At 46.7% G+C, this 70613-nt stretch overlaps 3 protein-coding genes across 5 annotated transcripts; 2 read left to right on the forward strand and 1 right to left on the reverse strand.

Moving 5' to 3' along the window:
- Window positions 1-266: 266 nt before the first annotated feature.
- RAB15 (RAB15, member RAS oncogene family) lies at window positions 267-22338 on the forward strand. 2 transcript variants are annotated; one of them, XM_081087788.1, is made up of 7 exons: window positions 267-521; window positions 16094-16154; window positions 16958-17018; window positions 17501-17578; window positions 18256-18345; window positions 19596-19661; window positions 19837-22338. In XM_081087788.1, the coding sequence occupies exons 1-7, from the start codon at window positions 398-400 to the stop codon at window positions 19993-19995; spliced, it is 639 nt and encodes a 212-aa protein (XP_080943914.1). In that variant the 5' UTR covers window positions 267-397; the 3' UTR covers window positions 19996-22338. The 2 variants fall into 2 exon arrangements, with proteins under 2 accessions (XP_080943914.1, XP_080943915.1); XM_081087789.1 differs by having other exon boundaries at window positions 389-521; window positions 16873-17018.
- Window positions 22339-25785: 3447 nt separating this feature from the next.
- GPX2 (glutathione peroxidase 2) lies at window positions 25786-29527 on the forward strand. Its single transcript, XM_081087811.1, has 2 exons — window positions 25786-26058; window positions 28844-29527. The coding sequence occupies exons 1-2, from the start codon at window positions 25837-25839 to the stop codon at window positions 29192-29194; spliced, it is 573 nt and encodes a 190-aa protein (XP_080943937.1). The 5' UTR covers window positions 25786-25836; the 3' UTR covers window positions 29195-29527.
- A 4152-nt stretch (window positions 29528-33679) lies between these two features.
- CHURC1 (churchill domain containing 1) lies at window positions 33680-50164 on the reverse strand. Of its 2 annotated transcripts, XM_081087822.1 has the most exons (4): window positions 50069-50162; window positions 43622-43757; window positions 41295-41365; window positions 33680-36049 (listed from the first exon to the last, which is right to left on the reverse strand). In XM_081087822.1, exons 1-4 carry the CDS (start codon window positions 50105-50107, stop codon window positions 35957-35959), a joined length of 339 nt encoding a protein of 112 aa, XP_080943948.1. In that variant the 5' UTR covers window positions 50108-50162; the 3' UTR covers window positions 33680-35956. The 2 variants fall into 2 exon arrangements, with proteins under 2 accessions (XP_080943948.1, XP_080943949.1); XM_081087823.1 differs by lacking the exon at window positions 41295-41365 and having other exon boundaries at window positions 50069-50164.
- Window positions 50165-70613: the final 20449 nt, after the last annotated feature.

Genomic DNA, 70613 nt, shown 5'->3' on the forward strand with positions numbered 1-70613 from the left:
AGAACACAAAAATGTTTCCCCGGGGGTCTAGCTCCCGGCACAAAGCGGGTGGGAGGGGGTGAGGGAGTGGGGCCCCACCCGGGCCGCGCACCCCGCACCCCGCGGGAGGGGAGCGCGCACCGGCCTCGCCCCCGCCGCGGGGTCGCCGCTCTCCGCGCGCTCCCCGCCCCGTCTCCCCGCGGCGGCGCAGGGGCAGGGGCGGGCGGGGGCCTCGGCTCTCTCCTCCCACCGCGCTCCCGCCGCGCGGCGCTTCCCGGCACCCGGCGAGCGGGGCTGGCGCGGGGCCGCCCGCCTTCCTCCTCGCCCGCGGCGTCCCCGGCAGGCGCGCGCCGCGATGGCAGCGGCCGAGCGGGGCTGAGCCCGCCGCGCGCCGCAGCCCCGGCGCCTCGCCCCCGCCATGGCGAAGCAGTACGACGTGCTGTTCCGGCTGCTGCTGATCGGGGACTCCGGGGTGGGCAAGACCTGCCTGCTGTGCCGCTTCACTGACAACGAGTTCCATTCCTCGCACATCTCCACCATCGGTAAGGGGCGGTGGCCGGGGCGCCCCACCCTCCCCGCCGCCACCTGCCCGGCGCCCCGGCCCCTTCCAGCCCAGCCCGGGAGGGACGGTCCGCCCCTGGGTCTGAAGGCGGGGATCTGAGCGGCAAGGCGAGGGCAGACATCCCGGGGTGCGGGGCCACCGGCGGGGGTCGCGAGCCTCGGCTCCTGGAGGCCAGGGGTCCCTGCTGCTGCCCGTGACTGGAGATGGGTTCTGCGGGCCGAGAGAACCCGGCGGGTGTAGGCCTGGGTGCCCTGAGCTGGGGCGGCTGGGATCTTAGCCACTGAAAGGACGCCCCCACACCCCCGGTGGAGGGGGAGGATTAAAGCCTTTGCTCAGAAGAGGGGTTCAGGGTGGGGAGCCAAGTCAGTAAGTTCAGGGGCGACCCACTGTGGAGCCTGGAGGGGAAGAAAGGAGGGAGGGAGGGGCCAACGGGACTGGGTTTCCAGGGCACCGCTGTGGAGGTAAGCCACCAGGTGGGGCACAGAGGGCTCAGGTAAGGTGTGAAAGGGGCCCTTAGAGCCAGTTCTGGGAGAGCAGTGGCTGCATGGAAGGAGGCTGAGGATCGGCAGCACTACCTGTCCAGACAGGGGCCAGAGGCAGGCAGGACCGCCTTGGAATACATCCCTGATCTGGCAATGCTGGGGCCCGGGCTTAGAGGGACAGGCTGGTGGCATCCCAGACAGGACAGGGATGAGATCACTTGCCTGGCAGGGCGTGGTGGCCTCATGGTGTGAGTTGAGGGACTTACACCCACATCTAACAGGTCCCCTGGCTGGTGCCTGGAGCAGCCTCAGCACTGCCCAGGCGCCCCTCCCCGTCAGACAGGGCCCTGGCACTTGAAGCTTCCGCCCTCCCTCCCAACACACACTTCTTGCCATGAGAGGAGAGGGAGCCCCGAGAAACAGGGCCTGTGGTTAAGACACGGTCTTTGTTGCCAGACAGACCTGGAGACTTCACTTTGGGGCCACATGACCTTGCATATCACGTAAGCTTCTGACCTTTAGGTTTTCCTCTGTAGAATGGGAATAATAACAAACAGTACCTGCCCACCAAGGTGTTGTGAGGCATAAATGAGATAATGCTAGTAAAAGCTCTTAGCACAAGCGCACACACGTGGGAAACTGAGTGATGCTGGTGTGGTTACTGTGAGCATCATTGACCTCCTAGGGCAGTGGTTCTCAACCTTGGCTGCACATGAGAATCATCTGGGAATTCCGGGATGAGGCCCAGAAATCAGGATTTTAAAAAGATTCCCAGGTGATTCTCATGTGCAGCCAAGGTTGAGAACCATAGTCCTAGGGGCTCAGTCTCTCTTTGCTTCATTATCTTCAAGGGGCTTAGTAAGGTCAGGGAACAGACGCTTTCGTTTTTCCCAGAGAAGCTCTCAGGCAGGCTCCTAGGAGCTCCAGGCGCTTGGAGGAGAGACATCTCGGAGGGAAGGGAAGGTGCAGAGGCCAGGAGCCTGCCTGCCTCTGGGGAAGGCTCAGAGGAAAGAGGAGGCGTGAGAGAAAGGCCTGGGAGGGAGCACGGGAGTGGCCGAGGAGCCAGGTGGGACATGCGGGCAGTGCGGGTGTGGGGACAAAGGGCAGCAGCTTGGGACTTAAAGAAACTGGCGGTGGTTATGTTGGGGATGGGCCTGGTGCCAGGAGCTGCTGAGCGATCGCAGAGGGCAGTGGGCTGCCTGGGGACCCTGGCTCTTGCGTGAAGAGCAGTAGTCTGCATTCTGGCATCCTGACCACATTTCACGTCCTGGGAGTGACCAGAGCTTTTCCTTGGAGAGCTTTACTCACCCACCTCACGTCAGGAGCACTCGGGCTCCTGCTCTGTGTTGTGGGGCCTCCTAGGAGACACGTCCCCCTGCCCCACAGACAAATGAAGGACTATTGTATCTGAAATACCAAATCGACCCTTCTGAAGCTTGTGAAAAGCTTTCCTTAAGTCCCTGTCCCCCACATCGCTAATCACCAGCCCTTCTCCTTAATGTCTCTTCTGCCTGGTCTTCTCCCATCTTAGACATTTCTTCCAGCCAGACAGGTGAGTGGGCAGTTTTCCCTCCCGAGTGGCGGGGACTGCTCAGAATCCCTCCGGGGCCACCACTGTGTGGGCAGAGGTGAGTCAGTGAGCTGGGCAGAGGTGTCTCCACAGCACCCTAGCCCTCCTGTCCCCACAGGCTCTTGGTATATTGACCTAAAACCTGAAGGCAGTTCTCCTCCTTTTTTTCTCTGCTTCTTCTTCTTTTAAAATATATTTTTATTGATTTCAGAGAGGAAGGGAGAGAGATAGAAACATCAGTGATGAGAGAGAATCATTGATCGGCTGCCTTCTGCACGCCCCCTACTGGGGATTGAGCGCGCAAACTGGGCATGTGCCCTTGGCCAGAATCGAACCTGGGACCCTTTAGTCCGCAGGCCGACGCTCTATCCACTGAGCCACACTGGCTAGGGCTAAGGCACATTCTTTTCCCTCGCTGGGCACTGATCGAGGCGCCTTTTGTGAATGGGGAAAATGAGGCAACTCACCACAGAGCTCGGACCATGTTGATATCACCTAGGCTGGCACTTTTGTGATTTACTGTTTATGCCAGATCCTGTAAGAGCCTGTGGCATTCAGAGACCAGCCTGCCGGGGAGCAGTGAGGAGACCTCCCATGTAGGCACTGACCACCCTCTGCTTACTAGTCAGCCAGTGGGCAGTGGCCCTGCCGCTGGGTCCTGTGCCACTGACATGCCTTTCCCATGCAGCTGTGCTGACCCCGGATGCCGTGCAAAGGTGGGCAGCTGCTGCCTTAAGGTTCTCTGCTCTTTCCTGACAAGACTGCCCTATCTGTTAAATTAATTGAGCATCCACTACAAAACACTGTGACAGGCTTTAAGAGATGTGCTGCAGTCCACCTTTTCCTGCCCACCTTTCCAGAAGCCTGTAATTTAGTTGGCAAGCGAGACAGGCCAAAAGAGCCTTGGCCTCCACAAGGTAATATATCTGTGAGCACTTGGTGAAGCGTTCTTCAACTGTAGAGATCCATGATGGTCGTGATCATCACTGTTAATAAAGGTCTTACAGACATTATCAGCAGCTGAACCATGATGTAAGATTGTGCACGAGGCAGCCAGGGGATGGTGAGGGGACCGTGAGTGCCATTGCTACAACCTAGTGCTAGAGGACGTCGGAGGAGGAGAGGGGCCCGCCCGGTGGACCAGAAACTACAGGGAAGGCTCAAGGAGGAGGGGACGCCGAAGCCAGGCCTCGCAATGGGGGCTGCTTTTCAGTTCCTGTAGGGGAAGGAGCAGATGGTGAAACGGGAGTAGAGACAACAGAGGTGGGAATTGAGTAGGTGTTCATGGGACTCTGGGCAGTCTGGCTGGAAGAGAAGGGGGTTCTTAGGGGAAGAGTGAAAACATTCCTCTGTTTTACCTCCTTGTCTCCCAAACTGTACTTTTAAGTGTCTTCAAGGAGAGTCCAAATGTTATTCCTCGTTGTTTTCATCGTCCTAGTACAGGGCCAGCCACAATCTCAATAAATATTGAATGCATGGGGGCAGAGGGCATTGAGGGTCTGGCTGAAGGGGCGGAACTTGAGCCTGCACAATAGTGTAGGGAGTTTCTGAGCAGGGGAATGACGTGGTGGAAATGGCACTTGGGGTGTTGGCTGCGAGAGGGGTTAAGACTTGCAGCAGTAGACCAGTCAGGGCTACGGTAGTGTCTGGGCACAAAGGAACCTCTCAGCCCATTCTCTCCCCCCTCTTACCCCCTCCTGTGGCACCAAAACCAGACTCCACACCATCACCTGTTCTTGGTTCCCACCCGTCAACCTGGCAACTTCTGAAATGGCCTCATATGACCTGAGCTGTCTGCCCAGGCAAGGAGACCGTGTGTCATTCTACGTGGACAGCTGCATGCAGGGACTTGGTTTCCATTCTGCATGGCAGCCAGGGGTGACATATAAGCCACAAATGCAAGCTGAAGGGATCATCCATGAGTTGATTTTCTCCTGCTCCTCATTGGTTTGTCCCTGGTCTCTAGACCTTTTGTTTTAAAGCCCACCTCCCTCCCTCCGCTGCACCCCTCTGGGTTCTGAGGAGGCCACGGCCAGTGATTTTCCAGTTTGGCTGGTTGAACCACTGTGGCTTCAGGGCTGCTTTCTCAGGCTGGGTTTGTGCTTGTAGTATCACCTTTCTCAGGAAGTTCTGTTTGAACTGAGAGCCCGGGGCAAGGACTTGTGGGTGACTGAAGGGGAGGGAGAGGGCTGGAGGAGGACCAGAGGAGAGCTGATTCTAACAAACTTCAGGCAGGTGCTTGAGCACTGGGTCTGTGGGACCCAGACCATGAGGCGCTGTGCACCTGCGTGTGACACTGTGAGGGGCTGGGCTGGGGCTGGGCCCATGCGCTAGGATAGCCTGAGGCAGGTCTCTTCCCACCCTGTTCCCAAAGCGCCCCCAGAAAGGCAGGGAAGGTGAGATGCTGTGAGTAGAGTGAAAAGAGCACAGATGTGAATGTGAATAGTAAGGAATTTTGGTCACTTGGTGACTCATGTGGTTAGTTCATTAGTGCTTCCTGAATTCATAGAGAAAATTAGGAGAATGCATTTCTAACCATTATTTACCGCACTATGGTTAGTAAATATATACCGATACCAAACTTCTCTAAATGTACTGTAACACAACTAGTAAAGTTAACCATATACATGCAAAGGGTGTAGTGTTATCTTATACATAAATAGAGAATCAAGTCCACCAAATTTCAAGTTGAATTTTGCTAACATTTTTATGACGATATAAAGTGGGTAAATTAGATGCCATTAGCATATTATTCTTTAATGTAAGTATCATTGGGTCTTTTGCATGCTTTTATCTGGTTAATATATTTAAGTTTGCTTTTTTTTTTCTGTCTGAATACTCTGTTTACACAGTATTTTATGGCACTTGTAAAGTTCAACTATGTCAATAAAAAACAAGTTAAAAAAAGAAAGGAAGAAAAGAGCGCAGACAACCTGGGTGAAATTCCCATGGCCTCCCTGGCTCCAGGACCTTCCCACATTTATTTAACATCTCTGCTTGGGTTTCACATCTGTAAATTGAAGATAATAGCAGAATCTTTCTTAAGGGTCACTGTGACGATGAGAGGCTAAGGAATAGGAGGCACCTGCAGAGCCCTCCAAAAATGGTCGCTGCTGTCATTGTATCATCATTGTTATTCCTAGCTCATAAGAAAGTTGTAGAGAGGCATAAACTATGTAAGGCCAGGCACAGTCGTCAAGTGGGCACTGCTTACTGGACACCCACTCTGTGTCAGGTGGGCGTGAAGAGCCGGGGACAGAGCAGTGAACAGCACAGACAGGAGTCAGGGGCCCATCATCTCACTCTCCAGGGATCACAGGAGTAGGCTCATTCCCGAGCCTGTGCCAGTTTTCCGCTTGCCCTGGCAGTGCCCGGGGCTGAGAAGGAAGAGTCGGTGAGGAGGTGTGAAGGAGTAGGGAGAGGGGTTGCCTCAGGGCTCTATCAGGTGCCACTCTGCCTCAGGCCACGTTCTGCCCACCCCCTTCCCCAAGGTCATGTTCCCCGATAATGGCTCGGAAACCCTCCAAGGATTTCATTTCTGCTGCTCTGTGCACCTGTGACACCCTCACAGCTCTGCAGATTCACCCACGGCTTTGGGCGCCCTCGTTCCTGCTCCTTCCTGCTCCTTCCTGCTCCTCCCTGCCTCCTGCTCCACAGACAGCATGGTGATGAGCTTTCTAACATGAAAGTCGATATTTGGCATTACCCTTCTACCCCGATTGCCAGCTCTTCTCAGAGTGCCTTCGTCTGTAATCTAATATTTGTGCCTGTTTCCCTGCAAAACTGCCAGTTCTCTGCGTAGGCCTCTGACCTCTCCTTGGCTATTCTGCCTGGGCAGCGTGCTTTGTCAAGGACCACAGACATTTAATTCTGCCCACTGACGAGGACAGGGCTAATCATCAGCCTTGTTTTATAACTGGGAAATGTGAGGTCCTGAGATAAGTGATGATTCACATCTTGTAGGCAGGTGGCCCAAACTAGAGCCTTCTCCCCTCCCCCAGTTCTCCAGTCGGGCTTTGTTCATGCCCTTGCTCATCCAGAAAGGTCCTTCCACAGGTTGCCAAGCAAAACGTCCTGTGAGCCAAAGGGAAGAGGACATGTGGCTCCCCACCCATCTGAGGGCTCTGGGACGTGGGACAGTGGTGTGTCCCTTGGAGGACAGGCGGGGTATGGGGGGGGGGGGTCGGGGTATGACTGAGGAGTCTGGCTGGGACCTTTGAGGGTGAGATCTGAGTGTTGCCCTCATGTTACTGTTTCGATCCTCTATTTCCTGAGAACTCTGTGACCAGGGCACCGGGATCTACAGAGAGGAGAGTTGGCTTCATAATGTGGGTCCTTCCTGATCACTCTTCCCGATTCGAGTTTCTCTCTACGCATCTTTTCTCCTGGCACGTACTGACTCCATTTATGTACTCACTCGCTCACTCGTTCATTTTTTTCTTTCATTTATTCAATTTGTTGAATAATATGTCATGAGTATCTACCTTCTAAAGGGCGATGACAAGATGAAATGAACAGGATGCTGTTTTGCCCTCTGGGAGCTTACAGTGCAGTTGGGGAGTCAGGCTTCCAAACAGACAACCGGAATAGGATGCAAACGCTCTGGAGTCACAGAGGAGTGACTAATTCCTCCTGGGGAGCTTGGAGAAAGCATCACAGAGGAAGTGACATTTGAGTGGGGCCTTGAAGACTAAGAAGGCTTCCCCAGGGGCTCAGGGGGTGGGGGAGCAGATGCAGTATTGGCCTGGCTGGGCCAGTGAGCAGTGGCCAGTCCTGGTCAGACCAGCGTACGTTCACTTCAGTCCTTGCTGGGCTCTGTGTGAAGGTAGATGCATCTGAAGGTCCTGTTCCCCCACCCCATGTGTCTGCTTCTGAGGCTCCCAGCCCGTGTCTTCCTTCCAGAACCTTCTGCTGCCTGTCAGTGCAGCCCTGCCTGGGAAGAGGCTCAGGAGGAGGGTGGACGAATGAGGGGTCAGGGCCCACTGTAAGGCCAGGCCCAGATCAGGGGTCTGCCGGACGGGAGTGCGGCAGGGTTAGCTGGAGCACACGGCACATGTCGCAGAGCCCCCATGGAGGGCTGTGCACACGGCAGTGCAAAGGGCGAGGGCAAAGGAACCGATGTTCCCTAAACACCCTCTTTGTGTAACTGCTATGCACACAGAAATAGTGTGCTTTGCACACATGTGCATTCGGTGTAGAGATGTAAAAGGGGGGTGCGGAGCCCTCAACTTGGCCTTGCTAGTGCTTGAGAAGTTTCTTGGTATATTTTACAGGTTAGACCCTGCACACAAGTTTACATGCATGTGTGTGGGGGTGCACACGTGTGCACATGTGAGGGTGGGTCCCCACAAGACCCAAGGGAAGGGGGGCTTTGCCGTGCCTTTTCTTTTTATAACAATGGAGGGAATCATGTTGGTCCCTCTTCCTTTCCTCCCTGAGGAGCTGTAAGTTTGACTGACATGTGTGCCTGTCTGATGGGTATTTGCTGCTTCCCCTGAATGGGACCCTGATTCTTTAGATCAGCGGTCACCAACCGGTGGTCTGCGCACCGCTGGTGGTCCACGAGGTCTGAAAGGTTGGTGACGGCTGCTTTAGATCTTCTCCCTGCTGGCACCTTCCTGTCATTAAGCTCTTAGCTCAAAGGTCACCTGCTTTCAAAGGTCTTCTCTGACCAGCTAGTCGAAAGCAGCTTGCACACAGATCTCTTACCCTCGCCCTTTGCACACAGATCTCATCCATTCACCAGGCTACTCCATGATTCTGCTTTTGCTTCTGAACACACCATTCCCTGAAATGATGTGTTAGTTTACTTATGTATTATCTGTCTTCCTCACACAAATAGAAGCTCTCTGAGGACAAGGATCTTCCTGTATTATTCACTGTTGTGTCTTCTGAGCTTAGTTTTGGGCACATCGTAGGTGCTCAGTAGCAGTTTGTTCGAACGAATAAATAAATGAGTTTTCTTAGAGGACTTTTGCTCTTCCCTGAAGGAAGTCTCAAACAGCATTGGTTAATTGGGACTCTTAAGACAGTTAAGAGACTCACTCTGCTACACGTGTTTGAGACTGTGGGGAGAGCAGGGGTGTGTGTGTGGGGGGGGGGGGCGGGGGGGGTGGAGTACTGTAGGGGTGAACTGTTTCCAGTAGCTTGTAGCTCTTCTGCTCAGATACACGTCCTAGGAGCAGCTCAGGTGTAGGAAGGAGCAAGAACATGCTCCCGCAATCCCTATATGAGGGGGTCCTCTTAGGTGTGTGAAGAGAGGAGGTGTTGTATCTTAGACTAAGGTCAGTTTTGCCTGTCGCTCAGGGTCACTGCTGGTGTCAGAAGAAGCCCATCCACTTACCAGGCTGCTGGAGTGATCTCCCAGGACCACCTCATGGCTGGGGCTCTGGAGTAGGGAGCTCCTAGGGCTCAGGTTCTGGGGAAATGTGTTCCTCCCAGCATCTTGGGAGTCCGAGTTTGTCTGGGAAACCCTTCTGCCTGATGAAAAAACAAAAAAACAAAAAGAAACCCACAAAAACCCTGGGTTCCTGGGATTCTAAAGACTGGCCTGTGATGATTGATGTGAAGGTGGTAGCCTCTAGAGTTGTCCTAGACTCCAAACCACCTTCCCTGTTGAGGTTGTGAGTGTGTATGTTGACAAAAAGACGAGTATTCTTCTGAAATCTCCAGTCTTTCTTGTGGGTGGGCGTCCTCATCAGACCGTTGGCCCCAGTGCCCTGGAGGTTAAAACATGGCCTTAGCATTAGAAGATCAGGAGTCTGTCTGCCAAAGACCAGGGCCTCTTGGTTTCTGCTTCCCATCACTCCCAGAGCAAGATGGGGTGAAGGCTGGCTGGGCATGTGCTCAGAGCAGGGAGGAGGCCGCCATGAGGGGTCGTCAGCCTGCAAATGGGTAAGAGGAGGAGGTCAGTGGGCATGTAGTCCCTGGACACTGAGGCTAAGGCCCCCAGAGAGAAGGAAGGAAGAGGATACAGCAAGTGGCAGGTCCGGGGCAAAGACACTCTCCCTTAGCCCCCCACCTAATGGTATGAGGGACGGTGGTGTGCCAGGAGCCTTCGTCTTAAATCGTCTCTTGAGTCTTAGCTCTTAGCTCTCCCGCTCTTTACCTCCTTTGGGGGAAATGGCGACATGGGTCTCTGAGTGCCATTGGTCTCTCTGGCTGAGAGAAGGGGGTTCTGAAGTGGGGATTACTCCGATGCTTTGTCTGGGGTGGCAAAGTCAGGGTCTGCCCATCCCTACATTTGTCTTGGGGTTGCTCTTCGGAGACCTCCTGTCACACCCACGTGAACTCCTCTTGTCCAGCGCATGCTGGTTTGGGGGCCTTCCTGGGACCTGGGCTTGGTAACTGGAGCCAACACGGCTCCAGGGATTGGGTGTCGGCCTTGGGTTTCAGGTGTATTAAGTTGTTCCTGCTGTGGCATCTCATTGCTCCTGAGAAGGCTCAGGTCACGCTGCTGGTCCTTTGGGCTGCGGTTGATCACGGTGATAACATTTGGCACCCCGAAGAGCCCCGTTTCCACTTGAAGCATGTGGCACTTGGCAGCAGGCAGGCTGGCACCTGACATTAACCCGTGAGGTGCTGGCCCACCAACAGGCACCCCCCGCTTTTCCAGATGTCAGGTCGCAGCCGGGTTCTGGGGGCCCTCGGGCTCCACGGTGGGTGGCATTTTCTTTTTGTGAAACCGCTCCAGCTCAGGGCTGGCTCTTCCCCTCGCCTCTCTGCCTCTGCTGCCCAGCGTGAGCCCTCCTCCTGCTTCCCAGAGCTCTTCCCAGTCCCCTGGGCTCCCAGGTGTCATCCCCCGAGGGAGCTGGTAGCTTCTTCAGCTAACATTTAACAAAGCTCCATGTGCTCACCCCACGTGACGGGTGTTACTCCTTATCTCCTAATCCTCACAAAAACTCCCACATCAGGGGTTGTCACCCCATGTTATAGGTGAGGAAACGGAACTAAAGAGGTTCTGTAGCTTTCCCAACACCACACAGGTAAAGGCAGGTTTGGAAGCAAACTCTGGCCTCACACCTGGGTTCTGAGTGCCCACACCGTGAGGTTTTCCAGCCAGACTGCCTCCATGCTTCAGGGCTGTTTGTGGAGAGAGACAGTGATGGTGGGGCGTGTCCTTCCCCCTGGGGGTGCCCTGTCCCCTTCTCTCCACAGTCTCCCCTGCCGGACTGGGGAGGCAGTAAGCTCAGCCTTGGTTTACTGCCCTATCTTAGGAGCCAAGTGAGCGCTGTGCCTATCCCCTGCCCTGTCCCACTGACCTGACCCGCCCCCTGGGCCCTGAGGAGGGCCTCACCTGTCCCCCCAGCTCTCCGACAGCAGCTCTCACTGCTCCAGGCCTCCGGCTGTGGCCTGGCAGCTGCTGGGGTTGCTGGAGGGGCAGAGGCCTCGCAGCCAGGGACACAGCAGGAAGAGCCGGAGGCGACGGTGCGTCAGGGCCTGGCACTGTCCTTAACTGAGTTTTTCTTGCTAGTGTCTGTGAAGCGTTCAGAGGGCAGGACACACGCCCCTGCTCTTGAGCCATGGACACCCGTCCCTCCTCACACTACTCGATGCCCTGCACTGCATGGGGGCAGAGGTTTTAAAAACAAACAAAACCCTCTGTCAAATACAAAGTATATTATCTGCCCCTTAGGTGCTAGTTGGGGCTAGAAGACACAAACATTGGAGGCAGCAGGGAGCAGGTCACACCGTCTTAGCCGTCGTCTCCCAGCCCCTCACTTGCAATGTCTACCTGCCAGCCGGGGGGGAGTGGTGAAGGGGGGTAGGGGAGCCATTAGGTAGCAGCGGACAGTCACAGGCTGTGACTCTTGAGGTATCCTGAGGTGCTCTCTAAGAAAATGGGGTGCGTTATGAGGCTGGAAGGTGGGGTCTGGTGTGGCCTGGCGGCTGTGCGGGGACACAGCGCCCTGAGCCTCACTCCGGCCAGCACACTCCTGCCTTAGGCATCAGCCTCTCTGCCCACCTGTCTGCCCCATGCTCCTCTCGTTACCACTGGCCAGTCCCCTCTGCACCGTCTGGAGGGAGCCGGTTTGATCGGCTTAGCTAGCTCCCCTGGTCCCTCTCCACCAGGTCACCTCGGAGGTCACCAGCAAGCCCATCGATGGGCCTCCTTTCAGTCAGATATCCACCCTGGTCCAGTCAGGAGCTGCTTTTCTGCAAAGAACACGCTGAGCAGAGGCCGTGGGCTGGGCAGTTCCAGCCAGAAAAGGGCCCTGGGTGGGGCAGACACCACAGTCAACATATCGGAGGTGCGGGCAGAACGGTGAGCTGCTCGCCATGCCCTCGGCATGTGGCTGGGAGGGGCTCCATCTTCCTGACTCTCCTCCCCGGGCTCCAGGGTCTCCAGGAACCTCTGCGGGAGCTGTGCCGGGTGGTTTGCTAGTTTCTTCACACCTGGGCCGTCCCTGGGCCTGGGCAGGAAGCAGGCGCTCTGTAGGGGCACCGGGGTGGCCCTGTCCAGGTGATGCTCCTGGCGTGGTGGGGTCATGCACTCTCAAGGAGCAAGGGTTCCCTGAAAGCAGGCTGTGGCGGGCTTGCCCCTGTGCGCCCACTGCTTCACTTCCAGACGCCTCGAAACACCAGAGCAGGTGCGGGGCCCCGGGGCGTGGCAGCAAAGGCTCCACAGCCTCGGAGAGTCCAGTCGGGAAGCCACTGGTCAGGTGAGGAGTACCCCGGGTAGGTTTTAGAGAGACAGGTGTCCAGTTCTGGCTCAGCCATAAGATGTGGGAACGTGAGTGAGTCAGTTACTCGGCCTCTGCGTGTCTCACGATGATTATCTCCACCCCCACCTGCCTCCTGGGGCTGGCGGAAGAACTGAGGGTTCTGGATCCCCTCGCCAGGGGGTGTGCTGTCGTTGTAAGTACAGTAACGAGACTGGGCTGTGCTTCTGCCTAGAGATGGGCGAGACGGTGGTTCTCAAACTTCGTGTGCTGCCCGATGCTGAGGCTGCAGGTCCGGGGTCCACGTTTGCAGAACCGCTGTCCCCAGAGCTGCTGTCAGACGTGTGATCCATGGACCAGCAGCGTCACCCTCCCCTGGAGCCTCGATGCAGCATCTCGGGCCTCATCTACCACCTACCGGATCCGAGTCTGTGTCTCCCCCGGGCCTGCGTGCCCCTGGAAGTCTGAGAAGTGCTGCCTCGGGGAGCCAGGATGAGAACCCATGGGGGTGGGTGGGTGAAGAACCGCTCTTCCTCCTGTAGATCCTGAAGATGCAGCTGAGAGGGGCGAACCTGTTAGGGTGTGACCCAGAGGGGGCTGGTGCGGACAGCTGTGGGGGAGATGTGGGAAGGAGAGAGGGCTCCCCCAGGGAGGGTGGAGAAAAGAGGAAATTCGGAGGGAGGTGGGCCTCAGAGCCAAGGCGCCCTCAGGCAGCGTCGCTTTGCCCTCGGACAGGCCCGGGTATTCTCTGGAAGGCCTTCAGCGGGGAGGACAATGGCTGTGAGGAATGTGAGCGGTGAACACACATCGATTAAACAGTTTGCTGAGCAGCCGCGAGGGCCCAGCTGAGGTGACAAAGCATGAGTCTGCAGGTGACTAAACAAGGCCAGTGTTTTGACTGCCCGCGTGCTCAGCAATGGAAAAAGCCAGCAGCCACTCAAGGAGACGGCAGGGGCCACGGCTGGGCACAGGTCGTGGAGGGCCAGGGGTTGGCTGGTAGGTGGACCCAGCAGAAGGTGCAGGGTGTGGGGGAGTAGAGTAGAAGGAACAGATTCCCCTGAGGATCCGTGGGCTGTTCATCTTTAAATTTATGAAAAGAGAGGCGTGGGTGGGGAGAGGAAAATCCCCCCCACCGAAGGCATAGGCTTTCTGTGTTTCTCCCTTAGTGCTTATGAAGAGACAGAACGGAAGCATTTGGCTTCTCTGAGATGTTAAAACAAAGTTTATTGGGTGGTCAGGAGGGCCAAGGTCACAAGTGGTGGGGTGCTATGAGCCCCAGAGTTCCTGGCCACACAGCTAAGAAGGGAGGGAAGAGGGGCCAGGGAGTCCAAGCCCAGCGCTCACTCCCAGGGTAGCCGGGCACCTTCTCGTCCTCCCTGCCTCTTCCAACAGCCTGCGCTCGTCCTCAGGGGGGTCCCCTGGTGCTGGGATCTCCTCGCCCAGCTCAGCCCTTCTCAGGGACCTTCGGAGAAACAGGGACACCAAGTGTGGTGAAGGCCTCTATGCCTACTTAGCATACAACTCTCCATCATTCCTTCAAGGCACGTGGTGCATGGGCTGTGGGCCTCGGCAGAGCCTGCCGTGGCTGTGCTGTCCTTGGGCTGGTAGCTCACCCCCGGGGCCTTTGCTTCCTTCCCACTAAGCTCTGAGAGGGCAGGGAGCATGTGTCGTTTTGCCACTCTGCACTGAGCACTGTGCAGGGCACGCAGTCAGTTCCCATAGAGTTTGTGGAATAAAGGATGTAGAACCTTCTACCCCGGCCCGCACCTTCGGGGTCTTTGGGGCTGTGCTTGGCAGCCCCCTTGTGAGCACTTTGCGCGAGACGCTGCACTAGACTTGCTCGGCTAGTATGAGGATGAGCTGGGTTTACTATAATGTGAACAAAATTGCTGGCCCCCTCCTCCCCCGGGAAGAAGGCACTGTAGCATGAAGAAAAACAAGACCTTCTTTATTCCCTGCTATGCTAGGTACTGGGGAGAGGCAAATTCTTGACCGCTGTTTGTCTAGGGAGGGCGTGAGCATACTCCTGCCCCCACCAAGGCCAGGTGCCCCCTCCCCGTTTCGCCCTCCTCGCTTCACCTCTCCACACACCCGGAAGAATGGCTGCAGGCACTGTCCATTGGAAAAGTACAGCTCCATAGATAGGCATCGGCGTGGGCAGGCAAAATGATTCACGTCTGACCAATTCTGTTCAGTTCAGGTTGTTCGTTCTGAACCCTTTCTCCCTCTCATTAAATGATTACTCGTCTCGGTGGTGAGAGGGAAGAGCCTGAACTTCATCTGTCTGAATTTGTGGAAAGCTGGGGACAGGATGGCTAAGGGCAGAAGTATTCCGGTTGGCAAAGAACTGATGCCCAGGTGGGTTGGCAGCCATGTGGGGAGTTCTAGCTCGGGGCTGTGCTGTGCTGTGCAGCCTGGGGACTACGGTCCAGAACTCTGCCTTTCCCATGCTCTCCACCTGCAAACTCGTTAACAATGCCCATTCCTGACTTGTCTCCAGGGAGTACACGGAGACTGAAGCTTAATTAACCTACCAGACACAGTTTTGACTCACTGGGCACCGTCAGAGCTGGGAGAGGCGCCGTGATAAAAACCTATCGGCTCATCTCCCTGTCATCACTCAGATTCAAGCCCGTGTGTGCTGCTGGTGGTGCTGACTTCTCTTGCTGCGAATTCCCCGAAATATGTTTCTGCCCTGGGCTGGTTCGCCAGATCACTGCGTGTCCCGTGCCCTGTGGCAGCTTAACCCCTCCAGCCCGAGACCCGTTTGTCTTCCCCTCCCGCCCCAACGACACGCTGTGCCACTGCCTCTTCATCCGGCCCTTGGCAGCCACTCCCGGGCCCCCACTGTGACCAGGACCGTACTAGGGCATGGTGGTCGCTGCAGGTGGCTGACTAGCCACCAGGTGCCTGGCACTCTGTGTCACTTGTTCTTTTCAGGGACCCACTGAAATGACTGGTAATAGCCCCATTTTACAGATGAGGAAATGGAGGCTCAGAGAAGCAAGGTGCCCAGAGTCATGGCTATGAATTTAGTGGCCAGAGTCAGAATTCAAGCTCAGGCCAGACGTCAAAGCCCAGGCTCCCAGCAAACCACAGCACCTCCCACAGCAAGCCAGTTAGTCAACAGCAGGTTCCCCAGGCCTTCTCCTTGGTGGCCCTTTGCTGGGTGCCAAGGGCTTCATACACACCGTGGTGGGAAGCAGTCCTCTCTCTGGGCTCCATGCACCTTCCCCACGTTCAGGACAGCACCATAGCCCCTCCTGATTGTTAATAAGGCAGAGAGAGAAAAACCCAGGCCCATGAGGTGGATCGCTGTTTGTAGGAATTAGCCTTCCCAGACGTCACACATGAGTGAGTGAGACACGTTTGGGGCCGAGGCAGCGATGGAGTGGATCCCCCTCTGAGCCTTCATTCACTTCCTGTACCTCAGGCTCTTTACTGCTGACAACTTTCAGCTCAAGGAGGAAGGAGAGCCCCATTCAGAGCACAGGAAACTTCCTGGGGGTCAGTTTTTGGTTCAAGAAGGCCCTTACTGCCTGGGCCGGTGTGGCTCAGTGGTTGAGCATCGACCTATGAACCAGGAAGTTATGGTTTGATTCCCAGTCAGGGCACATGCTCAGGTTGTGGGCTCAGTCCCCAGTAGGGGGTGTGCAGGAGGCAGCCTATCAATGATTCTGTCTCTAAAATCAGTTATATCTATAGAAGGCCCTCACATTATGCCATCTTTCTGCCAAGTTAAACCAAAGGAGCTCCCTTCAAGTGCGAGCACCCGGCCTTCCCGTTCAGGTCGAGGTGGGCTCTCAGTTCCTACCTCTCGCTCTCTTCCTCTCCCCAGGTGTCGACTTCAAGATGAAGACCATAGAGGTGGATGGCATCAAAGTGCGCATACAGATTTGGTGAGTTGGGTGGGAGGAGAGGACCTCGGGCTGCTCCTGAGCTGCCACTGCCACGCGTAAAATCCTGAGGCTTCATCTGGGGCAACTGGCCACTGTTCCCTAGAGAGAAACGGAAGTCTCAAACCCCATCTGCTGCTCCCAGGAGCCTTAATCTTTTATCTCATCCTGAAGAAATTATGGGATTGACCACAAGTCACCAAAAGGCAGAAATTAGAGGAATTGACAAGTTAACCACTGTGGGTTTGCCTGAGAATAAGGCTTTGTCCTTGGGCTGTGCCACCTCATGGTAGAATTGGTAGGAGGAAGGGCTATACCCCGCCTATTAGGGTGGGATGCTGGTGAGAGGGCCTCAGTGCAGCATGGTGCAGTTCCCACAAGTAGCCACAGGGGGCCGCTGTGGCTCTGGCCTCCACTCCGGGCCACACTCGCTGCCTTTGCCAGCTGCCTCCCAACTCCAGAGTGGTTTGGGCATTGCCTTCAGAGGATCTGGAGGTGGAGCAGTCCATCCAGTCCGGCCACAGTGACCAAATTCTAGAGAGAGTTGTCAAGGCCTTTATGGTTGTGGCTTCTGGTGCAGATGTAGTGAGCAAGGCCCACTACCCCTGTCAGCACCAGATGGCCAGGCACCTCTCCTGCAGACTCAGGTATGCTCAGATCCCCGGAGGGACCAAAGCCCCATTCATTTTCACCCTACAGCTCCCCAGTCTTTCCTTCATAGGCACAGGGTCTCTCAGCTCCTGCTCCTCCCTTCTCTCCTGCTTCTACGGTCCCCGCTCTTCTGAGGGACTGGCTTTCTACTGCAGGGACACAGCGGGGCAGGAGAGATATCAGACCATCACAAAGCAGTACTATCGACGGGCCCAGGTGAGCCACCATTTTCAGGGTTCAGAGGTGGGATGCTGCCACCCACACTCCCGGCTCTGGGTACTTGAGATATCTGTGCCACTCAGCCCCCAAATAGGGCCCTTGGATTGCCTGCTGGGGAGGGGAGCCCCTAGGTGGTCTTTGAGTTGTTCGTGGACCGTTCATTCATTAGTGATTCTCTGAGCACTCACTATAGGCAGGTCCCCCACCCTCACCCTCCATCCATCCTGGGCTAAAGACCCAGGTCCAAGTGTTTGGTGGCTTTCTACCTCAGAGAGAGGTAGAGAGTTTTGTGGTGGGCCTAGGAAGCAATAGCTTTGGGGGTCTGAGACAGAAGAAGATATATCTGGGTGCTGAGGGGTCCTTATTATGCTAAGCAGAGAGCAGGGAGAGTGGGACCCAGCATTTAAGGCACCACACGGCTTCTGGCCCCATGCCTGTGCACACCCCCCTTCCCCCCTCTCTCTTGCTCTCTCCCCCAGGGAATATTTTTAGTCTACGACATTAGCAGCGAGCGCTCTTACCAGCACATCATGAAGTGGGTCAGTGATGTGGATGAGGTAGGAGATGCCACCTCACCACTGGAGTAGGGGAGGGCACCTCAGAGGGGAAGGCGAAGGGAGGGCCAGATGGGAAAGGCCGAAGCTCTCGGGGTTGGCGAGCAAACGCTGCCAGGAAAGCTTGCCCTCCACAGCCCGGGATGAAGACCTCTGGGTAAGTCCTCTATAGGGAGAAGCCCAAGCTGCCATGCCCTCCGTGCTCTGTACCCTGCCAGGCTGCCCAGAAGTGAGTTACCTTGTGAACAGCTTCTTCCCCGGAACCTCAGGGCCAGGGCGGATTCTAGTCCTGGCTCTGCCATGGTAGCTGTGGGGCCTTGGGCAAGCCATTTGAACTCTCTTGCGTCCACAGTTCCTTATCTGTAGAAGGAGGGGTTGGGCTTACGTCCAATGTCCTTTCCAACTTAGGTACCAGTTGTGCAGTCTAAGGAAGCACGCCCTCATTTAGGCTGGGGTGGGGGTGAGAGCCCCTCAGAGTCAGCCCGTGTTTCCTATTCAGACTGTCCCCAGGACACCGTGGTCACCCATGGTTCTTGGGGGAGCCCGGCAGCTGCACCCAGTCGGCCACTCTGTCCCAGGGCTCTGAAGTTTGGTGCCGCTGTGGAGGCCGGTGTAGACGTGTGTGGGGAGGTGGGAGGGAGGCACACTCACTGGCGGCCCTGCCTGTCCTCTGTCCCTAGTACGCGCCCGAAGGTGTCCAGAAGATCCTTATAGGGAATAAGGCCGATGAAGAGCAGAAGCGGCAGGTGGGAAGAGAGCAAGGGCAGCAGGTACGTGGCAGTGAGCTGGCCGCATCCATCCCTGGGGTTCTCTGCTACCTTCCAGGCCAGTCCTGAGAGCTGTGACCCAGGATTCTGTCACCCCCATCAGGCACCTCATACCTCCCACGATAGGCCAAGGCGCTGGGTGAGCGGCCATCCTTGAGAGCTGGCTTTCTGCCCTTCGGGACAGTGATTTGGGGTCCACCCTGATGCAAAGACCTAATGGGAAGCAACTCCCCCAACTCCAAGTCCCCCAGAGTAAGATGACCTCTGCTGAAGAGCTCATTCCAGTGCTAGTGGTGAGGAAGGACCTCAAGGTGTTGGCTTGTTCTCTAACAGCACCAGGCATAGCTGCCGTCTTCAGTCCTCCACCCCCTCCTCACCCCCTCCCTACCCTTACACTGGAAGGAGGTAGGAAGGTACATGTGGAATGAAGGGCCCATAGTCAGAGAGGCCCTGGGGGCAAGGAAGGTAGGAGGATGGTGCTGAGGGGATGCCCAAGCACACAGAGAACAGAAAGACAGACAGATGCCACTGAGACAAGTCACCCATCCACTGAGCGTCAGTCTGTGGACTGAAGGGTCCCAGGTTTGATTCCGGTCAAGGACACATGCCTGGGTTGCGGGCTCAATCCCCAGTGTGGGGCGTGCAGGAGGCAGTCGATTAACGATTCTCTCATCACTGATGTTTCTCTCTCTCCCTCCTCTCTAAAATTGATAAAAATATATTTAAAAAATAATAATAATGCCTAGTTATTGAAGAATCTGAAAGTAGAAGCAGACCCTGCTGGAATAATAGTATTTATTGAGCCCTGCATATGCTAAGCAAGTGCTTGGAGATGCATGACCTCATTTAATCATTCCACAACCTTGGTTCACAGACGCTGTCAACCATCGCCCTTTAACAGATGGCAGAGCTGGGGCTGAGAGAGAATAAGTATCTTGTCATACAGCTGAATAAGGGCATACAGCTGTTAAGTGGCAGCACTGATATTCAAGTCTAGGTCTCTTTGCCTCCAAAGCCCATGTTGTTCATTATGTGCTGTACTGCCACAACATTTTGGCGTCTGTTGGGTGCATCTGTGTCGGTGCTAGCCTGGGTCTTAGAAGGAGCTCTTAGCCTCATCTGAGAAGTCCCCTCCTCTGAGAAGTTGTCACAACTCAGGACGGGTTGTGAGGGCAATGGCAGAAGTACCTGCAGGTGCTGTGGGCGCCTTTCTTCCCTCCCTGACTCCCTCTCAGGAATGTCCTCTCTTGCAGCTGGCCAAGGAGTACGGCATGGACTTCTACGAAACAAGTGCCTGCACCAACCTCAACATTAAAGAGGTGAGGACTCCCAGGCCCAGCTGCCGGTCCCTGGCTGAGTCTGCAGTGGGGAAGCCAGAGGGGAAGGTGGCAGACAGAAGCCACCAGATGAGGCCTCACCCCTTAGGCAGTTCCAGGGCTGCAGGAGGAAGAGGAGGGAACGTTGGACTAACCCGCGCCCCTTGGTTATCCCCAGTCTTTCACGCGGCTGACGGAGCTGGTGCTGCAGGCCCACAGGAAGGAGCTGGACGGTGTCCGGACGCGTGCCAGCAAAGAGTTGGCATTGGCAGAGCTCGAGGAGGATGAGAGCAAACCTGAGGGCCCAGTGAACTCTTCAAAAACCTGCTGGTGCTGAGGGCCCTGCATGGAGCAGCCACAAGTCCCCCCTCCCCTCAGGAGGCCTGCGCAGGCAGGGAGCCCGGGCTTTGCCCTGCTTCTCCTCTCATCGGGGTGACCCCGTGGAACATCAGTAGCTGCTACTCCCCCAGCCTGGCCTTGGGGGTGGCTCCGCTGTCACCTGTGAGCGGCCCCCAGCCTCTCCCCCGGTTCCCGCCGCAGCCTGCTATGAGCCCGATGTGCTGGAGCACGCTCACCGCCGAGCTGCCCAGCTCCCCAGACAGCGGCGTCCGGGGCTGAGGCCACTTTGAGGCTCCTTCTCAGTGCGTCTTGTCTCCTGTCTGCTTTTCTCTCTTCTTCCCACTTCTCAATCTGTCCCCCCACGCCCTGAGCCCTGTGCGTCCTGCTTTGGGGCTGCTGGTGCAGCTCCTTTCTTTCCTTTCTTCCTAACCCTGTCCAGGGGGATGGACTCCAGCTCCTGGGAGAACCCCCACCCTGCTCTGTGGGTGGGTCAAAGGTGGGGAGCTTCTTTCCCGCCTCCCCTCCCCACGTCCTCCCTGGGCCACGGGCCCTCCTCACCACTGACCTGGGAACGTGAAACATCAGGTGGGGAGGAACCTGGTCCTCAGCCTGGGGCTGCCCTACCTCTCCCAGCTTGGGCCTTGCTTGGCTGGCTGCCCGCCTGCCTCTTGGGGAACTGGACTCGGAGGCAGGTGCTTCAGAGGAGAAAATAAATGACGAGGAGTGGCAGGGAGAAAACGTCACCTCCGTTCTCTACCTCCCGTGCTGCACGTACACAATTCCTCCCACCTGGGCTCCTGGATTAAAGACCTGAACCAAAGCCTGAGGGCACTGCAGGGGCGAGGAGAGCCGGGGCAGTGATTGACAAGCCAGAAAGAGGAGCGTTGGGAACTGAAGGACTAGTTCCTATATATCAGGTTACGAGCAAGGGAGAGCAGGCCGGGAAGGGGGGTGGGGGGTGGGAATGGACTCCCTGGGCCCTTCAGTTCTTGTGGGAGGAAAGCATTTCCCACAAACCCCGGCAGGTGAGAGGCGGGCCTTCCCTGACCCCAGCCTTCAGCCCAAGGTTCTCACGAGACCCAGCGTCTGTGGGAGAGGAGCGGGGGACTGCAGGGGAAGAAGGGAGGCAGGCCTGAGGACGTGTTCGGTGCTGTTCTCTTCCTTCTTCCAGACAAAGTGCTCATCTCGCCCCCCTGGCTCCCGAGGGCAAGGCTTGCAGGTTTGCCAGCCTCACTGTGGCTGCAGGTGGCGGGAACAGGACTCCTGCAGGGCTCTGAGTTCAGGAAGAAGGTGTTTAACCCCATATGGCCCAGGAGTGTCCCGAAGAAGGCCCTTGGAGGAAGGGACAAGTCAGTGACCAGCCCCACCAGGGCTCCTGCCCCCCTTCCACAGTCGGAGGCTCATCCCTCAGCTACTCATTAGCTGCATTGCATGGCTGGGCCTGGAGCTGAAAGGAACAACTGGGCATTGAGCATTCACCAACTAAGGCCAAAATCCAGGGCACACCCACGGGAAGGATTAAGAGCCCCGCTTCCTTACTCCAAAAATGGGGTGTGGGCATGAAATCACTAGCCCTTGCTTCCAGGCATATCAGGCCAGGGTGACTCAGGACGCAGGGAGGGGGACGGGTTAGCAGAGTGGAAGGAAAGGAGGGCAGGAGCAGACAGTGGTTGGCAGGTGAAGAATAGAGAGCTGGCTGGGGATGCTTCCTGAGACTGGCTCCTCGGGTGTCAGGACACCAGCAGCATCGCCTGGGGGTGGGAGGGCGGTCACCTCAGCCCCGAGAGTCTGCTCTCAGAGTGCCCTCAGCCCAGACTTCAGAGAGGGGAGGTCATACTCGCCTTGGCTCCAACCCGGGGCCAGTATTGCAGCTCTCCCTGGGGACAGGCTGAGCACATCGGGACACAGGAACTGTTTTAACTGTGCCCCAGGGGTTCTGGGAGGGGAAGCAAGAGGCAAGATTCTAGGACTGATTAGCCCCATTCTAGGGCCGCAGCTGGGGGACGGTTGGGATGTTAGGGTGCATTACATTCATCAGGTTCCAGAGGTGGCCTCCCACCCCTACACTACTCCAACCCAGGAGGTGGCCTGGGGTCTGGCATTAGGCCCAGACTGTTGAACAGGCAGGCACTCCTGCCTGCTTCCACCTTCCACCTCTGCACCTGCTGTCCTGAGGCTCATCCCAGCCCCGGCCCTGGCCCTCCACCTGCTCCTGACCCCCCATCTCCCTGTGACGGGTGAACTCTGTGTGCTGTGTCTCGGGTCCAGTATATGAATTGTGAGCAGGGTTCATCTATTTTAAACACAGATGTTTACAAAATAAAGACTATTTCAAACCACAGGTGTGGATGCCTGTATGCGTTTCTGGGAATAGATCTCCCTCAGCCCCTGGCAGTGAAGGGGAGAGGCAGGGCTGGTGGGAGAGGCTCCAGAACCCTAGAGCAATGGCAGTAGAAGGACCATGGGAGTGGCCAGCATCTTCCATGCTTCCCCTTTCCTGATGCCACCTGCAGGGGAGCCCCGAGCAAAGTCCCCATTGCAAGGCGATGGTATTCTACTGCAGAAGTAAGACTGCGCAGAATCATTGAGGGAGTCTTTAAAGCCAAGAAGGTTCTCAGCTGTCAGATGAGAACAGGCTTTCCTGAAGGCATGAGGAGGGGCGAAGTCATCTTTCAGATGTTCATCCTAGCCCTGTGACTGAGTACTCCCAGGGCGCAAGGCAGACTGGAATCCTGGAGGTCTGGGTGGTGGTGGCTGTTGAATCCTATACTTTGGGGTACAGAGTTGATGGGAGAAGCAGAGAATGGGGGTGAGGATCAATTGAAGAAGGAAGGAGTAAAACAAGGCAGGGCAAGAGTCTAAGATCTTACCCTGCACTTTCCAGTTGAGAGAGCGCTTGTAATACTTGATCGTATCTGGTGAGATAAGTTGGGTGATTTTCCTGGTTCAACAGATAAGGAAACAGGTGTCTAGGGGCCCCAAGTAACAGTGGCAGAGTCGTGGCTAGAGACAATGGAATTGAAATCTCGGGAGGGGAAAGCTTTGTCTTCTCTATTTAGAAAAATCTTCATAAGCAATTCTCATTTGCAGCCAGAGTTGAGAACCACTGGCCTAAGCTTTCTGCCTGCTACGCCAGCGCAGTTACCAGAACCACTACTGTCCCTGTGGAAAGCTGTGGGAATCGCACACTCAGTATGTCACAAAGATACCAGCTTCTGGGAAGCGGGCTGGTTTGAGGTAAAGTTGGACAAAGAGGAATTTTAGGAGAGCCTTATCAATATAATCCAGTTGTCAACGGTAAGAACCTGGGTGACACAACGGCTGTACCTAGAGAGAAAAATGGCTTGTACCTGAGGGAGAGGGAGCCCCCACTCCTCAGCTCAGGAACTTCCGGGGCCTTCCTGGAGAGGTCACAGGAGGGCAGCCCACAGGAGGTGTCGGGAAGCCCCGAGTACTGGAGAACTCTCGGCATGCACATAAATCTGCCAAGTTCATGTTAAAGTTTAGCCCACTGTCAAGGCCACGTCCTTCTGACTCAGTGGCTTGCTAGAGACATTTATGGGCTGCTTCTGGGAACTCCACCCAGCCTTTCCTGCTACCTCTTCTGCTGGCCAGATTCCATGCCCACTTAGGTAATGGAGGCTTGTTCCTAGGGAGCAGCCCGTTGAGATGTGTGGGTTTCCATGTGCTATCAGCAGCCATGGGACAGGCTACAAAAGACAGACCAGTCGGGCACCCTCTGCGGAGTAATTCTCCATCTTCACAGATCAGATTCTCAAGCCTGGCTGCTGCCAGCCTCGCTTATTTGTCTTAGGAGACAGTTCCCAGTGGGCCTGTCCCTGCGAAAACTGTCTCTAGTAAACATTTGCATTGTTATTGAAATCTCTCTCTAAACTCCCCAAGCCAGGTAAAGCCTAATTGCCAGTTTTACCGCTGGAGAAATCCAGGCATCAAAAAAGCAGGTGATTTGTTGAGTTGGTGGGTGCTTGGGGGAATGAAGTGGAGCGTTAGGTGTTTCTAATTCCTGTGGGCTCCCAGGGGTGTGCTCACACCATGACAAGCCTTAGCAGGTCCCCAGGTGGCCTGCAATACCCGACATGGCTGGTGCTGCAAATGTCATGGGAGGCCTCGCTGGGTCTAGAACCGCAGCAGCCTGACTCCCCTTCTGGTGGGGTGGGACCAGCACAGCCCTCTGGAAAGTCTTTGGGATGGAGCCTTGGTCTGAGAAGAGGTAAGTGTAGCTCATCCCTTCTGAGTTTCCCCACTTGCTGTGCAACTCCTGTCACCCTTACCTGGCCACAGCTGATTGCATCCTTACAACCCCATGGGGGTAGGATGTGGGGTGAAAAAGAGAAAAGATAGGGAATGTATAAAATGAAGTCATTTTAACCAAGCTGCTAAAATTAAGTTAAGGAAATTGAGGCATGAGGAAATACTCCATTCTTATTCTAATGAGCCTGGCATCATTAACTTACACTTTTTTGAACTATTTAGCCCTGCATCAATGCCTGGATATACATCTGGGCCTCCAGATGACCCTCGAATTATCCCCTGAAAGACCCACCTATACATCCACCTGACATTCATTATCCAGACTACCAGGACTTGACCTGACCTCCTGGTCCCATCTTTCCGACAACCTGGCAGCCTTCATCCTGACTGCCTGGCATCTGACTGACAACATTCTGGGCCAATCCTAGGGCTAAGTAAGCAGGACTGATACTTCTGAAGAATGTACTTTTTACTATAAGAATGTTTAAGTTTTCTTTCTTCTTCGGAACACTTCTGGGGTTTTGTCCAGCTCTGTTCCCAGTTTGCAAACTCCAAGATCCTGGAATAAATCTCTGAGTTATTTCTAGCAAGGCCTCCAGACTTTCTGAGTCAGGGTAGGAGATGGCACAGTGCAGGGGCAGACGTTCTTGAGAGCAGGTGACCTCACTCACGGGAAGACTGTACAAGACAAACACAACTTCATCTCTTCAACCTGGTACAAGCCGAGGCACCAAAAGCCATCCTATATAATAAAAGCATAATATGCAAATCGACTGAATGGCGGAATGACCAGTCGCTATGACACACATTCACCACCAGGGGGCAGATGCTTCCACAGGGGGAGCACTGCTCAGCCACAAGCCAGCTGATGGCTGGCGAGTGCAGCAGCAGTGGCGGGAGCACAGGCGGGGGTGAAAGGACCCCCCCCCCCCACCAGTGCACAGGGTCTCTAGTTATTTTATAAAAATCATACACTGTGCCCCAAGGTCTCCTTTGATTTAGTGGAAAGCAACAGCCAAAGAGAAAACTGTGGACAGTAATATGTATATTTCAGCTTTAGTCTGAGTCAAGGGGACATGCACCCCGATTCTCTCCCTCCCATTTCAGATCTCAGCAGACCCTGACTTCTTCACTGCAGGGTTCAGAACTTGGCACTCAGCAGGCCCTCAATAAATGTATGCGCCAGTGAAAAAACTTGCTGGGGCAAGTAGGAGTCAATCCTGCGTCCCTCCCTCCCTTTTTTCCTCCAAGGCGACCTTTGGGGCTCTGGTTTCCTGCAAGTAGTGAATTATTCATGTCTGTTCATAGATATCAAGTTGGCCCTCCCAGGTTGCCAGCAGGGTAGGGCAGGGAGGTGGCTTTGTTTAGTCTGTAAATAGGAGGCGCAACCTCCTTGTTCAAACAGCCCTTGCAGGTGGGTGACGGTTTTTGCTAAGTCATCCTGAGGATGCTCAAAGCCCCATTGTGAGAGCCTTCCTGCCCTTCCAGGCTCCTCCTCCTCCCCACCCCTTTAACAGATCCTTAAGTGGGCTCCCGCCACCTGCCAGGCTCACCCTGCACCTTCACCATGGCGTTCATTGCCAAGTCGTTCTACGACCTCAGTGCTATCAGCCTGGATGGGGAGAAGATAGATTTCAATACATTCCGAGGCAGGGCAGTGCTGATTGAGAACGTAGCATCGCTCTGAGGCACAACCACTCGGGACTACACCCAGCTCAACGAGCTGCAATGCCGCTTTCCCCGGCGCCTGGTGGTTCTTGGCTTCCCTTGCAATCAATTTGGACATCAGGTGAGGGGTCCCTTGTATTACACGCAAGGGGTTGGGTTGTCTAGTAGGCTAAGGGGAGGGGAGAAAGACTGTGTGTTGGAGTGTCTGGAATCGGGAGCATGTTTTGTCAATGTAGGTCTTTAGTACATGTGACTACCAAGGGGAAGTTTACATATGATTCTGTCTGTGATTAAAGACTGAGGGTGTGGATTTTTTTTTTTTATTATTGCTTATTGTTTTCCCACTATGCTCAGTGAGGGCTGGTACCAGGTCTGTTTTTCTCTCTATTGAATTATCAGTGCCTCAGATATAGAAGATACTCATTAAATATTTGCTAAATGAATGAATGGAGAAATAAAAAGATCAAAATCACAGGAGGATTGAACTTACTCAGGAGACCTTCGTTCTAGCTGGCGTTGGTTCTGCTACTTCATGGCTCTGTGCCCTAGGAAGAGTCACTCACTTTTTCTGTTTTAGTTTCCTCATCTCTAAACTGGGGAAAATACCACGTATCTCATAGGATTATAGTGAGGCTTTGAGGATAAGGTATACAAAAGTAATATGCAAATGCAAGCAACTTAACTGTTTAGATTAAAGACTTTTGCTTGTTTGAAATCAGCCAAGTGGAGAGTGAATTTGAGGGAAAGCTAAGGGTGTTATGTCTCCTCCGGGCATCACAGGCAGCTCTTTGTCTCTGATTAATGGGTCAAGTTGTTATAGAGCTTCAGCCCACACACCTCGTTATCTTTTAGGGGTTCTTCTATTTTCACGTATTGTTTTAACTGCACAAGCAGGCAGAATGTCCTCAACTGAACCCTCTCATTATAATCCCCTTAGCTCAATTCATAGTGGCATGAAGAGAAGGAAGAGATTAGCAGAGATATATGCAAGAAGACAAATGTCATTGGCTGTGACAAACCTGAGCCCACACCATTACTGCTCTGACTGTTCCTTAAATGTCTCGGTCTGTTTCTAGGCTTGGCCAAAGCAGGAGAGATGGAAAGGGCAAAACCTCTTCATTTTATTTTATTTATTTTTAAAATATTTTTATTGATTTCAGAAAGGAAGGGAGAGGGAGAAAAAGATGGAAACATCTATGATGAAAGAGATTCATTGATTGGCTGCCTCCTGCATGCCTCACAATGGGGAACCAGCCCTCAACTAGGGCACGTGCCCTGACCAGGAATCAAACTGTGACCACACCCTAGCTGGTTTGGCTCAGTGGATAGAGTGTCAGCCTGTGGACTGAAGGATCCCAGGTTCGATTCTGGTCAAGGGCACATGCCTAGGTTTCCAACTTGATCCCCAGTGGGGGGCGTGCAGGAGGCAGCCGATCAATGATTCTCTCTCATCATTGATGTTTCTATCTCTCTCTCCCTCTCGCTTCATCTCTGAAATCAATAAAAATATATTAAAAACAAACAAACAAAACCCGTGACCTCCTGCTTCATAGGTCAATGCTCAACCACTGAGCCACGCCAGCTGGACTAAAGCAAAATTTCTTTAGATGTGTCTCTCTGGCCTGGAGGTGCCTCCAGACTCACACCATCACTCCCAGCTAGCTAGTTGCTGGAGGGAGTCCACAACCTACCAGTAGCCAGACAGCCATTTGCATTAGAGAGGAGAAGCCTAATAGAGATGGATTCTGGGCTCAAGATGTCATGAAGGCCTAGAACTGACTGTACTAATTGGTCCTAGTAGGTCAGAAGCAGGGACTTTCTCCCAGAGGGAGATACCTGACTCTTACTAGACTTGGAGGGGGGGGAGGAAAATAAGGGTTTCCTTGGGTCGTTTGGGCACCTCATGGGTGGGGAATGCTGAGTGGGGACAGATCGGTGATGGCAGCAGGAGGGAAAGACAAGTAACAGGTTCAGGCTAAAGCATTCACAGCTGAGCAGACTGAGTGTGAGGGGCAGGAGTCTTGGGATAGCAGTCCAGAAATGAAAGGAATGATAGTTACATATTCACAACCTTTAGCCCTCAAGCACTTAATTTCTTTAACTCCCTCTTCCCCTGGCCTATTCCAGAACCCTAAACCCTCTAACCCACAAACCCCTCCATCCTATTAATTCATCCCTGTTAGTCACTAAGTAATTACATTTAGAATATATTCACTGATGTCTCTAAGGCACTTTGCCTTGTGGCACCTGAAAACTAGACTTCCTTGGATGGGGCTCTTCCTTCAGCAAAGCTCCCTCCTACTTGCACTTCAGATGTAGGACAAGGCAGATGAAAGCAAGAAGCGCAAACCCATTCCCCTCGGCCTCAATTTCACCCTTGGCTTGAGGAGCTGAGTAGGGCAAAGGCAAAGGCCTCAACATTCACATGTAATCAGAAGCAACAGAGGCAAAGCCAGGGCACAGGCAGGGCAAGGTGGTCGCAGGATGCGTGTGTAGGCATGTGTGGGTAGGTAAGTAGAAGGAGAGTTCTTGGTAGTATGACCTGAGCCTCCTTTCCCTTTCTATTGCCCTGAACTTAAGGTTCCTTGAGATTCAGACAGATACACTAAGAACTGCTCAGGGTAGATTGGAGAGAGAAACAATAGTTCAAAAATGCTAAATCTCTCAGTAGAAGAACAGCCAAGATGGGAACTGCAAAAACTTTCAGAAATGGCCTAGCAAGACATACTAGCTGTGAGAGGGAAAACACCAACTCAAGGGTAGGGCAGAGCAAAAGAAGAAGGGAAGAAAAAAGTAACACAGAAAAGAATGATCCTGGAGAGGAGTCTAGAAGGTGAAAGGTTTGCTTTGTGGACCCTTCATTTCCCCTTCCTTTTTCCACGCTCTTTGTCTTTTTCCTCCCCCAGGAGAACTGTCAGAATGAGGAGATCCTCAACAGTCTCAAGTACGTCCGCCCTGGGGGTGGATTCCAGCCCACCTTCACCCTTGCCCAGAAGTGTGATGTGAATGGTCAGAATGAGCACCCTGTCTTCGCCTACCTGAAGGACAAGCTCCCCTACCCCTATGATGACCCATTTTCTCTCATGACCGATCCCAAGTACATCATTTGGAGCCCAGTGCGCCGCTCAGATGTGTCCTGGAACTTTGAGAAGTTCCTTATCGGGCCGGAGGGGGAGCCCTTCCGTCGCTACAGCCGCACCTTCCAAACCGTCAACATCGAGCCGGACATCAAGCGCCTCCTCAAAGTTGCCATATAGACGCGGGCTGCTCAGCACACAGATCTCCTACTCCATCCAGCCCCTGAGTATCTCTCCTTAGGATTCAGAGTGTCCTCGGGAGACACTGCTGGACCTGAGCTTCCCCCCGAGATCATTCTCCTTCCTCAAGAGCCTTGCCTTTCCTGTCAGCCTGTTTCTCTCCCAACCTTCTGGTTGGTGATTCAACTAGGCCTCGAAGACGTAGGCGAGCTCTGGGCCTTCACAGAATGATGGCACCGTCCTAAACCTGTATGGGCGGGGTCTGAGACATGTGAAGAGCCCGTGCCAGCCTGCTAGCTGAGCCCAATAAATGGCAGGTGTGGAAATGGCCAGACGCTCTGTGTCTTCTTCCTTGACAGGGTGGAGGGATGGTGCAAACTGCAGGGGGCCCAGAGGACCTGGCAGCACATCAAGGCTTGGGAGAGGGAGGCTCTGATCAAGGGGACCCCCTAACTGCTGCCTGGAAAGCAGGCCCTGGTCAAGTTCTGCGAGGCAGGTGGAGTGGCAGGAAAGTAAATTGTTTTATTATTTTATGGCTCTTCTCCAGAATTGTGGGAAGGAGGCGGTAAAGAGGAGGGCAAGACAATGGGCCCTTTGGTTGGGGTACTAGGGGGTTAGTTAGAGGATTCCCAGAAGTCGAGGTTATCGAGGCTATCACTATGGGTACTGGGCCAATTAAATATTACCTACCCCTTGAGGGTTTCCTGGGAAGTCAATTCCATGGACTTTCACTAGCAGCAGGGTGGGGAGGGTGCAGTTACTGGTACAAAAGAGCACTTCATCGGTTTCCTGGAAACCTTGCTGAGCGCACTTGTTTCTGATCTTGTGCTAGACTGACTCTCCCTCCTTTATAACGTTCCCATTGCACCCTTGTCTTTCTCCACCTCGCAGATTCACAAGTTCAGGCACAAGACAAACAAGTTTAGGCGTGAACAATCGGCTTCGTTTCTCCCACAAGGGTGGGGATGGGCCAGGGCCTCCCTTCCCAGACTGCCAACATGACAGCTGTTCTCTGTGACAGCAGAGTTCTGCCCAATGGCTTTGTGAGGACGGTGTCCAGGGTCCTCATCTCGTCCAGGCACACTCCCAAAACACGCCACCGCCAAGGCCAGCCCTGATCACGCTCTGGAAAGGACCTGCTGAAAGGCCCCTGCCCTGTCACTCCGCCCCACAAACCTCTCCTAGAAACTTCTCATTGCACCTTCCCTTCTCTGACCACTAGATGGGATACTTCACTTCTCTTTGGTGAAGCCCTGAAGGGACAGTTCTCCAGACTGAACACACTGCTTGAGAACGCCAGTGCTGAGGGGAAAGGCTTTTCCTACGAGGCTCCCCAGACTATTTTCTAAGCACTTGCATCTTTTGAGAAGCAAATGTGGAACAGAGGTTAAGGATCCCATGGTCTGAGCTTCAACTAAAACTATGTCATCGACTGTGCTTTCTTTCGAAAGGGTAACCTGAGTCTTATAGTGGGAATCCCCTGGCACCCTTCTGCCAGGCCTTCTGCTAAATTAAGGTTGCCCTTGACTTGAAAACTCAAACCTTTTAAGATTCCTGCTCTTAAAGCCAACACTGGGGTATGGAGTTGGGGGAGTGGGGGGCAGGACCAACCACTGATTTTAGAGCAATAACTGCAGAGACGAATTGCTTCCCTGAAATGAAATACAGAATTCACGTTGGATGCTAGAATGACTTGTTCATCATCTTGATAGTGTTATAGCCTGTGTTAGTTCTAGTAACAGAGGCAGCTATCCTGGATGTTGGCATTATGCTACAGGCAATTTAGGGCCTGACATGCCAGTACAATGTGTTGGGTCTTTCCCATGAGGCTCGAGTTGAATTATTTAGAGATCCCAAAGGAATGGGAATTATAAGTGGTTTTGCAGGGAGAGTCAGAAAGGACCCTAAAGCTAGGAAGAGGGCCCCTCCTTTGTGCAGGGGAAATGCTATTTGCTTCAGAAGGGACCTGACTAGCTTGGCTCAGGAAGGAACAGGGAGGCAGGGCTGGAGGAACGTTTTTACAAGGGTGCTTTGTTTTACTAAATCATTACTTGTGCTGTTGTTAAAATCAAATGAGAAACTGTTTCCTTTCCTTAAGTCCTCATCTTGTTCATCGCCCTTTACATCCTCAACCGTAGCCGCTTATGGTCATAAACTTAATGACAAAGCAAAGCTTTATATAATCACCCATTTTCCTAGATCAACAAAATCTTTTAATCAAATTTCCAGAGGGGCACTCAGGAAGCAGGGAGAAGGCTCATCAACAAGCTTCCCCACAAGTGCTGAGGTAATGCTGCTCCATTTAGAGGGAGAGAGATCATCGTTTCTCTGAGGGCTCTTCCAAAAATATAGCCACTGGCTTCAAATAACTGGTTTCAGAGGATCAAGATACGGAATGAAACTGATGATTATTCCCATAACCATGTTCCCATAGCTATTTGTCCTTAGTTTAAGAAAGTCAGCCAACCTCTAATTGGTGATTTCTTATAATCACTATCACAACCATCATCCAAACTACCATTTAGTATACTCATATTCTGCACTGAGTACTTTATTTATTTATTTTTTAAAGAGAGGGAGGAAGGGAGAAAGAGAAACATCGATGTGAGAGAGAAACATTGATCTGTTGCCACCTGTATGTGCACCAATTGGGGATCGAACCTGCAACCTAGGTATGTACCCTGACCAGGAATCGAACCCACAACCTTCTTTTCTTTTCATCCTCACCCAAGGGTATTTTCACCACTGATTTCTAGAGAGAGATGCAAGGGAGGGAGGAGGGGGAGAGAGAGAGCGAGAGAACCACTGACATGAACAAGACACGACTGGCTGCCTCCTGCACATGCCCCTACAGGGCTAGGGAACCTGCAACCGAGGTACGTGCCCTTGACAGGGAATCAAACTCACGACCTTTGGTCCAAGGGTTGACACTCTAACCACTGCTCCAAACTGGTTAGGGCTGAACCCACATCCTCCTGGTGCACGGGACAATGCTCAACTAACTGAGCCACACTGGCTAGGGCTACACTAAGTACTTTATTTTTAAAAAAATATATATTTTATTGACTTTTTACAGAGAGGAAGGGAGAGAGATAGAGAGTTAGAAACATCGATCAGCCGCCTCCTGCACACCTCCTACTGGGGATGTGCCCGCAACCCAGGTACATGCCCTTGACCGGAATCGAACCCAGGACCTTTCAGTCTGCAGGCCGACGCTCTATCCACTGAGCCAAACCGGTTTCAGCAACACACTAAGTACTTTAAATAGGTTAGGCCAGTGGTCGGCAAACTGCGGCTCGGCAAACCGCGGCTCACGAGCCACATGCAGTTCTTTGGCCCCTTGAGTGTGGCTCTTCCACAAAATATTGGCTCTTCCACAAAATACCGACTTCTGCACATGGGCCACGAAGTTTCAATCGCACTGTACAAGCGCCCCCACACATGGTATTTTGTGGAAGAGCCACACTCAAGGGGCCAAAGAGCCGCATGTGGCTCGAGAGCCGAGGTTTGCTGACCACGGGGTTAGGCTAATTAATCCTCATATTGACCCTGCGAGGAATTTTTATCTCTATTTAAAGAGGAAAGTAATAGTGTCAACAATATAAATAAATGGTAATTGAGTAAGACACCTGCCAAGGACAAAGGACTATAGAGTAGCAGAATTGAAAGTTAAACCCAGGTCAGCCTGACTCCAAAGCCCCTACTCTTAACCATGACACCACTGCTTCCTTCTATCTCAGTTTCTTCATAAAGACCACTGACAGCTGTCTATTCACCCCACACTGTACAACCTAAAAACCTTTCACTTATATCATTTGATTTAAAAACTCCATGAAGGAGGCATGATTATTTCTATTCTTTCATTAAAGAAACCAAGGTACAGATAGAATATAAGACTTGTCTAACCTCCCACCATGAGCATGTGGCAAAGCTAATTCTAGACCCAGGTTCTTGATTTCCTTTCTCCCCATCCATAGTGTGTCTCACAATAGAGACTTGTTTTACAGCCAAGAAATACACACGTTAAAGCTGAGAGCCTCAAATTAAGTCAATAACTTAACCTTGCTCACAAAAGAATAAGACGGAAAGGATTGCTGATACACTGAAATAAAGAACAGTGAACATATATATTTTTAGTGATAACTTACAAGTAACAAACCATATCTGGTTGTGCCCAGACTATATAATGTATCCATTAATTAGTATTGGGAGAACCCAGAACAACTTGAGAAAGACAGAGCTAGCTAAATCAACACAATAAACGTACTGAGCTTTGAACTCCAAGATCTGAACTAGGCAGACCCAGATCTGTACCTCATGGGGCAAACAGAGAAAGAATGAGGTGTCAGGACATGCCCACACCCCCAATTACACCTATAGGTGAAACCTTGTCCTTCTTGTATCTCAGGGTAGGAAGGTAAAAAAAGACTGATGCTTTTTGCCTGGTTCCTCTTTATTTAAACAGAAAAATAGACTCAGTAGAACTGGGTTCAAAAGGTCTTTATTCTTTTAGATCCAGAGAAAAATTTTAGAAGATGAAAAAGAAAGTATCACAAAACATAGCATGATGTTGGTAAAGTAATAAAATATATGGATAGGATTTTATGTTTTAAATTTTTGTAGTATATTTAGTTCAAAATAGATAATAATTAGACATCTTGCAATAGATGAAGATATCAGTGGAGGCATGTGAAATTGTCCTCTTGAGCTCCAAATGACTAAGTTGGAAGCATTCAAACCCCAAAAAGGGACGATTCATAGGCTGTAACAGGCTTAGTGCTATTTAAAGTAATGAAGCACTTTCTCTACTTTCTGGATTCATTTCACCAAATGATTTCCTCAGCAGGTCAGATATAGATTTGCAGTAAGTGGAAAATATTTTCCAGGAATAAAACAACTGATTCCTAAGGAGCAGCTAACTGAGCTTTTCCAAATAATAAATTTTGGTCTGACACGCCTTGGTTTCTCAGAGGGCGGTCACCGATATTCTCAGACTCTCCCGGACCTTGCCAGGCCCTCTACTGCATGTGCACTGAACGCTCCTGAGAGGGAGTGACCACTGGCTGTGTGGCCCTGAGTGAGCTACTCAACTTCTGGTGCTTGGTTTCTTTGGCTCTAAAATCGGATTAATAATAGTACCTACCTCATGGAGCTGTGAATGAGCATTAAATCAGTGCTTTTTTAAAAAGGCCTTGCCACAAAGTAAGGACTCAAGAAACCTCAGCCTTTATTATCCCCGTTATATAACAAAGCTTTTCCCTGGTATCAATAATGATCACTTTGCTCACTTTTTTTCCTTACAAGCAAAGCCTTAGTCCAGAATGCCTAAGTCTCTTAGATCTGAAGAGGAAACAACTTCGTTTCTAATGCCCAACCCTTTTAAGTTTGGTCTCACAATGAGAAGAACTAACTGAAGTCAATTCATTTGTATCTAGTTCTTTCTATGCTTTCCAGAGCATTTTACATTCATTATTTATTTGGATCTCTCAATAATACTGTGCAGGATATAGAATATCAATTCTTATTAGACCAATTTTTTAAAAGGGGGACAATAAAAAATAGAGTAATGCTTTGCTTAATGGTTGTGCTGCTACCAAATGGCAGAGGGGCCTAAATGCCAGAGTTTAGAACACCCAGTATTCATTCAACTATGGAAGTTAAGATAGTCTAAGATTCCTTTGGAGCAAAAGAAACCATTCTATTTATATTAACAAAAGTCCACACTTTATTCAGATTTTCCCAGTTTTCCCCAAATGTCCTTTTTCTGGTATAGAGCCCATTCAGGATATGACATTGCATTCAGTAGTTGTTTACTTACTTACTTTGAGTAAATCAGTTTCTCAGATGTCCTTATCTTTGATGACCTGACAGTTGTGAGGAGCACTGGTCAGGTATTTTGTAGAATGTCCCTGAACTGGGATTTGTTTGATGTTTTTCTAATGATGATACTGGAGTTACGGTTTTTGGGGAGGATACTACAAAGGTAAAGTGCCATTCTCATCACATCATGCTATCACATGGCCTATCACCAATGATGTTAACCTTGATCCGGGCTAGTGTTTGTCCCCTTTCAATACTATACTCTGGAGGGAAGTCAACACACACACTCACACTTAAGAAGTGGGGAATATCTACATACATTATTTGAAAATCTTTTGCATGGGAGATTTGCTATTGTAATGTATATATTTACTTATTCAATCATTTATTTATGTCAGTATGGATTCATGAATATTTATTTTACAGTTTGGGTTATAATCCAATGCTACTTAACTTTTTACTCCAATTGTTCCAGCTTTGGTTACTGGGAGCTCCTTCACTTGGCTCTTCTGTCCTTCGGACATCCCCCACCATTGTGATTTTTTTCTGAGCACTTTTTTTTTTTGTGGCACAAGATGCTCCAGGCTCATCTTGAGTATTTATAGCCCTAATCCTAGAGTAAGTCATTTCTCCAAGGAGCCCTGCTTCCTTTTACTGGAACCAAGATCTGGGCACTAGGTTCTCCCATTCTAATTATTTTTAGCCACATAGCACTAACAAAGATGCTTCATTCTGGCTGCACCAATGTGAACTGGGAACTTTGGCAGAAGAGCTCAGCTCTAGAGAACAGTAATCCCCCAAATTACTTCTTTTCTTTCAAAGAATAGGTAAGTCCAAGCAGAAACAAATAAGCAAATAATTTCCATTATAAACTAAGACAAACCATCAGGTTTGCAGTATTGTAATCAACACAGCCTAGTTCTACAGAACTGCAGACGGTCCTTAGAATAACAGAGTCATTTGTCGGGGGTCATCAGGGAGAATGCTGATAGTATCTTCAGCTTTGCCACATAACAAACACAGCATGGTGTACTCCTAGAACAAGATAAAGTGCATCATTACTGTGAGGGACAGGGAGGAAGATGCTTCCTGACTTACTCAGGTGCTATTCTCTACATCGCCGTGGATATTCTTCCTGTAAGTTAAGTCAATTTCAACACCTATAAACAATGTCTTAGGTTTATTCTGTGTATCCCATAGCCTTTTGTTTATATAAACTGAATACACGCTGATGCTCTATTTACTATGAATACAAGAATGCCATCTTGGAAATCCATGGCCATTTCTTGGACTTAAAAAACACTCATATTGGTCTTGGTTAGTGCTGCTATTTGAGTGTGGGCCCTAAAGACAAATTCCTGGTCATAGAGCTGTTTCTTTCTAGGATATTTAGCACTGATATGCAATAGAAATGACTTTTAAAAGAATAAACAAGGGAGAAAATTCCTAAACCAAAAAAGCTATTTAACCAACCCCAAGAAATAAAAAATTATATTAAATCCACTAGTACGTCAAGCATGCCTCATATTTAGATAGTCAGTTATCTGGAATTTGATCTATTTAGAGAGTTTTATGTTTCTTGGGTTTAACAAATGTTCAGACTAGTGACAGAAGGGATTTTGTTTCAAGCAAAAATCCTCAGGGCAAAGTCCTGTTCTAACAGAGGTCCCTTTCTAGAATATTTAATATGTGCATAAACTATAGAAACATTTCTTTTAAACCTTTTGTTTAAAAACCTTTACCTTCTTTAGGAAAACAAAATCTATGTCAAATCTATACGTATTTCTGCACCAGACACAGAGATTGCTAGCTGTCTGGCAACTGATCAGTCAAGGCAGTTAGTGGACAGTCACTAGAGAGAGGGCCACAGAGATAAACAACGGCTACAGCACGAAGACTCAGAACCAGGCAACTGCCTTTCCATTTCCTTCTAGTGAGTTCGGCAGGGAGCTTAACTGTGCAGTGGACTGTTTCTTAAAGACTACATGTAATTTTAAAGTCTACTCCACACACACTGTAGAAATAAATAGAGGCTAGACCTCAGCAAACAAATGAAAGTCCCATGAATTAAAAATAAAATAAAAATCCAGTCTCTCCAAGGTCTTTTACTGCCTTCAAATACTTCTGCTTTCACCCATTGGACATTACATTAGTAGGATGTCAGCCTCCCACTGAAATGAAGAAGAAAAAGGTAATAAAGTCAAATGGGACTATTTGTGAAGCTAGATAAATATGTGAGTTTTCAACCAATCTATCCATTGACAAGTTTTTATTTAGTGCAAGAAACACTGGTAGACATGAAAGAAGGCAAAGGACAAAACTGACCGTGCAAAACTTACAACCTAATTTGGGAGAAAAAAAAACACACACCTAGCATATGGTATAAATTGTAAAGATTGATTATAGGCAGTCTGTATTCCAAATTTCATTGTAGGTCAACTGTTAGGAATTCAAAAGCAGTTTCCCACAGAAGTAGTTGTACCCGACAGATTCCCAGGAACTCCAGGGAGTCTTTTAAATTTATATTGTACAAGTACTATAGATTCTAACCATATATAGCAGCACTTCTGTGGGAAAATATGTCTAGAATTCTACCTTGGAGTGCCAGAAACATATCTCCATGTGCTGCCAGGAATGTGGTGGGATTGGGAAACCTTTTACCAAAACTAGCCAACTTGGGCGAATAAGAATTCCTCCCAGTTATTCATGGAGACCCTCAAAGGCTCCACTTGGGCAAAGCCAAAGGGCACAGATTTGGGAGGAAGGGTGGAGTGGGTGGAATCACCTTTGGGTGAGACCAGATCCTTTGGCTTATTCTGAGGTCCCATGGCTAGATCACAGAAGTCCTTTTCTCTATCACTATATATTAATTCTGACTCCAAGGCCTCTCCTCCCTGGTCCAAAGAGGAACAGAAAGCAATCTCACAGTCCCCTCTGGTTTCCTGGGGCAAACACATAGTCATTTTAATGGCTTTTAGGGTGATATAAAAAATAAGAAATATCTGTAATCATTCATAATGTATTTTCCACCAACTCTGTACTTCTGTCTCTACTTTCCCCTCTATTCTTGCCATCAGAAAATCTTCTTTGTTTAACAATGGCATTGTGGTTGCTTTATAAACAGTGATACATACTGACATATTTGTAGAAGTAGTGATACATTTGGCATTTGTTTCAAAATTATCCTGTGAGGAGACAAGGGAATGGTGAGGTACAATTAAAGCTGGGTAATGGAGGTTAATACTCTATTCTGCCTATTTTTTATTATGTTTAAAATTCCTGTAAGACATTTAAAACAAAACGATACATTATCAGTGGTGGGAATTGCACTTTAAGCCTGAACCACTGCCGGAATGAGGTGAGGCTGAATAAGGTGGGGAGGAGAAAACCAAGTCACAGCAGCTGAGAAGGAAGACCTACAGGGCCTGCTATAGGTACAAGAAGTGCTCAGAAAAAGGAGAACGAAGTATGGGCTGGACTGTCAAGAGCAAGGGGATAAAATTTAAACTCAGTTTAAAAGAGGTAAGATTTAGTTGGCTTGAAGGTAAAGAAAGGGACCAGTCAAGGAAAAAGTCCGAATAAGGACAGTGATATGAAAAAGAGCAGCATATGCCTATGAAGTAGCAGAGGAGTGACTGGGTGATATGCTTAAGGAAGATTAACTGAGGGCAGAGTGCAGAACTACAGTTTGGGGGCTGCTGCAGTAATTTGGTTTGAGTGGTTATGGTCCTTGACACAAGGTTTGGCAATGGAGCAAAAATAAGAGAAACAGAGGAAAAAAGAGGGCAGGTAAGATATTAGGCTTAGAGAAGGATATTTGGAAGATATCTGATAGGTTTTAAATGAGACGGAGTGTGCTCACTATTTGATGGAGTATAGAGAAGGTCCTAGCCAGATACCAAAGCTTAGGGGGAAAGGAGGGAAAACAGGAAAGGAAACCAGAGAAAAAGCAAATGAGCAGCTAAATGATTTAAAAGAAATATAAAATAGTCTAGCACTATGGACCTAAGTGAAGCAATGCTTTAAAAAGACAACAATGATTAACAAAACCAGAATCAGAAGAGATGCTAAAAGAGGTGAGAACTATTCTGGGAAACCTATGAGAGAAGAGTTTTAGAAAAGTGAAAATGAAAACCAGTTTGTAGTGGTTAAGAGGAACATAGAGAAATAAAGGAAGCAGGATATAAACCTATTCAAGTAATAAAGCAAAAGGAAGGCAGAGGATGAGAGGATGCGTCAAAGAGGGAGCTAAGTAAAATAAAAAGTTTAGTTTATTTTTAACAAATAAAGGACAGAGTATATTGAATGTAAACAATGTTAAGTCCCATGGAAAAAAAGAGTATGCACGAGACTCCTGAAGAAATGGCAGGGATAAGCGTCAGAGGAAATGAAACTCCGCTGTCACAGGAGGGCAGGAAGAAGTGTAAGGTCGGTGCTATGTGTGGTGCACATGAGGAGAGCAGTGGGAAACTAGGGAAAGTGAAGCCACCGCCCAGCAAGAATGCTGGAAAGAGGAGTCTGGACATTTACTGTAGCTAAAGGTGAGCTACGAAGGGCCAACGAGGTAGTCTGATGCAGAATTTCACATATGAGAGGGGGAAGGTGGATGCTGGGAGAGAGAACACTGGACATCAAGAGTCCAGTCTAAGAGATTTTTTTTCAAGAGAATTTCACACTATCTGGGCATTGTGACAGTAAACCATCCTCCTTTCACAGAGTAATTTCTAGGGCAGCTTTGAACATGGCTGCGTTCAGTCATAAAGGAAAATCAGCCTGAGTTTGGTCTCGTGGCAGCAATATACAATGGCTCAATTAGGGCATGAACAAGCAATCTCAATATCCATTTAGGAACTCTAAAAAGCTCTCAGGTCCTTCCGGAGCTTCTGGAAAATAGCTACAAGCATTCCTTTCCTCCCATGAAAGGATGGAGCTGCTCCTTTAAGCTCATGACGTGCTTGTTCCCCTATCGGGCCACTGCTCATTCACTGAAATCTTGATTTCGGCCTCGGTTACATATATCATATAAATATTTTTTTAAATATATTTTATTGATTTTAGAGAGGAAAGGAGCAGGGGAGAGAGAAACATCAATGATGAGAGAGAATCATTGATTGGCTGCCTCCTGCACGCCCCCCCACTGGGGATCAAGCCCGCAACCCAGGCATGTGCCCTTGGCTGGAATCCCTCAGGACCCCTCAGTCTGCAGGCCGCCGCTCTATCCATTGAGCCAAACCAGCTAGGGCTATAAATATTTTTTGAGGTATAATTTTTAAATACTGAGGAGATGCAGTCAAGATGCTATTTATTTATAAACACAATATATTAGACCATATTATGACAGGTGACTGTTTTCTTGCACACAAAATAAGAATGCGAGTGGTTATACTATTTTATAATATTCTATTATTAAAGATTTTTTATTTTTTCCTAATTATACTATTACCCAAATCTGGAGGATTTAAAAAAATTCCTTGGCCTGTTAAAAGCGCTAACCTAATACTTATATCCTGTGGATGAACATTTAGTTCACACTAAATAAGTAACTCAAATTGAAGGCTTGAAAATGGAGACAGTGAGGGACAGACGCAGGCTGCAGCGTGTCCTCACGGTTAAAGTGTGCCCTTGGCTCTCCTGCACGGTCCAGCTTTCCTTCCTGACCTTTAGACCTACTTCAGGCCTACACGAACCCGTAGAATTCTGTTGCATTCTTCGCATGCTCTGACAATTGTCTAAAGACTAAGCCTTATTCTCTGTAAATCCCTATTCTCTGTCCTAAGAGTGGTTCAACGTCTCTCCTCCAACCTTGGTACGTCCATTTTGTTATTTTACCTACCAAATAATATTAAAATGTCTTACTGCAATGGAGACTACAGAATTGCTCAACTCTACATGCCTATTAGGGAAAACCTCCTTATCACAATTTCCATGCCCAGCAAGTATGATGGCAGTGGGTGGGCCAACACTCAAAGCCAAAAATTGTGCAATCATATAACTACATAGAAAAAAGATACACAATAGTAACCTCATAGGAATGTTCTTCATAAAAATGACAGGACTGAGAAATCATCTGTAAAATACACACTCTGATTTCTGACTCTTGTGAAGACAGGTTTGAGCAGATCCACCCACATCTAAAGTTTCTCTCTCAAGCTACACAGGTAGAAGAGAGGGATGGTCTCTTCTAATATTCGCTAGTACTTCATTTATGAAAACTATATCCAGATTTTCAAGATTCTTTTATCTTCCCCCACCAATAACATACCCATAGTTATACATTTACCTGAAATTCATCCATGATACTGAATGTATATTCATGTCTGGCTACTACGTGATGACAATTCTGACATAGATCTGCCAAAACAGAGAGAGACTTAAATATTAAATAATTAAGTCCTGGAAGGTGTCTTAAGGCAGTAGAATTTCTATTCTCAGCAATGGTATTGCTTTAAAACATCTACCTTGATAAGAAATCCAGAATTCGAGACATAGCAACACTACATAATTAAGAGCCTAAGTTCAGACACTCAATGTGCACATATTAATTCCCATTGAATGCTCTCTAAGGTAATCAGTAAACAGATATGTAAGGCTGCTTTTTAAACCAGCTAGACCTATCTAACTACATAAAAGCTTTTATTCTCTGGAATGATAGAAATTGTGCTATGACAACCAATCATAAATAAACAACTAATGCTAGACATCAAAATAAATCTAGCGATAAAAAGAATACTCTAGTGAAAACAATATGATAGCCCTAGCCAGTTTGGCTCGGTAGATAGAGCATGGGCCCGTGGACTGAAGGGTCCTGGTTTTGATTCTGGTCAAGGGCATGTACCTCGGTTGCAGACTTGATCCCTGGTCCTGGCCAGGGCTCAAGCGGGGGGTAACCAATCAATGTGTCTCTCTTACGTAGATGTTTCTCTCTCTCTCCTCCTTCCCACTCTCTCTAAAAAAATCAATGGAAAAAATATCCTCAGGTGAGGATTAACAGAACAAAACAATATGATAATAATAACTATGATTTATTGAGTGTTTACAGTGTGCCAGATGTTTTAAATATGTTGTATCCATTTATCCATTTAATCTTCTCAAAAACTCAAAGAGGTAGATACAATTTTTAGGGATAAGGAAACAAACACATACTGTAGTTATATAACTAGGAAGACTACTGAGTTAGCAAGTATTGGAACCAGAACTCAACACCAAGCATTCTGGCTCCAGAACCCTTGCTCTTAACCACTATGACTTACTACCTGAAAGGAAATTGAGTTTAAAACATTATATCTATAAGAAAGAACAAGATTCTTCTAATTTAGAAAAAATTTTTTGATAGTCTGACTCTATTCTAAAGGCTTAGTGTTTTTATACCCCTCTTGCAAAATATCATTAGTTGTACATTTATTCCTTATATATTCAGAACATATCAAAGAACTAGGACACTAGCCAAAAGGAGATCTGAACAGTGTAACCACTTGCTAACATATCTGGGCACTAAAGTGTACATACACTTAATTTATTCACAGAACTCTGTAGAGCCAATCTCAGAATTGATTTATTTTTATTATCCATAGTTTGTTTGTTTGGTTTCCCATTATTGAGGATGAGGAGCAGCATATACAGGGAGCATATTTACAGCAGCAAAAGAAACAACAGACTGGCCCTGGCCCGTGTGGCTCAGCTGGCTGAGAATCGTCCCATGCACCAGAAGATCGCTGGTTCAGTTTTGGTAAGGACACATGCCCAGGTTGTGGGTTTGACCCCTGGTGGGAGGCAACAGATAGATGTTTCTCTCAAATCAATGTTTCTCTCTCTCTCTACAATTAATAAAAATATGTGCTTTTTTAAAAAAAAGAGTGGCTCCTAAGTTTAAAAAAAAAAAAAGACATAGAAGACTGATAGTGAGATAGGAGACCAAAAAAAGCTTTGAAAGGAGAAACAAGACCATAGAACTCAGAGACATTTAAAATAGGGGCAAACATGGCTTCTTGGCCTTTTGGCTAAGATAAAGTGTAAAACAGAAGCAAGCAACCCTAAACACTTTAATAGCTATAGGAGGATATCACTGTATTATACTAGGTCTAGTGGAAAATGAACACATGGATGACCCTAAGGTTAAAAAATAAAGACTCTATATCTTGTTTCAGAAGGCATAAAGGCTTTAAAAATAAACAAACAAAAATGGTGCCTGAATCATAAGCTTCAATTATCTCCAAAACTCATTTAAGTAGAATATCTGATGCTAGATAAATGAGGTGCTATTTATAATTTTCTCTTAAAAACCTAACTAACTAATAACTATTTGTTGCAATATATTAAAATAGGCCTCATCATACAGCACACAACATACCAACTTCCAAAAGCCAATACCTGCTAACAGACTTGCGTGAAAAGAAAGGGCCACTGCCCTGGCCTGTGTTGCAAAGTGGTTAGAGCGCCGGCCCTTGCACCAAAGGGTCACGGGTTCTATTCCCAGTCAAGGGCATGTACCCGGGTTGTAGGTTCAATCCCCGGCCACAGTGGGGGCAGGTACAGGAGGCAAACAATAGAAAATCGATGGAAAAATATCCTCAGATGAGGATTAACAAAACAAAAAAAAGGTCTACTTACGATCATAGGTAACTATTTCTTCTCCATCTTCCTCTTTCAAGGATTTGTTTGTGATCAGCATAAAATCCCGCTTACCACACACTGCACAGCCAGTAAAGTTCAGCAAGAAAGATCCATTCTCCAGGCAAATGTTACCCTAAAATAATAAAAATAGTAATTTAATTTTCTTATATTTCAAAATCCTTGGTGAAAATGATTAATAGATTTAAAATCTCTAAAGGCAAAAAAAGCACCAAAATTTACTTGCTTGAAGGCAGAACCAATTAATTTTTGAAATTATTATTTTTTCCTCTAGATGTGCTATCCATGGTAAATAAAACTGAAATGATGTTAGAGCTGTAAGTCTCTGAAATATGCAACTATGTTTAAGAGAAATAAATGCAAATGGATATTCAGAAACAATTAATGAAGCTTTAATAAAATATGAAAATAAAAATTAAAGAAACATAATAGCAAACAATATTAAATGAGGTATCTTATCATAAAACTAGAATTAAAATTCAATCAAAATGGAAACACTGAGCCAATAAGAAAAATGATCTTATACACTGCAATGCTCAGTTGATTGTTGAAACAGCATTTTCTGAAGCCTTAAAAATACCATAACATAAACAAACAAAATAGACTCTTAGCTCTATAGATGTCAGTCCTAAAGAATATATGTGATTTAGGCAGAGGAGATAAACTCTGCAATTCATCAGACTAACACCACGGCAATTCAAAGAGAAAGAGGTCTGCTTCATCACCAAGAAACTAACAATTTATGCTCCTGGCTCAGGGGAAGTCTTTGTTCAAGGCTTACTAATAATTGTTCACAACTAAGAGTCATTTCATAAATAACCTACTTCAATCTCATTTCTGACCAGCAAACTTAAGAGTATTTTTAATAGTTAATGTGATTAAAAAACATTCAAATAAACATTTCTCCAATGTAGCTGCGTGCCTGATACTGTGCATACCATAGTGGAGAAGTTGAGGATGAGTCACATGTTTCTTCTCTCAAAGAGCATATGAAGGATCAGGGAATTAAGGCCCAGTGAAGTGATGTCACAGCGAAGCTATCCTGGATTCCCTGGACAATTAACCTCTCCTTTATGAGTGGCTCCTCGGTGCTATGCATTAAGGAAGAGATTAACCCTGATGGGGGGAAATCAAGCTAACTATGTAGTTTGAAGACATTAAATCATAGGCACATGGACTCACCTACTGAAGAAGGGAAAAGCCTTGAGATTAAAGTATAAATTTCCAGCTATTAAGAACAAGTGTTTTGCTTTGATTAAAAAAATAAGCCGGCATGACTCAGTGGTTGAGTATAGACCTATGAACCAGAGGGTCATGGTTCAATTACGGCTCAGGGCATGGTCAGGGCACATGACCTGTTACGGGTTGCGGGCTGGATCCCCAGTAGGGGCATGCAAGAGGCAGCCAATCAATGATTCTCTCCCATCACTGCTGTTTCTATCTTTCTCTTCCTCTCTGAAATCAATAAAAATATTTTTAAAAAACACACAACTCTAACTTACATACAATAAAATCCACATATTGTAACAGTATTGGTAAATAACTTTTAATAAACATACATGCCAATGTAAACACTACACCAATCAAGATATAAAACGTCTGTCTTCCCAGGCAGTTCCTTTACGCTTTGCAGTTTATCTCTAACCTCTCTCATCTCAGGCACCCACTGATCTGATTTCTATCTCTAGAGATTAATTATGCCTCTCCTGAAATTTTATATAAACAAAATCATGTAGTATACTCATTTGCATTCAGATTCTTTTGCTCAGCATAATATCCATGTTAATCACCTCTGTTGTTATATGGATTGGTAGTTTGCTGCTTTTTATTGCCAAGTAGTATACCATTGCATGGATTTATCTGTTGACAGACATTTGGGCTCTTTTTAGGTTTTGGCTATTATGAATAAAGCAGCAATGAAGACTCATATATGTCTTGTGTGGACATACACCTTTCTCTTGGGTAAGTCACTAGAAGTGGAATTGCTGAATCAAATCATACAGTAAGAATATAATATATATATAAACATTATAATAAACTGCCACATGGTTTCCAGGTTTTCCATTTTCTATTTCCACCAGCAATGTGTGAGTTCCAGTTGCTCCACCTTCTCACCAACACTAGGTATTGTAAGATTTTTATATTTAATTTTAGCCATTCTAATGATGTAAAGTGGTATCTCATTGTAGCTTTAATTAGCATTTCTCTTATCCTATATAATAAAAGCCTAATATGCCTATCAACCGAACAGCAAAACAACTGGTTGCTATGATGTGCACTGACCACCAGGGGGAAGACGCTCAATGCAGGAGCTGTCCCCAGCCCACAGGTCCTAGGTCAGCCAAGTGGGGGGGGGGGGGGGGGATGGCCCCGTCGGTTGCCCCACAGATCAGCCCTGATCGCTGGCCAGGCCTAGGGACCCTACCTGTGCAAGAATTTCATGCACCAGGCCTCTAGTGAATAATGAAGATGAGAATCTTTTCATGGTGTCTATTCATAAAAATATATTTTTTTTATTGATTTTTTTACAGAAAGGAAGGGAGAAGGAGAGGGATAGAGAGTTAGAAACATCAATGAGAGAGAAACATCGATCAGCTGCCTCCTGAACACCCCCTACTGGGGATGTGCCCACAACCAAGGTACATGCCCTTAACTGGAATCGAACCTGGAACCCTTCAGTCAGGGCAGGCACATTTTTTTAAAGTTAGGTTGTTTATCTTATTGAGTTATAAGCTATTGAGCTATAAGATTTCTTTATATCTCTTAGATACAAATCCTTTCTCAGACACATATTACAAATATTTTCTCCCTGTCATCATTGGCTTGCCATTTTTATGGTGTCTTTTGAAGAGCAGTTTTTATTTTTTAAGTCCAATTTATCAAACTGTTTCTTCCCTTATTTTTGTGCTTGTCTTCTAAGACATATTTGTTTACCCAAGATTGCAAAGATTTTCTCCTATGTTTTCTTCTAGAAATGCTATAGTTTTAGCTTGCTGGTTTAGGTTTACAATCATATTGAAATAATTTTTATATATGATATGAATAATCAAGTTTCATTTATTTCCTTATGAATATTCAGTTGTTCCAGCAACATTTATTAAAAAGACTATCCTTTCCACATTGAGTAACATTGGCACCTTGTCGGAAAACTCAAATGACTACACATATGCGGGTCTACTTTTGACTATTCTGTTCCCTTGATTTGTATGTCTATCTATGCACTACTATCACACTCTTTTGATTACTGTAGTCTTTAAAATCAGGTAGTCCTGATTGGATTTAAATCAGGACTGCCTTGAATCTATAAAATCTGACTGTTAAGGACTCCAAGAAATTAAGGAATTAGAAACAGTCTTAAGAGAATAAAGCTCTAAATACTAATTTCAAGTAAATAGAACTCTGAACAGGACTGCACCCATAAATACGGGCACCTTGTATACAAAGTGGCTAATCCATGTAATCTGACCTTGTAAGTATGCAGAATGTAAACTCTAAACACAGACAGCATAAATCAAATTGGAAAGTTCAAGTTCTCAGTGTAACATCACAAGCAAGTAGGCCAGAGCTGTTAAAAATTCATTACCATGTATCTCTAGTCTACGAAAAACACCTACCACAAAACTCCAGAAAATTTTATGAAAACAAAGATAAATAATTAGATATTTATTATCTACTCATTCTACACTTAGAACTTCTAATATGCTAATCCATTATTTTTTTCTGCCAAATTTTTTGACTATACGTATTACCACCATCTTATTATTCTTTCCCTTGCTAAGCTCAAGCAAAGTGGCTCTGCTCTTACTGCCCTTAAAAATATCTATGACTCAATAAAATCTCAAGGAAAGATGCTTGAGATTTCCAATGGTCAATTAGTCTTACTGAACATCAGGAAGAGAGTTCAATTCTTCTAAGGCAGTGGTTCTCAACCTTCTGCCCTTTAAATACAGTTCATGTTGTGACCCAACCATAAAATTATTTTCGTTGCTACTTCATAACTGTAATGTTGCTATTGTTATGAATCGTAATGCAAATATCTGATATGCAGGATGGTCTTAGGCAACCCCTGTGAAAGGGTCGTTCAACTGCCAAAGTGGTCGCGACCCACAGGTTGAGAACCCCTGTTCTAAAGGTTACCTATTCCATTTTAAAAATCTGTTCAAGTTCTTTATTCTGATTCAAAGCCTACAATCCCATAACACCCACCCACTAATTATTTCTAATTCTGCCTTCTGAAATTCCAAAGAAAAGTTTAATTCTTCCTCATGACAACCCTTTAATTATTTTGGAGCACAATAAAATTGGAGAAAAGTGCTTATGAAAGGCACTTTCCTAAGTTTTCCAATTACCTCAATTCTTTTTCCGCTCTTCTTCCTCTACTGTATTCTATTTTCACTCCCTAAGTTAATTTATTCCTTGAAGCTCAATCTTTGATTCCATACAGTCTTTCTTTAAGAGAACAAATCTTTTCCATTTGACAAATTTGGCTGACTCATCTGTTTGAATCTTGCACCCAAACTGCAATCTTTATATTTTCACTTGATTGCTTGGATTTTACATTCTCAACCTTGAATAAGACATGATTAAAATAATCTGACCATTTGCTCCTCAATTTTGATAATCATAATTCCAATTTTCCCGGTTGCCTAGATTGAAAACCCTGAGATCATCTATAGCTCTTTCCTTCTCCCCTCCTACATTAAATTGGTTGAGTCCTGTTAATGCTTTCTTTGAAATGCGGTCTTCACTATTTCATGCCTACACTACTGTTGTCATGGCTCCCCAAATGTTTTATGGGACTCTCCTTTTACATTTTCCCCATCCCATTATTTCAATATACAGCTATAAGATTCCTTTTCCTAAGCAACAGATTTCAGAAGAATGTCCCTGTTCAATTTTGTCTGATGGTTGTCCAATGCCTAAAGTATAAAATCTAAACTTCTCAAAATAATTTTTAAGTCTTTGAAGTCTCAATATAATTTTTAAGTCTTCAGCTCAACTCTTAAGAATCCAACCTAATCTCTTTAATGTATCTCCCTCATGGTCTCTGGAACGTGCAGTGTTCATTATTGGATTCATACAAGCCTCTTTTTAAACTTTAGAAGTATATATGAAATAGAATACGGTACAGAAAAGTATGTGAAACGTAAATGTACACCATAATGCCTCTACCTATTAGGTGTCAGTAGTACTCCCAGATGTGACAACCAAAAATGTCTCCAGATATTGCCAAATGTCAGTTGGGAGGGAAAATTACTCCTCATTCAGAACCACTGCTCTAATTGGTTCACTTTCACTGCTCACTCACCGTGTTCCATCCTATGACTCCACCGCCCTTTGCCAGGCTTCTCCTATAAACAATGCTGCTACCCACATCTTATACAAGTCCAGGACCATACGCACATGCCTTTATTTCTGTAGGATGGCAACTGCTGGGTCATTCAGTAGGCACATCTTTAGCTTTACTTGATAATGCTAAACCTCTGTTCAAAGGGGTTGTCCCATATGAGTTTCCATGTTGTTATATAAAAAGAATTAATATTACTCAAAATATTAAGAGGCTGAAGAAACTATAGAGATTTCCTACCTCTCACCCAATACAAGAATCCTTGTTTTGCTATTTCCCCCCTTCCTTCTTTTCTACCCTCGTCACAACGAACTTTCAAGTCCCAACTTAAGTCCTTTGGGGGGGGAGGGGAGAGGATAGCAATGTAATCCCCTATTGCTCTCTCCTTTCTCTAAACTTGAACAGCATTTATGGACGGTACTACTCAATTCTTGTTAATCACATAGGCTGCAATGAGGCTGCCTCTTATTCCTTCTCCGCTACCCGCCTGTAATCTGGCCACGCACACACAGAAGTTCGGTACGTACACCATGAATGTGGAATGAGAGTAAACGAGTCTGCACGCCCCTGAGCGTGAGAGGAACAGAGATTTACAAGGTTAACAGCCGTGAAACCTAAATTCTAGTCTTGGCTCTCATACTAACTACAATATGAACCTGGGCAAGTGGCTTCCCCTTTCCGGGGCATGTGTTTTCTCATCTACAAAGTGGGGTTGGAAGAGACCTCAAAGGCCCTTTCCAGAACTAGAATTCTGTAAGAACGGAACTTCATCCCATGAAGCCTACGGGTGAGCCCAGAGGAGGGACGGCGTGTCTGCTGCCGACTGGGTTGAGGGCGGTGGGGTGTCCTTTGCTGTCCCCTGCAGCTAAAGAGAAGCGGGGTGACGACTGATGTCACCCACAGGGAGGGGACGAAGGGAAGGGCCGCCACAGCCGTCAAGTGCCCGGCACGGGAACAGTAGAGCCGCCGAGCCCGCCCCGCGCCCGGCCTCACGGGGACGGCCAGCCGCCGGCATGAGAAGCCCCAGGGGCCGGGCTCGGGCCGAAGGAGCGGGAAGCTCTCGGCGCTCACTCGCTCACCCGATTGGGATATTCCTTCTCCACACAGTCCCCGCACATAGCGACGCCGCTAACAGGGAAGGTCCTCCAGTACTTCCGGGAAGGCGAAACCTCGCGAGAGCTGAGAGATTGCCGCATGCGCCCTAAGTCCTCGCCCTTGGAGGATTTAGTCAGGGAACGGAGTCGAAGTCCCCGCCCCTTAGCAACTGTTGTCAGGGCACGGCGGGGTCTCTTATGCAACAACCTAGAGCAACCGCTCGGCCTTCTGCAACGGCGCGAGAACGAGCACCAAGTGGCGGGAAGGGGAAAGGGATCTTGGGCCGACCAAAGTTCCAATAGGCGCCTTCCTGAGTCTAGGCTGCCAGTTAACAACACACAAAAAAAGTAATTGTTTCTCACGTTCTGCTTACTTTCAACCTTTCAGCTGCCTTGGTTTACTCCATATATAAAGCTGAAATTATAATTTAAGTATTTTTCCTTAACCATTTCTTAGGGCAGTGAGAATGATAGGTCAGATCTCGGCAGATGAATAAGCAATAACTGAAGTGTTTGGGAAGAGGCACTTAAAGCTTTGCAGAAATGAACAACATAATCTGATGAACAAAAAAACAGAAAAACAACGATCAGACCGTCAAACCTCAAAGGGAAGGTAGGGGAGGGTGGGGTAAGGGGGAGAGATCAACCAAAGGACTTATATGCATGCATATAAGTCTAACCAATGGACACAGACAAGGAGGGGGGTGGGAGGAGGGCATGAGTGGGGGGGGGGGGGGATAAGGAGGGTAATGTGGGGATAAGGACACATATGTAATAACTTAATCAATAAAGAATTTAAAAATAAATAAAGCTTTGCAGAGACTCTCCTAAAAAGAACATGTAAAATGTTAATAGTAAATGACATTCCTGGAGTCCTCTGTGTGTCACAGAAGCACCTCAGTGGCAGGCAAACACTATATAAATAGAAAATGGCCAGGTCAGTGATCTCTGCCTCATTTCCCAATTCTGTGCAGCTCAAAATGCTTGTGATTGCTGCCCTGGTTCTTTTTTAATAACCTTTTTAAAGCAAGCAGTTTAACGGGGCTTGCTAATATGGGAACTGGATATCCAATGGAGTGTTGAAATTGTAATCTTTGGTATTTAAGGATCTGCAACAGTTACTAAAAGTCGCAGGTGTGCTAAGAAGCACTGCAGGCACTAGTGCATCCGAGTTCACTCTATTCTTGGAATAATTATGCCTTCTTCCATTTGTGTACATTTTCAACATTTCACTTTCTAATTTTATGCTTTTAGACCCTGTAAGATTAGTAATGTGAACCCCCAGAAGAAATACATCTGCCAAGAAGGACTCCGCATGGTTAACTGGGGCCAAATTCATACTTAGAGTCTCCAGCCATTGCTGACAGGCCTCTCACACACACTGCCATTCAGGGAAAAGTCAGGGAACTGAGCTGTCAGCTTCCTGCACTGTGTCCTCCAGCCACGAGTCAACTCCTATGAGGGAGTTCCCACCATGCAGCGAGACCTGCCCGAACCAATGGGAACTTTAGAGCTATATACTCATTTGCATCTATGTTGGCCAATCAGAGCTGTTCTCTAACGAGACCAATCAGAATGCGGAGTTCCAACCAATCAGAATAGTGCATTTGGACCATTCAGAACTGTGCTTCTGGATTTCTCGCTTGCATAAAAATGGACCAATCAGGAAACAGGGCAGGGAGTTTCTCTATAAAAGGTGGCCTACCCCTTAGTCTCAGTGGAGCACACTTTTTTCATCAGAGACTGTGTTTTCCTGGTTGCAGATTGTGCACAGGAATAAAGCCTCTCCTCCACACTCAAACTGAGAACTGTTGTTGACAGTGAGAAAAGTCATCTTCCCTTTTCAGATAAGGAAACCAAGAAAGTAAGTGGTTAAGGGTCTTGTCTATGGTAACAAAACTAGTCAGTAATCTGCCAGGATTAGGACACAGTCCTGACCCTGGGCTCAACCGAGGATATGTTTATTGATTTGAGAGAGAGGGAAAGATGAAAGAGAGAAGCATCAGAACATTGAGTGGTTGCCTTCCGTACTTAGCCCAACTAGGGACTGAACCTGCAACCTAGGTATGTACCCAGACCAGGAGTTGAATCCAAAACCTTTTAGTCTGTGGGTCCACACTCCAGCCAACTGAGCCACACTAGCCAGGGCTGGGCTCAACTTCTTTTTAATACAGTGGCTCATCGCCACATGTGGCTTATAAAGGACTTTTAATGTGACAAATATGAACTGAAATGACTTGTAAGTACATCTTCGACTCTAGATTTAGAAAACAGTATGAAAAAAAGTAAAATATTTCATTAGTAATTTTTATATTGATATTGAAATAATTGGGCTAATTATTAAAATCAATTTCACCTGTTTCTTTTTTTTAATCCGGCTACCAGAAAATTTAAAATTACAAATGTAGCTTAAATTATATTTCTACTACACAAGGCTGGTCTAAACAATTCTCTTTCTTGATTGATTTTTAAATGCATCCTCTATTTTTAAAGCTTAATGGTGACATTTAACATTACTAACCACTGTATCTCTTTTATTCAATTCTATAGACATTTGTTGAGTGCCATCTCTGTGCAAGGAACCGTGCGGACAACAGGAAGATGAAAAAGACATTGTCCTAGTCTCCAGAGATTCACAATAGAATCTGAGAGATGAAATGAGCACAAATGCCTATAATTACTGGAAGCTTGTGGTTTTAGACCACCAAATGGAGAGACTTCTGGCAGATGGGGGATTGCAAAAGAGGGATTTGGGTCTTGAAGAATTGTACAGGGTTTCAAAAAGCAGAGAGTTTCCTATAGGAATTTCAGGTGGACCATACCAAAGAGTTTGGATTTTATCATGTAGGTGATAGGGAGCCGCTGGAAGTTTGAGCAGGAGAGAGATAGCAGAGTTGTGGTTTAGGGAGATTATCTTAGCAGCATTTTATTGGGACTGATGGAAACTGGAAGTAATTGGATATGCAAAAGGCAAACACAAACATGAACCACAAGGGGGAGATCTATAGCTTCCTGCCTCATCCCTAATAGAGAATGTTCATGATTTTTTTAAAAAATTAAAAATCACCCTGCCAAGATCTCAGTGATTAAGTTCTTTGGTATGAACTAATTTGAGGTTCTGAGGCATAAAAATCAGTCTACAGATTTACTAACGTGCTTACCTTTCAGAGTGATATGGTACCTTGTTATTAAAATGCGCAAGTGAATAAAAAGGTCATCTTATTCAGAGGCACAAAATTTCAAGCGCTAATGGCTATCCACCCAATGAAGTTCCCTATTCAAATATAACCCTGCTCAGGGAAGAGAGTCAGCAAATGAGCCTGGCAAGAGGAGGTGGACAGGACCAGAAATTAAAGTGAGATTATGGCAATAGGCATATGAAAGTCTGTGAGGTTGACAGGGTGGCAGACAGGAAAACAGGCTACAAAGCAGAAGGAAATTAGCACTAGAAAGGAATGATCAAGTAGTGGTGTAAAATAAGTTTGAAAAGGTTTACCCCAAAAATCTACTTTCTCTTGTAGGTAATTATGTTAAAGCAAAATTTATAGGAAATATTTAAGGATTACCTTCTAATAGAATGTTCTCTTTAATAAACATGTGATGTCAATAACGTACATCAAATATACTCATGGATTGCAGTTACTGCATGAAATTACCTCTTGGTAAACGAATCCATCTAGGTAGCTCTGAATGTTAAAATTATTCAATTACATATGCTAAACTTTCCCCCGGGACAAGATTAAAATTTCCCCTAAGAGTTCAGTTTGAATCTCCCAACACCCTCTTTCTAGCACTTCTTTCCTTTTGCCTTTTATGATGCCTGAAGCCAAGAGGCTGGAAGGATGAGGTGCTGAGTATACCTATCCTCTTCACCTTCCATTTAAAGGGGTGAGGAAGCGCCCCACAGCTTTTATGGTACCACTGTCAGATCAGTTTCAGAGGTGGAAGGAAGCTCATCCCCAAGCAGGAGTTCAACTGGTGAAGGTACATGTCATTCTTTCCATTGTCTCAAGGGAAGTGTGAAATAGGAGCGGTTGTCTTTATCCAGTATCATCTGCCTGGCATGAATGAATTAGCAGCAATTCCAGGCCAACACTGTGAACACAGGTGAGCCTGGCCGAAAGAGTCAAAACCAGCCTCTTTTCTTTTTAGTTTAGTGGCCAAGCTGGACTTTTTTTCTTCCTTTTGTGGTTCTCATAGCTATTCAGAGTATAAGCTCCAGCTTTCAAGCACATGGCATTTAAAAGCAAGGGAGCCCTCGACGGTTTGGCTCAGTGGATAGAGCACCTGCCTGCATACTGAAGGGCCCCGCAAGGAATATTTGGGGAATAGCCTGGTAATTTAAAGCTAAGATTTTAGATTCTGGTCTTAAGTTTTATCTTAATAATAGTAGGACCTTAAACAAGTTGCTTATTGCCTGGACTTCAATTTTCTCATCTGTAAAATAGTGACAGTAATTAATATATCCACTTCACATGGTTGTTTTATAAAATGATACACAAGATTCAAGCGTGTTAAGAAAAATAACTTCCACCATAAGCGTGAGATCTGAAGTATAAGGGAGGATCATGAATGAGGAAAGGGGGGTTGGTCATGAATGACTAACAGCCTGCTCAATGCGTGAATGTGTGTCTAGCTCAGCCGTGGGCAAACTACGGCCCGCCGGCCGGATCCGGCCCGTTTGAAATGAATAAAACTAAAAAAAAAAAAAAGACCGTACCCTTTATGTAATGATGTTTACTTTGAATTTATATTAGTTCACACAAACACTCCATCCATGCTTTTGTTCCGGCCCTCCGGTCCAGTTTAAGAACCCATTGTGGCCCTCGAGTCAAAAAGTTTGCCCATGGCTGGTAGCTGCATTGGGTAATATGAGACTGTGTACTTTAATTTGTACAAGGCGGTTTGTGTGCACTTGAAAAGACTGAGTGTGCATGTTGTGTTGGAGAGGACACTGGGAAAGAGTGGTGTTAGGGAGGGAAACCACAGATGATCGAGAGAAAGCAACAAGCCAGGCTCCTCCGGGAAGCAGACTTGGAAAGTTACCCGAAGATCCAAAGAGGCAGGGAGCCCTAATCACAGATTTCCAACCCCACTTCTGGTTCCTTGTACTTCTTGCTCTTCACAAAATCTTCTTTGGGAGCTACTGTGAAAGTACATACCAAGGTTTGAGAGAGCGGAGCCATGTTATTAAGCATCTACAGAAGACAGTGCCCGGAATGCAAGTTATACTGAATCTTATTATGCCACTGCTTTAAAAGCCCCTTGATTCCCCCACTGCATTCAAAACTTTGTAAAATTTGGCCCCAGTCTACTTCTCTCTCCTCACATCCTGCTGCTCCCCACCTCACCCGCTCTCCTATCCTTGTCCTCACACATCACCTATTTGTAGTCTCACCAAACTTCTCATGGCCTTAACCACAACAACGTCTGTCAAGTATTTCTTTCTAGCTTCTTGTGTGCTCTCCCTCTGCCCAGAATGGCCCTTTCTCTCCCTGTTGAAGTCCTATTTAGTCTCCCAGACATAATTCAACCTTCACCTCTTCCATGAAGACCAGATATTAGTTTCCTATTCTAAACTCCTATAACCACACTTTATTCACTCCCCTATTATGGAATGCACCATTTGACTGGGACTCCTTGGGAATGATGCATGTTTCCCAGCTTTTAGCATTTTATGCCTGACACAGAATGGGCTCTCAGTACTGTTTATTGATTGATTTAAAAAGCTGAACACACAGTTTCACCCAGGCCACCACCTTACCCCAAATTCTATGGCCAAAAGCAGCCATCATTCTGCCCATCTCATTTAGACTTCATTCTATTAACTCCAGGTCATTGCTTTCAAAGCTTTTAACATTTGAAAAAGGAAACAAACATTTTTTAGGAGAAGGAGTTTGGGTTTAAAAATTGTTTTAAGCCCAATACTCACCAATTACTCACCAAGAATATATTGCTAAGTCATGTCTTCATGCTGTGCCCACCAGCATGATTCTGCCGAGGGCCTGGATGACTCAACAGGAGAACACTGTACCCTAATATTATTTCATTTAACACCTCATTGCTCTCTAGGAAATGATCTGTAAACTTAGAGTTCAGTTTGTCACCTCATTCCTGGAAGTTTAGCAACATCTTCCTAATTTTAATCGGCTCTATACACAATTTTGTCTTTTTCTTTTATAGATAACTAGAGGCCTGGTGCATGAAATTTGTGCACTGGGGGGCGAGGGGAGGGAGGTTGTCCCTCAGCCCAGCCTGCACCCTCTCCAATCTGGGACTGCTGGCTCCCAACCGCTCGCCTGCCTGCCTGCCTGATTGCCCCTAACTGCTTCTGCCTGCCAGCCTGATCACCCCCTAACCACTCCCCTGCCAGCCTGATCAATGTCTAACTGCTCCCCTGATGGCCCGGTCACCCCCAATTGCCCTGCCCTGCCAGCTTGGCTGCCCCCAACTGCCCTCCCCTGAAGGCCTGGTCCCCCCCAACTGCCCTCCCCTGCAGGCCTGGTCACCCCTAACTGCCCTCCCCTGCTGGCCATCTTGTGGTGGCCATCTTTGACCACATGGGGGTGGCCATCTTGTGTGAGGGTGTGATGGTCAATTTGCATATTACCTCTTTATTATATGGGATTGGATTCATAATGGTTTATTGCTTTCAGTTGAAGGAGGGTATGCCACTCTTCTACCAGTGTGGTTTCTTGGTCTTCTCTCACCAATTCAGTTAATACTTGAGATGCCTACATCAGAGAGCCTTTCATTACAAAATTTAAAATAGTGCTCAGAGTGTTAATATTCCTGGAAGAAGTAATATGATAATGTTAAAGCTCAGGAATTCAACTTGATTCAATTCATGCTATGTTTGGAATACCTACTTTATGCCTGCCTTCAAGTAGCTTATGGAGGAGGGGAGGGAGAAAAAAACAAACCAGTGATCACAATATAGTGTAATAACTGCTCTTAGGGATGCTAGCAGGGCCCAGAGAAAGGGCAGGCATCTCAGCCTGGGAGAGGTTGGGCAGAGGAGGCACGCGGTGTCAGTAAAGATTTTTCAAAAGAGTCAATATTTCAGCCCTAGGTGGTTTGGCTCAGTGGATAGAGCGTCGGTCTGCAGACTCAAGGGTCCCGGGTTTGATTCCGGTCAAGGGCATATGCCCAGGTTGCGGGCTTGATCCCCAGTAGGGGGCGTGCAGAAAGCAGCCAATCAATGATTCTCTCTCATCATTGATGTTTCTATCTCTCTCTTCCTCTCCCTTCCTCTCTGAAATCAATAAAAATATAATTTTTTTAAAAAGAGTTGATATTTCAGAAGACTTTGGGACATTAGAGGATGTTGGACAGGGTATTCCCTAGACAGGGGGAACAACATGTGCAAAAGTACAGAGGCATGGGAAAGCAACAAGTTTGGAAGGCTGGAGCATAGAGTAGGTGGCTTAGATCTAAGTAGCGTTCAATCTTTTCATGTGAAGGATAATGTTTCGACCCTAAGTCAGGAGTGACTTCATAATGATGCCTCACACAGCCCTGATGGGTGTTACCATGTAATGAATTTTAACATTGCTCAGGCTTCTCCCTAATATATATCAGCATCACATTTTCTGCCAAGTGGTTTTGTGGAGACATATTGATGTGCGTTCACATCCCAGCTCCATCACTTAGCTGTGACATATTGGGCAAGGTACTCCTCTGTGCCTTCTTCCTCATTTGCAAAATGGGAGTACACCTACCTCATCAAGTTGCTGTGAGAATTACATAGGGTCTGATAGATGTATTAAGTATTTCATAAATGTTAGCTGTGTTGATGAACAGGAGTCCAGAGAATCTAATAAAGATATAAAGAGTGGTTGATAATCAAGGGATGGTTATTAACTGTAGCCCCAGAGAATCCCAGAGGTAGGAGAACTCTCAAGAAGTTTTCTAATATACTCCTCTGCATCTAAGAAGATCAGTGCTTAAATCTACAGTATTAACAGACTGACATACCTCAATGTGGGGTTGGGGGGATGAGAAGAGATAAACTAAATAACTTATATACTTATATGCATAGCCCATGGACATGGGCAATAGGGCAGTGAAGACCTGGGGGGTGGGATAGAGGCTGGGAGGAGGGGTGATGATGGCGAGGAATGGGAGATATCTGTAATACTATCAAAAACAATATAGTTTAAAAATCTATAGTATTGGCCCTGCCTGCAACCAAGAGCCCTAAATGTATCTGAGGAAAGATGAAGTGAGGGAGAGAATGAAATAAAATAAAGCAGAAGGAAAGGAATGAAAAATAAGAAGAAAAGGCAACAGAATGATCAAAGGGGATAGGAAATACATTACAGCCCTAACTGGTTTTGCTCAGTGGATAGAGCATTGGCCTGTGGACCAAAGGGTCCCGGGTTCGATTCCAGTTGGGGGCATGTACCTTTTTTGCAGGCTTCTCCCAGGCCCGGGCCCTGGTCAGGTGCATGCTGGAGGCAACCAATCGATGGGTTTCTTTCACATCGATGTTTCTCACTGTCTTTCCCTCTCTCTTCCACTCTACCTAAAAGATCAATGGAGAAATATCCTTGGGTGAGGATTTTTAAAAAAGGAAATATACTATAGCAGCACATTTGCTATTATTAATTGTTTATTCTGGGCTTAAAACTTCCAAAGTTTTAAGCCCAGACTATGACCTTATTTGAGATAAAGAACCAAATGAAAGGTTTGGGAACTCCAAGAGGTCATATATTCAATATTTCCAGAGAGGTCTAGGTATAAAAAATCCTACATAGCCCTGGCCAGTTTTCTCAGTGGTTAGAGTGTTGGCCCGTAGATCAAAGGATCGAGGGTTTGATTCCCGGTCAAGGGCACAAACCTCAGTTTCAGGTTTGATCCCTGGCCCAGGTTGGGGTGAGGGCAGAAGGCAACTAATTGATGTGTCTCTCTCACATCCATGTTTTTTTTTCTCTCTCTCTCCCTCTTTCCTCCTCCCTCCCTTTCATTCTTTCTAAAATATGTCAGTGGAAAGAATATCCTCAGTGAAGATTTAAAAAAATCCTGCCCTAGCTGGTTTGGCTCAGTGGATAGAGCATTGGCCTGCGGACTAAAGGGTCCCAGGTTCGATTCCGGTCAAGGGCACATGCCCAGGGTTGTGGACTCAATCCCCAGTAGGGGGCGTGCAGGAGACAGCCGATCAATGATTCTCTCTCTTCATTGATATTTCCATCTCCTCTCCCTCTCCCTTCCTCTCTAAAATCAATAAAAAATTATATTTTTTAAAAATCCTGAGTAGAAGGAAGAAGGACATCTCTGGGAATGTTTGGAAGCTCCTCCTCAAATTCTGGAGAATATGAGAATCTCTGGAGGGGCTCAGAGATTGCTGCTTGTTAGAGGCCAAAGCTTTACAGGTGAAATCTCTGTGAGAACCCACTTTTAGGAGTAATCAAAGGCAAACTTCCTGATACGATTCCGTGTGAAAAATAGATGAGTGCTGCCTACTGCAAGTCGCCTGCTTGGCAGGAGGGGTTTTTCGTAAGGTCTCAACCATCAGAGTTTGAACAAAATGGTTTGCCTCTCAGGAGCTTTTCCACTTCCATTCACACCCCATTGGATTTTGACTTGATGCTCTTTGGTAACATTGCTCTCTGTTCGGTATTTACTCGGAGATGATTCTGTCCTAATTCTCTCTTTCCCACGTGTCTTTCATTTTTCAGTTCCTGTTTGGGTTTACTTTTGGAGCCTGAGCTGCCATGAGTGCATGCTGTCTTTTTCAGTTGTTAGGTCTGCTTCCTTCTCATCCTTTGCATACTGGTAGGTTAGCAGAGATAATGCTGAACTGGGGCCAGATGTTAATTAAGCAAAATAAGTCAAGCAGATCAAAACTTCCAAATATTTGGTTTCAGGTCAGTCAGCCACAGCAGCGTTTTCTTAGATGCAGTTTTATTCTGATGTGTTACGTAAGTCTCTGGTTGGGGCTGTCAGCTTTCCTCTGTGAGGCATCATGACAGAGCAATGGAAAGGAAATGCTGTCTAGATAGAGTGTGGCTCTTACTAGGGAGCAAGGCAGAACCATGTCCCAGAGTCCACAATCCAGCCCTCACCTAAAACTTGAGGACATTTTTTGATATCCCTATCTAGGGACACAGAAAATTTGTCTTCCTGCCAGAATGATAATTAGGTTAATTTACTGCTTTTGAACATTTATTCCGAGCCCAAGTTTCATTCCTAAATAACAGTAAAGATACCATCATGATAAACAAACAATTTTTAGTGTATATTATATGTAAATGCTGGCCAGGCATCAGGTAAACAAAGAGGTAGTACATATGACTTGTACTCAAAGGGCTTATTGTGTTGAGGTTAAAAGGAATGTACATTTAAATACATACATAAATTGCCCTAGCTGGTTTGGATCAGTGGATAGAGCGTCAGCCTGCGGACTGAGAGTCCCAGGTTCAATTCTTGTCAAGGGCACATGCCAGGGTTGCATGCTTCATCCCCAGTGGGGGAGGGGGGTATGCAGGAGGCAGCCAATCAATGATTCTCTCTCATCATTGATGTTTCCATCTCTCCCTCTCCCTTCCTCTCTGAAATCAATAAAAATATATTTAAAAATATATATACATACATTTAGCCCTGGCCGGTACGGCTCAGTTGGTTGGGCATTGTCCTGTGCACTGAAAGGTTGCCAGTTCGATTCCCAGTCAGGGCATATGGCCAGGTTGTGGGCTTGATCCCTGGTGGGGGGCGTGCAAGAGGCAGTCGATGGATGATGCACTCATGATGTTTCGCTCTCTTCCTCTCCTTACCTCTATCTCTAAAAATCAATTTTAAATCTTTTAAAAAGTAAAAATAAATATATACATCTAAGCAAACAAACAAAGACCTAGAACTGCCAGATAAAACATACTGATGCCAAATGAGTAATAGATAAGTAGCTGATCCTAAGCCCCAATTTGTCCTGCATAGTCCCAGTTTCTGCCTGCTGTTCCAGAGTGACTGTGCCCCTTTAATTCTCAAACATCACAGTGTGGACGATCAGTTATATGTTCATCTTATTTACAGGTCAGTAGTCTAGGAATTAAGGGGCGGGAGTGAGTATCAATAGCTAGGTCAGTCGATGGGGCTGTAGAACTTGAGTTGGGCCTGGAAGGAAGAGTTAGGGCAAAGGCAAGAGGAGAGCATTCTACAGGAGAATATTAAGAACAAAGGTACCAAACGGATGTGAGAATAAAGGCAGCCATGCTACAGTGTCAGGGGACACTGTTCACATTATGTTCTCTGTGAATGGTGCCCTCTGGGTTGTACAATTGTTGACTCTAAGGAATATGACATATTTGGGGAGCAATTGGGAGACCACTTTAGCTGGAGAAGATACTTTGTGTAGAGAGTCTGTGTGAGATAAGACTAGAAGCACGCAAAGAACAGGTAGTGCAGGATATTAAATGCCAGATTAAGAAATTTAAATTTTATCCTGTCCTTGGATAATTTAACTGAAGAGTTTTGAGCAGGGAATGATACCTACAACAAAATGGTTTTGGAAGATTAATATCCTCAACTAAAGTGTTCAATGTAGTGAAAGGAGAAGAAAGAAAAACTAGTATTGGAAATACTTGAGAGAGAGACGATGAGAGTCTACAGTAGTGGCAGGAGAAAGGGATAGGAGGAGATAGACTCGAGAGAGTTTTCAAAAGCAGGATTGATGGAGTAGAGTAACTGGTTATCTATGTAAGGAGAGGGAACAATCAAGAATGACTCAAGATTTAGAACCCGAGTGTTGAGAAAATGATGGTATCGTTGGTAAATGTGGGGGAGTTAAGAGAAGTTAGTTTTTCACTGATCCAGCTCCTAGGGCATTGGAAACTAAAGAGAAAATAAACAAATGGGACTATATCAAAATAAAAAGCTTCTGCACAGCAAAAGAAACCATCAACAAAACAACAAGAAAGCCCACTGCATGGGAGAACATATTTGCCAATGTTATCACCGATAAGGGTTTAATCTCCAACATTTATAGGGAACTCATACAACTTAACAAAAGGAAGATAAACAGCCCTAGCCAGTTTGGCTCAGTGGATAGAGCGTCAGCCTAGGGACTGAAGGGTCCCAGGTTCGATTCTGGTCAAGGTCATGTACCTTGGTTGTGGGCACATCCCCAGTAGGGGGTGTGCAGGAGGCAGCTGATCGATGTTTCTCTCTCATCGATGTTTCTATCTCTCTATATCTCTCTCCCTTCCTCTCTGTAACAAAAAAATCAATAAAATATATTTTTTTAAAAAAAGGAAGATAAACAATCCAATCAAAAAATGGGCAAAGGACCTAAATAGACACCTTTCAAAAGAGGACATTCAGAAAGCCAAGAGACATATGAAAACATGCTCAAAGTCACTAATCATCTGAGAGATGCAAATCAAAACAACAATGAGGTACCATCTCACACCTGTCAGAATGGCTATCATCAACAAATCAACAAACGACAAGTGCTGGAGAGGATGTGGAGAAAAAAGAACACTCATGCACTGCTAGTGGGAATGCAAACTGGTGCAGCCACTATGGAAGACAGTATGGAGTTTCCTCAAAAAACTAAAAATGGAACTCGCATTTGACCCTGTGATCCCACTTCTAGGAATATATCCCAAGAAACCAGAAACACCAATCAGAAAGGATATATGCACCCCTATGTTCATAGCAGCACAATTCACCATAGCTAAGATCTGGAAACAGCCTAAGTGCCCATCAGTAGATGAATGGATTAGAAAACTGTGGTACATCTACACGATGGAATACCATGCTGCTGTAAAAAAGAAGGAACTCTTACATTTGCAACGGCATGGATGGAACTGGAGAGCATTATGCTAAGTGAAATAAGCCAGTCAATGAAGGAAAAATACCACATGATCTCACTCATTTATGGATAATAAAGACCATTATAAACTTATGAACAAAAATAGATACAGAGGCAGAGCTGCCTCGAACAAACTGTCCAACTACAGCGGGAAGGCTGGGGAGGGTTGGGGGGCAGGAGTGGGGGGTAAAGGATCAACCGAAGGACTTGTATGCATGCATATAAGCATAACCAATGGACATAAGACACGGGGGGGTAGGGGAGGCCAGGGTATTGTCAAGGACAGGGGAAAAAAAGGAGACATATGTAATACCCTTTGTAATACTTTAAGCAATAAAACAATAAAAAAATTAAAAAAATAATAAAAGGACAACTTATAAATTGAAAAAAAAGAAGTTAGTTTTTTGGGGGGGAATCAATGAGCTCCCCTTCAGACATGGTGAGTGTGAGACATCCATGGGGAAATGTCCACCTGGAGCTGAGGAAATAGTAGCCTGGAGCTGAAACAGGTGGTGATGGCTAGAGGTGTAGATTTAGGGATTCTGTAGAGCAGGGGTCCTCAAACTTTTTAAACAGGGGGCCAGTTCACTGTCCCTCAGACCGTTGGAGGGCCAGACTATAGTTTAAAAAAAAAAACTATGAACAAATTCCTATGCACACTGCACATATCTTATTTTGAGGTTAAAAAACAAAACGGGAACAAATACAATATTTGTATTTGCATGTGGCCTGCGGGCCGTAGTTTGAGGACCCCTGCTGTAGAGTGTTGAAATTGAATTTAAAAGTTTTCCCCTTCAAGATCATAAATAGTAGATGGTCCAAGATTACCCCTTGGGTTGCAATTATATTTTGTAGAGTAGGAAGGAATGCAGTGTGCAAAGAAAGCAGGAGAGAGATCCCAGAGATGGAAGGAAACAGGATGGTGTGTCGTCCAGAGGCCCAAAGGAAAAGAAAGTTTCAAGCTTGAGAGGATCTGCAGAGCCAAATGCTGGAAAGAGGCAAGGAGGACTATGAGAACATTCATAGCGTTTGGTGGTGAGGATGCCATGGGTCTTTGGAGGGGGTGCAATCTTACTGTAGTTGTAGAGGTGGGCCCCATTGTTTTATACGTTAAAGGAAGAATGATGGTGATTCAAGAAATATGTGAAGGAAGGCTGAACTTGTGATAAATTTGGTAGTAAAGGGAGAAAAAAAATATAGTGAAAGTTCAAGAAATAGCCAGGATTAAGGAAGGGCTTTTAAAATGACATGATAAGGAATTTATATTCTGTGTTGGATTATAGATAGCATTTTTTAAAAAATATATTTTATTGATTTTTTACAGAGAGGAAGGGAGAGGGATAGAGAGTTAGAAACATCGATGAGAGAGAAACATCGATCAGCTGCCTCCTGCACATCTCCCACTGGGGATGTGCCCCCAACCCAGGTACATGCCCTTGACCGGAATCGAACCTGGAACCCTTCAGTCTGCAGGCCAGCTCTCCATCCGCTGAGCCAAACCGGTCAGGGCTATAGATGGCATTTTATTTGCTTAGAATGAATTCTGAATTTTGAAATTGCTCACAATGCCTTTCTTCCTCTGAATTTGAAGCAAGAAGCTTATAGAGCAAGGGAGGCAGAAAATACAGATAGAAAAAGAACTGATAAAGGATTCAACAGTTAGTCATCCACAGGTGATTAAAGTGGACCTAATCTTCTCCATATAGCTGGGCCCCTTTCTATTCAGACAGAAACTGTGTGTGTCTATAGTAGGAACAGACATTTAGGTTAGGAGAGGACATCTCAAAAATGCTAAGGAATTTTTTGAAGGGTTCTCTAAATCCCTCAATCAACCGCCCAGTTTAAAAAACCCTCAGTGGCTCACACATTTCCCAGCCTGGCATCCATCCTGCTTTTTACTTCCTCAGCCCCCATCCTAGTTCAGGCCCCCTGTTACTCCTCACCTTGCCTACTGTAGTAGCCTGTCTTCTGTCTCTCCCCACTCCAGCTCTCCTACACACAGCTGCTGGGGTAATTTTCCTAAAGCACAGTTCTGATCCTATCTGTGCCTTGCTTAAAAGCCTTCAACAAATTCCCATTGTCACCTGAATTAGGGTCAGGCGCCTCACCCCGGCTTTTAAAGCCAGTCATAATACGGCTTTGGTTTACCTTTTCTCTCCTATAGTCACACTGATCTATAGGCATGAAAAGGAATGGGTCGCTTGGGCTTTCTCTCTCAAGTGGTCAGGGTGAAATCCCCCGTGAAAACAACAAGGGATTCACCCAGAAAGAAAGTAGAAGATGGTGTGGAGGTCATTTTTTACGTCCTGTAAAATGAGATCTTGCTGTCTGAACCCTCCCCCAAGATATTTTGCTTATAAATTTTACATGGCATTTAGTAAATTCTACCTTCTGTCAGAGTACTGTGTGTGCTTTTCCTGTCTCTGCCTTGTAGAGTAAATGCAACTTGAAGACAAGACCATAGGATCCTCATCTTTGATCCCCTCCGTGGTCTAGCCTTATACCTTGCACTGGGGGCATTCAATCCTTTTTTTCTTCTTCTTTAAATTACCTGATTATATTAAGAAGAAGTTATGGACCCTTAGATAACTCTGCTGTTGCCCATCACCTCTCAACATGCCACTTCTGCTTCTTATGAAGATGCAAATGTTTTTCTTTTTCAGTGTAGCAACTGCATGTCCTTTATGTGGCTTTACGGCGTTATATGTTGGATTATAAGTAGATAGAGGACAAGGACTTTTTATGGTGTAACCTAGCATGTATGGAATGCTCAATTTAAAGATTTGTGTATAGGCTCTTAATATTTTATTATAATAATTTTTTTAGAGAGATAGAGAGAGAAACGTCAATATGAGAGCAAGACATCCATTGGCTGCTTCTTGCACGTCCCCTATTGGGACCAAGCCCACAACCCAGGCATGTACCCTGACCGGGAATTGAACCAGCAACTCTTTTGTGCACAGGATGACCAATGCCCAAGTAACTGAGCTACACTGGCCAGGGCTATAATAATTTTAATAAATCCATTTGCAGAAAGTTATTTTACAAATCAAGAATTCTTAAAGTAAGATGAACCTATATGTAGAATTATATATGAAAAATGTCAAATTTTCTCAGTAGAGAAGGTCCATAGCTTTAATCAGATACTCAGAGGGCTCTGTGACTCGGAAAAGAGTAAGAGCTATTCTTACGAATCAATACATCTGTGGAAACATTTTTACTTTGTCTCCACTTCTTGCAAAGGAATTTTTAAAATTATCCTTTTGAAAGTAGTTATTCCATAGACATAGAACCAGCACAGTGAGAATCATTTAGAATAATTCCTGATGCCGCTTTCAGACCTCTACTCTGTCCCCACTAACGCTAACTCTTGCCTTCGGCAGGATGGAAGAACTGAATAATGCAATCTCATGCGCAGTGTGGAAGAACCTCACCATCAGTCATGTACATCTTCCTCTGCCATCCTTTTATTTTTATTTTTTTAATTGATTTTAGAGAAAGAGGAAGGGAGGAGGGGGAGGGGAGAGAGAGAATGAGAAACATTGATTTGTTGTTCCACTTATTTATGCATTCATGCATTCATTGGTTGCTTCTCGTATGTGCCTTGACCAGGGATCGAACCCAAAACCTTGGCATATTGGGACAATGCTCTAACCAACTGAACTACTCAGCCAAGGCCCATCCTTTTAGTATTAGGAGGTCTCTGCTGTTTCATAGGGGATTTTTACCCTGATGCTCACTGTCGAAATTCTCAACTGACCCCTTCTGTCTTATGCTTACACTCTGTCTGAGTCTTAACTTTTTTGGTTAAGAGTTTCTTTTAAGAGAGAAAAAAAATCTCTTCTAACAGGGTCAGTCTCAGACACTAGATCCATTAGCTTTTTCTCGTGAACTTTAGAAAAAGGGAGTGGGAAATAAATTTGGGGCTTATCATTAAAAACCTACGTATTGGTTAATTTTTTGCAAAAGCTGTCTCCCTCTTGCTGATCATTGATGATTTTTCTGTATCTTTCACTTTCTTCTCTTATTTCCCTTGGGATTCCCTTCCCCCCAGAGACTTAATTTAGGTAATGCTCTCATTAGTGCAACTTCTACTCCGGCAGATTTTCTGGGCTTTCACATCAGTGCTTTCCCTTATGATGAACCCCATTAACAAGTCTCTGAACATCCAAGGGGAAGGAAGCAGTCTCTAATGCAATGGGCTCTACCTCATTTGACCCTGTCTTCTGGTCCAAATTTCCTGGCTCTCCTGGAACTCCTTCAGCAGATAATTCCATCAACATAGAATTAAGGCTGATTGTGGCATCAAAGCTGATGGCTCAACAACATATTCACTTCCAAGTAGGTACTATCTATATCATCACTATGAATTAAAAAATATATATATACCCAAGGAAGATACTATTCCTTAGAATGTTTTTAAATGCCATCCGCCCTCCACCCCTGGTAGTGATGTAGATTTGTCCTGATGCATTCATTTTTTTCTTCCAATCTCTAAGGCTTCTCCAGATATTATTAGGAGTATGGGTGTATAGTCTGGGCTATGAATCAAAAACTACATGAACCACAACAGATTACTGGATCGGACACTCTAAGCCAGGGGTGGGGGAACATTTGGCCCTGCCAAGGCCTTAGGGGCGAGTTAATTAAGTGTTTGACCAAATATAGCAGACTAATTTTTAACTTGATAATTTTGTATGACCCGCGAATGATGTTATAAATATCCAAATGGCTTTTGGCAGAAAAAAAAGGTTCCCCACCCCTGCTCTAAGCAGTGGTTCTCAGCCTTTACTGTACATTGGTAGCAACTGGGGAGCTTTAACAAAAATTGACACTTGGGTCTCATTCCCAGAGACTCTGATTTAATTGGTTGGGGGTGTGGCACAGGTAGTGGGAGTTTTTAAAAGCTAGGAGAGCAGTAGGCAAGGATTGAGGACCAGCCCTCTTAAAGTAATCAACAGGACTAATGCAACCTGCTTCAATGCAGCCAAACAGGGCGATCTTCATGATGTCATAATACTGTCATAAGACAGTAGAGGGCAGAGTTGACTTAAATTTATATAGAGATAACTGTCTTAGGAAATAGAAAGTAGTTAATGTAATCTTAACGTTGTACTTTGTGGTCGTCTTTTGCCACAGAATTTTCATTTACTTTGTGTATATTGGAATTTACTGGGAAGCCCCTTAGTGATGCCTGGCCAATAGGGTCATTTCATAATTCGTATACTTTTGAGAGCACGAGGGAACACTATCAATGATTCTGCCAGGATGAAAGGTGTATACCAGGGGATTGTCTAAAGTAAACTGGGACATAAGGTCACCCTGTGGTCACCATGTCTTCTGTGGGGTCCAGGAGGAGAGCCAGGCTCTGTAACATGGCTTTGCTAATTAAAGCAACCAGTGGCTACTATGTACATATGCTGATTACTAAAGTCTTCAGTATATTTTTATGTAAGCCCACCTATCACTGTTCAGCATTATTGGATAATAGAAGAGAAACTAAAGACGTGCTTTTAAGTATTGGGCATTATATACAACCTAGTTGAGAATAGAAGGCTAATACATGAAACTGCTCTGGTCAGGTAGCTGAGACAGTTAGAGCATCATCCTGATACGCCAAGGTTGCAGGTTCGATCACCAGTCAGGACACATACAAGAAGCAACCAGTGCATGTGTAAATAAGTGGGACGACAAATTGATGTTTCTCTCTGTGTCTCTAAAAATCAATCAATAAAATATTTTTTTAAAAAATCCTTTCAGGAAGCAGAATATGATCAAATAAGTAATAAGTACATTCATAAAATAATATTACCTTCATTATATACAGGCTGCCCTTGACTTAAAGTGATTCCACCATGGTCCTTTCAACTGCCAGCACTTCCAGCAGCCAAAGATCAGTTGACTCCCTGTGCTGCTCCAGGTCTGAAACAGAAATTCTCTTCGTTTTGGGCATAGCGCCTCTCGCAGTGGCCCTCTCTAGCTCCTGGACTGTCAACCTATATACTAGCCATTGACCCCCGACTTAATGCAAGGAATTTAATTTTAGCATCAAAGGCCTGATATAATGGGTGACAAGCAATTGCCCTTGAACAAAGCAAGGGTTCGGAGTGACAAGCCCCTCCACGGTGGAAAACCCATGTATAACTTTTGACTCCCCAAAACTTAACTGTAGCTGTCCCTTGGTATCTGGTATCCGTAGGGGGACTGGTTCCAGGATCCTCCTGCTGGGGGTTGTAGCCACGCCCCACACTGTTTGAATGATAACTGTAGTATTGAACTGTATTTAATGTATGATCTTCCACAAGATTTTGTTTTCCTATCAATTTTCAACTTGAGTCAAAACTATCATTCACCATTTTGTATTTAGGAAGCTTATTCTTCCTCCTTTGCTAACTTATCATGCATGAATCTCTCTCTATTTGATCTAATGGATCTTCTAGTAATTAGTTCTGGTGGTTTTTTTTTTTTCTTTCAAATTTGTTTTGAGTGATAAGTATAATTATCAAGATTGACTAGGCAACCTTAGGAAACTCTAAAATAATTAAAGCATAGTAATAAAAGAAACAGTGTGGTGGGATTAATCCTGTCATAAGATGGTTAGCCTTGGATTGGATCCAATGGCCAGTCTGACGGCGTGACAGATATTCCCATGGTGCAGGGGATGGACTGGTGAGACAGTGAGCACCGGTCAGGCCGGTCCATCTCCCATCACTGGTGATGATAAATGGCTGAGGAAAGCAGATCAGCTCTGCCCAGTTTGTGTAACAAGACAGTTCTTTACCTTCTTGGTACATATTTACTTCATTATCTGCGTTATTAATGAAAATATTCAGACATTGTTTTCCTTTAGTTCACTGCTGTTTTGTTCTTGCCCTGGCCTTCTTCTCTATCCAAACTGGCTCATAGGAAAGGATCTAATATTTGTTATGTACATTTTACTATATTTTCCCCAAATTAAAAATAACTTTCTTGTTTATTATAAAAATATACTATGCCTATAAAATACCCAAACATTGTAGAAAGATAGACAAGAAGTAATACTTTTAATCCTATCATCTAGAAATAACAAGATTTTTAGGAGAATATTTTCTGATATAAAATACTTTATTTCTTTTTTATTTTTTTTTACTTTATTTCTTTGTCAAATAGAAATTATTTGAAACCTACTTTAAAAAATTCCCCAGTATGTCATGACATCTTTCTCCAGCAATAAATATAAAACCCCATTATCACTTAACTAGCTACATAGAATGTATACATGTGTATGTGTACTATAGTATGTGTGTATGTATACACACCATATTCCATTTTGATGGACAGTGAAGTGATTTCCAATTTCCATTTTAATGAACATTATAATGTACTCCACCAGGTTCATGCACTGGTGGAGTCCCTCAGCCTGGCCTGCGGGGATAGGGCCAGAACCATCTCTCTGACATCCCCTGAGGGATCCTGGATTGAGAAAGGGCAGTTCTCGGCTGACACACCTTAGAATTGGGCTCCCTCCTCTCTGGTTCCAGGTGCATCACCAGAGAACCGCAGCTGCCAAGTCACCGCAGCTCAGAAGCTCTTGTGTTGAGCACCTGCCTCCTGGTGGTCAGTGTACATCATAGCTCCTCATCAGAGTGTCTGCCCCTGGTGGTCATTGCGTGTCATAGCTATCGGCCAGTCTGCCAGTCACTTAGGCTTTTATATAGATAGATAGATATCTAGTATGTT

The sequence above is a fragment of the Myotis nattereri genome, assembly GCF_964212035.1.
Source record: "Myotis nattereri genome assembly, chromosome: 1".
NCBI lineage: Eukaryota > Metazoa > Chordata > Mammalia > Chiroptera > Vespertilionidae > Myotis > Myotis nattereri.

Bases quoted from the DNA above. Each gene is read 5' to 3' on its own strand.
- RAB15 (XM_081087788.1), top strand. From the start codon at position 398: ATGGCGAAGCAGTACGACGTGCTGTTCCGGCTGCTGCTGATCGGGGAC. The intron at 17,579-18,255 runs GTAGGAGATGCC...CTCTGTCCCTAG, and splicing joins GGGTCAGTGATGTGGATGAG to TACGCGCCCGAAGGTGTCCA. The intron at 19,662-19,836 runs GTGAGGACTCCC...GGTTATCCCCAG, and splicing joins CCAACCTCAACATTAAAGAG to TCTTTCACGCGGCTGACGGA.
- CHURC1 (XM_081087822.1), bottom strand. From the start codon at position 50,107: ATGTGCGGGGACTGTGTGGAGAAGGAATATCCCAATCGG. The intron at 41,366-43,621 runs GTAAGTAGACCT...CTGTTTTGGCAG, and splicing joins AGAAATAGTTACCTATGATC to ATCTATGTCAGAATTGTCAT. The intron at 36,050-41,294 runs GTAAATGTATAA...ATCTTGTTCTAG, and splicing joins GTATCATGGATGAATTTCAG to GAGTACACCATGCTGTGTTT.